Below are 59,745 nucleotides of genomic sequence, written 5' to 3' on the forward strand. Positions count from 1 at the left end.
TGGAGCAGACCTATTAATCTAAAAATTTCGTGATGGTGACTAGGCGTGGGCACGTGAAATGACGAAAGCAGAATTCAGAAATTAAATCTGGACGTCCAGATCAGCTGCAAAGGCCTACAAAATATCAAGATTTGCTTCCTAGAAAATGGATAATTACTAGCTGGAAAAGAGGATTAATTGAGATAGATAAGGAAGGATATTTTTGGAGGAATGATATACATTAAAATATATATCTTTTCCTTTCTTTTTGGGAAGATATGTATTACTTTTGCTTGGTTGGATTAAGAGATTAGGATTGACTTTTATTTCCAGATTTTTAGTAGGGAGAAAATATATATGCTTGTATTTTTTGTTTTGAAAAAAGATTCACCATTGTAATTGGAGGATTAGAGAGCAAAATATGGTTTACAGTGGCTAAATATTTTCTCTTGGTTGAAAGGATCTGAAACCATGGAACTACAATAATTGTAAGATTTATTTTTGTTCTTTAATGCATCTTTTTAATTATTCAAGTATTGATTATCTTTCTGAATTATTTTTCATGATTGTGTTAGTTGATTTCTAAGACACGCGATTAGTTTATCAATTAATATAATCTACTGCAAGTTTAGGTGTTGAATCCGTAATTGTTCAATCCATCTAATCGAAATGGCAACTAGGTTTATCGTTTGTTGCATCAGAAACTGTAAATTCTAGGAAAATAATCAACTGGATTAAATGCAATGTCGTACGTTTGTGTTGTCTTGCTTTGTTGGTCTTTCTAATTCGTAATGCTATTGTTTAATTAAATTTGAGATCGTATCCAAATTATTAATCAATAAAGGTTAATTGGAATATATGTTTTTGGTTAACTAATCGTAAGGAATAACAGATAAATTTAATACCACAACGAATATTTGAATAATTAATTTGATATTTTTGATTTCGATGATCAATCGTAGTTCCAATGGTGGATGTGACCATAGACCAAGGTTTGCTTAATTGATTATTCACTTTTATATTATTTTGCTGAATTTTTATTTATTATTTTTAAATTAGAATTTGCATTCAATTCGAAACCCCCTTTATTTCCTTGTTTCGGTTTATTTGTGACGACATACTAATCAAAACTCTTCGAGGGAACGATTCCTACTTTCCTTTACTACTTTTTTGTTGCAAGAATTTAGGATTTAATTTGGGTGTCAACGACAGCACGTACCAACCATAATAAGTGTAATCAAATACAATCATAAAAATCATAATAAAATTAAAAAATTGAAATGACTAGAATGCCCTCGTAACTTTACGCCCGCTGACCATTGCTCGTTTCATAGTCATCACTATTACCTACACTTACACACATGAAAATAGGGGAATGAGTAATAAGAACACTCAGTAAGTAGAAGACTTTAGTGTTAACTTTTACTGTATTCCCCAAAATGTCTTTGATCTCGACTCATACTATCTTTGTCATCTAGAGTCAACATTAAACTCCATAAGGATGATAGTAGGCTTTCTTTGTCAACTCTGTGTTTAAACTATACTCTAGAGAATGTCTAAGCTACATATCTTAACTGTCAGATCGAACCATGTCTCGCTCAATTACTAAGAAACCACTCCACAAATTTATATCTAACATAACCATACTTAACTTAGTGGAAGCATCTATAACTAGAAGTTAAATTGAAACTATATGCTAGGTCGATTAGGTCGGGTTAAATACAAATATTTGACACTTGGCCATGTGAATTCTCTTTCTATTACACTATGTCAAATATATGTCTCAACTAGGCTCCTCTGCAAGCTAGTACCCTATTACATGTACGATATCCTACTGCGAGCAACATAAGGAATGTGTACTTATAGTGCCCCCCTCGTAACGACCCTATGATGTCTAATATGCATGCATCTTAAGCTTTAACTCAACTTGGCTCACTCTCACTTCCACACGCACACATATATTCATGCCCTATTAAAACTCATTTCTTGGGCACATAGGGTATTATTGCATACTTAGGATTAAGGCTGGACTCGAACCGAGCTCGTTCGAGCTCGACCTTGGCTCAAACGAGCTCGAAACGAGTTAGCCCTATACAAGCTAGAGCTCAAGCTCGAGCTACTAGCCAAATTTTTCAATTAAAAATTTTGATACAAAACAACGTTGTTTTGACCAATATGTATTAAAACGATATCGTTTTAATAATAAAAAATGAGTCGAGCCAAATTCAAGCCACCTCTTCTTTATTCTGCCTCAAACACATGAGTGTGACCCTTTATTCACTTGCACACCACCTCTTCCTTGTGGCCTCTCCCCGTGTGGCATTTTCCTCATACACATGATAATGTGTTTTATGTACACAGGCATAAGCCCCATCAGATATTCATTGCACTTTCTTTGCTAAAACTCTTCTCAACCATGCCTCTTTATAGGGGTATTTTACAGATTCGTGCTAAAACTATACATGAAAAGTTCACATATCTTAATTGATCGCTCATTAGTCAACAATGTTGGACGATCATTAGAACACTAAAAACTCAATCTAAATTATAGAGTTAGTGTACATGGGTGTGTGTCCTATACCATACAGTCGTATAACGAACCCAAAAAAAGGATAAAATAAGACTAATTTGCAACCTATCTAAAAACATGTACATGCCTTTTTAAAAACTAGAAACGTATACCCAAGACTCATGGTCATGTATCACTAATTTGAAGCAAATGTGCCTTTTTAAAATTGAAAATGTGTGCAACACACACAGGCATGTACCCAAAGCACATGGTCGTGTATCACTAAATTTGAAATTCATACCGAAACTATCTTATCTAACTGATGTGGCAATGACACACGAGCATGGTCTATCTATACATGGTCGTGTGTCACAGAAAACTCATACTTTGACTTTAGAATCACATTGAATCATCTACACATCAATTAAACTTATGCAGAAAGACTATTTTGCCTTTGAGACGTACATGTGGATGTTACACTTAGTCCATTCATGATCTCACTGTCATTCCATTACACTAGAATTATCATTAGATAACTCATATATGTGTATGACCCATAAGTTCTCCATTGAATCAATAATGCCTAGATTCAAGTCAAATTTAAACACAAACGGATTAACAAAATGTCAACAAACATCTCTTAAGTTTTTATAATATCACAGTTAAGTAAAATTTAATCTTTTCATCAAAACCAATATCTCTCTAAGTTGAGATATAGAAATGCATATATCTCAGTAGTCTCTTAGTATGAACTGATGCACATCAATGACCAACACAGATTAGACTACAACCCAATCCCACTGTGACCACATATTCAAGCAGAAATTGATAACTTTAAATAATATCATGTGAGATATCTTTTTTTTGTACTTAGGAGTAACGAATTATATTTTGATCCACCATAGCTTTCATGTATCTTACAATATCTCCAACTATTACTTTTATGATTACCCCAATTACAACGATATATTGAATGGATTTAGAATAAGAACTTGGTACTTAATCTCCAATAGTTTAGGATGGTTTAACAAAATTTTTGATCTATTGCCACTAACAGTGTGTTCATTTTGCATCTTCCACAATTTGTTTCCACATATGACTCATATTTTTCATAAACAAGAAAAACTATGCAAAATTAGAAATGTGATCTCGCATAGGGAATGATGGTGGAAGGAATTAGTAGTATAATTCTTTATAATCAATCTTGAATAAGCAAGATGAACAAGACAATATTTTTAAAGTAGTTCGATGCACTGACTACTTAGGAACTTACATCCATTGTTACGTTATTGATTATTCTAATTAGAATATGTCTGAGTGAGCATAATGATAACAAGTTCATCCTAGAGGTTGTGTTATATTGAATAAAATTATATTGAGATATGTCCTAAATCCTAATACGTTGAATTACTCATTTAAAAGAAAGTTATAAATCATGTTTATTCTAGTTTGGTAGGAAATGATGCCCATATTTTTTATCCCGTCTTTGTGGTAGATAAAGATGGAAAATGATCAAATAAATCACATAATTGTCAAGGTATGTCCTTCTCACTATTTCTGGGTGAAAGAGCTTATATTTATGCTTTAAGTCAAACATAACACAGAGGATATAGTTTGTCAAGTTTTCTAATAATATATTCATAAATTTGACTAAAAAGAAGTTTGATTACATAACATTAATAATGATAAATAGTCATACAAGAGATTTATAACATAGTATATGTGTAATTTGATTCTAAAATAACACTTAATTAGGTATTCATTCTTGATTTTCCTGTAGAAAAAATAATCTAGTGAAGAATAGTATATAATTAGATTTTATGCACCGAATGACCAAAATAAGGTCAATTAAGTAAAGCTAGCAGCCAGAATCAAATTAATATAAAGTAGAAGCACAAATATACTTTATTTCTATTATCTAAATTTAACTGTGCTCCTAATTCCAGCTTCGAAGGAGTTAAAGTCAAAGACAAAATTCTCATGAAACTTTTAGCATAATTTTCAATGTATAAGGCCGCAGACAGGTAGAATATAGTACAAAAATTGTTCACGTCAACCAATATTAATTATAATTTTGATGTAAAAGGAAAGTAATTAAAATGTCCAATGATTATAAACAGATAAATTTAAAGTGATCAATAAAAATAATTTAATATATTTTATAAACAAAAAGATATCAATACAGGGTTTAAGATTTGTTAGAGTATTAATAGATATTAATAACTTATTATATATTGATTAGGCTCTTTTTTTGAAACCTTATAGAATAGTTTTATCTATTAAAAATTATCATTTAAGAAAATTTCAAAGGAAAAAGATATGTCACTTTAATGCAACTAATTTGAGTAGTTTTACCGATTAAAAAATAAGATTTTTTAGATTTTCTTATAACTCTAAACTAATTTTGTATTTAATAATTTGTTTGTAAGTCTTGTGAATTGATCGGTTTTAATTGTTATATAAATTAAAACTTAGTAATCATACATTAATAAATGTGGACCAAAGTAGGATTCAAAGAGAAGCAAGTTCATCCAATTGTACATTGAAAGAGTTATAATCAATAGTATTCTTTGGCTTTCATTTTCTTCCTTTTTTGATACTTTGGAATGATGTTCAAGATTATGCACATAGCCTGCTTGTAGACCTCCATAGATTTCATTTAGGAAGCCAAGTTGAATTTATATTTCAAAACAAGGGAAAAAAAAAAAACCTATTAGACATCCACGAAACCCAATTGTTTGTTCATTCATGACTCAATTGATTCTACTGATTTTATATGTTGCATTTTTCTTTTCATTAAATATTCTTCTTGAAGCTAAGTAGCTATAACTTGTAATTTGGAAATTATGTCTGTATCATACCAAAGAAGTTTATCTCTGATAAGAATAATTTACTCTATACGAGCGAGTGGTACCTCCAGGAAACAAAAGAAGAAGAAAATGAATTTTTTGGAATTTTTATTTGCAGTCTTTTATACATTTTTCGAAGAATTATAGAGCATTAGAAACTATGAATTCAATTCTCTTGAAGACTCTTAACAATAGAAGGTTATACCCACTATCCTAACTGTGTTAATACAGAAAAACTCAAACATATGACTCAAAGATAATTACTAAGTCTAATATTATTTTCCTGTCATAAACTTCCTATTTTAACCACTATATATAATCTTCGAACCAAATTGGAAGTTGTCTCTTCTAATATTTCTTCCATTGGTGCACCCTCCTAACATTGTACCTAACATAGCGCCTTAGCACTACCTTGTTTATGATAAAGTGCTATGTCACTGAACTGTTAGGCGTATATCAAGGACTTGTCACTCGGCATGGGGTGACTTTATCACTACCTTGTTTATAATGAAGTGTTATGTCATTTAACTATTAGGTGCACATTGAGGGAACTCAATATATCATGCATTGGGAGTCTCTTTAATTCAAATGCCAACATACCATATAATTAGTGTTATGAACAAATTAGAAAAGCAATGAGAAAATAGATAAGAAACCAAGTTATTATAGAAACACATCATAAATCAAGAAACTTCAACTAAATCGATAAGAAGGAAACCTAATTTAATATATCCTCAAGTGAAAAAAAGTGGCAAAATAGAAAGATTGATTTGCTTTGGAATATTATCACCTAACTACAGAGGCAATTTGGAGTCAACAGTCAATGTCTAGTGAAAATTTTGGTCCTCATAGATAGATTTAATCCACGCCAAATTGAGTCTAAGGTCAATTCAAACTCAGATCAAATTTATAATACGCAACTCAAGTTTAAGTTTGTTTGAACTAATGTACAATATCCCTTAAAGATTGTAGATTGAGTAAATAATATCATTAAATGAATAAACAATATTATTATATAGATAAACTAGTTGAGTTGTTGAGCTAAAGTTTCATCTCGAATTCGATTTATTCAAATAGAACGACAGATTTGAGTGAAGCCTAATTAGATCAAAGCCACTCCTACTGGAGTTGGGTTCCTTTGTTAGTGGAAGACATATTTCCGATATGATACATGCAAGGGTGGACCTGGGCGTATGTGAGGATAGGTCCAGACCCGTCCTCAAATTTTAAAAATTTGCAAATACATATTTTTGCCCATGTAAAAAAGAAAAATTGAGAGTGTATATCAAGGCCCACCCTCACTTGAGCTTGGAATAAGAACACACATGGGCTTAGAATAGGATAAAAAACTTATTACACGCGGGCCTAGAATAGGAATGAAAATACTCACGGGCTAGGAATAAGAATACACAAGGGGCTGGCTAGTTTAATGTGTTTATTCATATATTCAAGTAGGTTGTCGTCTCTTCTGTTTCAGCCTTTCAAGTGCATTTTTCTTATTCCTCTCTTTTGTTTTCTAGCATCAATATCTTTTTTTCGTTCTTTCCGTTCATACATAATTCTGAAAATTAAGTGAAGATTGCGTTTTTGTGTGAAAAAATGTGGTTTCTTTTATCAATTTGTCATGAAAAAATAATTTTAAAAGTTTTGGTAATACATACATATTTTAAAAGTTTCTTCTTTTTTTTTTTTAACACTTCTCATTGATTCTTGTAATTTACTGGAGAGTAATCAAATTATTGTTTGGTAACTTTTGCTGTATTACATTTTAATGGGTATTAATTTCATTTAAGTTCGTTTTTTTATGTGATTAAAAGTTAATGATTTGAACAATCACTTTGAGAAGTGTAGCAACTTTTGAATTCAATATCAAAATCAATCAGCAGTAACAGGATCATTGAGCCTTAAGGCAAAGGTATGTTCAATCATATTCATTTCATATTTTAGATATTTATGGTGTTCTAAGGATGGTCTTTAGATTAAGTTTTTTAGACAGTCGGTACAAATTAATGTTTTTTATTATTATTATTATATTTTCTAAACAAGTTGTTTTATTATCAATTTAGGTGAGAATTTCACTTAATTATTATATATTTTATTATTATTATTATTATTATTATTAAGAATCAAGAATGCATTGTTAAATAACCAAGAGATATATGTTATGGTTCACACATAAGGATGATTCATAGTGTTATAAACTTATTTTCTTTTGTTGTTGATTTGCTCAAAATGTTTGAAATTGAAGAAGACAAATAGCAAAACAAAAGTCTAGCAAGGAGTTATTACAAATTATGGAGAATTTTGAATTCATTTCTTTGTTATTTTTTATAAAAAAAAGTATTGGAAATCACAAATGAATTGTCACAAGCATTATAAAGAAAAGATCAAAATCTTCTCAATGTTATGTAGTTTATACAAATTTCTAAAGATTGATTGTATAAAATGAGAAATAAAGACACTTGCTTCAATATCTTGGTGAAAGAAACTTTTTATATGTGCAAAATTAATGACATAACAATCCTAAAAAATATGAAAGATAACTTTGGGAGGATAAAACAGGGGATTGTGCCAATTATGAATAAACATCATTTTACGGTAAAATTGATGTATATAATTTTATGTAATATTTAAGAAAAACTCAATAATCATTTTAATGAAGTAAATATGAGGTTGTTTTAGGGTATGATATCTCTTGGTCCAAGTAATTCCTTGGTTGTATTTAACAAAGACTAATTACTTGCATTTGTAAAGTTATATCTTATCGATTTTTCTCAACATGATATTTGGTTTAACTTAAAAATTATTATGAAGATGTTAGTATCAATGTTATTTTCACTCATATTGAGCTGAAAAAATAGTTGAGTTTAAGAAATGTATTGTCCACAATAAAGTTGTCTTGCTTATAAAGTGAACAATGGTTTTGTCTGTGACTACTACAATAGTTGAAAGAGTGTTCTTTATAATGAATCTTGTGAAAAATAATTTATGTAATCGAATGAACAATGAGTGGATAAACAATTGTTTGGTGATTTACATTGAAAAAAAAGTTTTTACTGCAATTAACAATGAAGATGTTATCAAACTCCTTTAGAATATATTGAATCGAAAAATTATGTTAAAGTAAATATCTTTAGATCTATCATTCTAACTTACTTTCATCTTTTAATAATTGATATTCAAATATTTAAATTTATTATTCTAACTTGATTCTTTGATTAATACACAAAAAAATGTGTGGATCTTTAATTTGAATGATTGAATTTTGATTTTAACAATTGGATTTAGAGTTATAAAACCTGAAGATTGACAAACTTTAGTAATTTTAATTTATCTTTTTGTAAAACTTTGTATATTTTACTTGTGTTGGAATTGTGATTGAGACAAATATTTCTGTGAAATATTTTTTGTGAATTATGACTGATGTAAACAATTTTGATCATATTAAATTTAAATTGATCATTGTGTCCCATGGTTTTTTCTCTCTCTTTATATTGAGAGGTTTTTTCACGTAAAAATTACTTGTGTTATTACATGTTTTTTATATTATTTCTATTGTTTAATGTTTAATGATTTTATTTTAAATTTTCACTAGTTGATTAACAGATAATTGTAGATTTGTGAAGACCTCTCCTCAACAAAAATCCTAGGTTTGCCACTAGATACATGTACATTAATAATTTTTGGGCTTTTGAGTCTCTTCTTGTATGAAAAACCCCAAATTTATTTTATGTGAAAAAACTCAACCCACTATATTTATGAATTATGGCAAAATAAAGTTTAGCATAGAAAAACAACATATAAATAGAATACAAAGTCAAAAAAAAAAAAAAAAATAGAGAATAGAGGAGAAAAAGGTTGTCTTAGATTTTTTAGTGTACATCTTTGGGAGATTTTTGTGTTCTCTGAATTTCATTATTGAATTGCTTTGATTTTTAAACTATTGGTAGAAAACTCACAATCCCATATTTTAAATGATAGAAATCACATTTTGTTTCTCAAGTAACATGTTATTAATGTTAAAACATAGTTGATTGTTTATTGTAGTTCTATTTAGACAACTCGTAGAAAATCGTCTTTTTCTCCTTCATCTACCGTTGGATTATTCTCAAATTTTGATAGTCTTCTAGGCACATCTGGTTTTATATTTTGGACAGTGAAGATATGGTTTTTAATCCTATAACGTGAGATATATTCTTACAAGTTTATTGTGATATTCTCTAATTTTATGTAGTTGTGTTATTGTTGTATTTTATTGCTTTAAAAGGTTATTTACCCATTCGAAGGCTGAAAATTGTGTATAGTTATTTTGGATATACTAGATTAGTTTATTTTGGTAATGTCTCGTGGTTTTACTTTTCACATTGTAAAGGTTTTCATATTAAATTATGATTTTTTTCTAGTATACTTGTTTTAGTTGTTTAGTGTGAAAGAATCATACTTTGATTTATTGTTTACTACCACATGGTTCAATCAATAAGAGGGGAGTTCAATTTTGGTTTTGTTACTTAATTACTTTCTCCCTAACAATAACAATGTTTGGTTATGATTTGTTTCCTTTTAAAATATATAAAAATAAAATCAAGAGATGATCCTCATCCTTCACTTCAATTATGTTGTATCATCAAAATGTCATAATTTATTTATGTTATCTCACATCATTCATTACACAATTCACACTACAAGATCTATAACAACAACAATACATTAACAGTGACACATCACTTAACTTTTAAATATAGTGCAAGGCTTTCTATTTTTGATATTTGTTTAAGAATTTTTTTAAGTAATATATGCAATTTAGAGTTTTGCATAAGATAGTATGTGATAATAATAGTGAGGATCAGGTGATCAATCTTGTTATCACTACGTTGAAACATAAATTAAAATATAAAAAAAAAATGTGACATAACAAATTTTGAATATGATTTGATTTGATGGTCATAAACCTATATCTATTTTTTGTTATTAGCTAAGTAGATACATTGAAACTTATAGTAAGAAAGACTAAATTTTAGACAAGCATTATAAAGAAAGTAGTTAGATTTCTAGGAGAATCTTATGTTTATCTAAGGATAATTCGTATTAGTGGTGTCTCTAGCGAAGTGATAAAATCAACCTTACTTCTTCTAAGTCTTTTTTTTCCTCTCTCAGTGTGTGTGATTAATCCTATGTATATTTATATGACAAAGAGATATTCTTAATTCAAATATGATTTTCAAATTCTGCTCATATTCTAATTTAAATAAAATAGAATAATTTAGTCTTGGCCATAGGCTGGTTTGGCCCGTAAACTGAACCGAAACTAATCCGTTCAATATCAGAACCGGAACCATCAAAATCGGAACCAATATGAATCAAAATCAAAATCGGATTTTGACAATTGGATTTCGATTTTAATATTTTTGAACCATAAAACCATCGGTTCATAGCTGGTTCAAGAACCAACAGCTCAAAAATTCATAAACCGGTATTTTTTTACATGAATCGGCAAATGCAAATGTTTTAAAACATTTGCAGGGACCGCCATATTTTAAACATTTACAGGGACCGGGTCCCCTGCAAAATTTGAAAATATGGCTGCTTTTAAAACAATTGCAGGGGAGCTGTTTGGCTTCTTTTTAAAAAAAAAATTAATATAAAATTTTATTTATAAATATTAAATCTTTCAAATCTCTCATTTCTTATTTCTCATTCTCTTAATTTTTAATACTCTCTCAATCTTTCAATCAAATTATCTCAAATTTAATTAAATTCCCCCCTTATTTTATCAATTCTAATTTTAATTTCTATAATTTAATTATTATTATTTTTTATTATACAATTTCATAATTAACTATAAAATTTATCACTATAATTAATTTTATTTATTATTTATTTTTTTATTATCTTTCATAATTAATTACATAATTTATTCTATTCATTATTTAAAAATAGTAAATAGAACTATATAAACTTTGATTCTTCTAAATCTCAAGAGGATACGTAGAAAGTTTAATTGAAAAATTAAATCTAAGTTTTTTTTAAATTTTGTATTCTTAATTATTATAATTATTAATTAAAAAATAAATCGGGTCATGAATTAGAACTGACAGTTTAATGTCGGTTTTGAACCGGAGCCATGAACTGGAATTGTCGACTCCAAACCGATTACGAACCGTCCTATAACAGTTCCAGTTCAGGATTTTTATTTTTTTGAATCAAAAACTGACGGTTCCAATTCCAAACCAAAACTGTCGGTTCATGAACCGTGGCCAGGTCTAGAATAATTGCATTGATAACATGATCCGGTTTGGGTAGGTAACACTAGCTTTTATTTTTTTGGGGACATAGGGAAAATACAAAAATAATTTAGTAGATGTGGGAGAGATACACTGCCTTGTAAAGTTTTTTTCACTGACTTAAAAGTAAGAGGCTTGTTCATGCTTTTGGACAATTGACGGAAAAAAGACATGTTAAATCGTTTTTATTGGTCGTTTGATTCGTGTATACAAATTTGGGCAAAACCATGTAACAATATCCAATCACAGTGTTTATATCTACCACCAGATTGTTCTAAACGTGAAGCACCTGTTTATGTCTTCCTCAACATTGTTATAAATGTGAAAGAATTGCCCCAGGCCACGACAGAGGCAGAACTGTTTCACTGTGTCTCAGAAAACCCTACTTCATTTCTCGATTTTTTTCTCTTTCTCTTTGTCATTTTACTTTCACACAACATCACAAAAATGTACCCATATTTTCTTTTTTTTTTTAATGTTTTAATTGCTCGCCACATATTTCCATTATTTTGTCTACTTTTTAAAAGGTAAGGCACCTGAGTGGGCTCTATAAATTGGCCATTCCTCTTCAGCTTTTCACCGGTGCAAATAAACGAATATTTCTTGTCCTCAAACACCAAGATTTTTATTTTCTGTTATGGAAGAAAAGCGATATGCTCTTTTGTTGGCAGCAAGAGATTCAGATTATGTGAAGAAAGTTTATGGTGGATACTTCAATGTCTTCGTTGCAGCTTTTGGAGAAGAAGGAGAGAGATGGGATTTGTTCAGAGTTGTTGAAGGAGAGTTCCCTGACATGAATAAGCTTCACAAATACGACGGATTTGTCGTCAGTGGTAGCCCTTATGATGCCTATGGAAATGACTACTGGATTCTCAAACTTTGCTTCTTGCTCCAAACTTTAGATTCCATGGAGAAAAAAGTTCTCGGCATTTGCTTTGGTCACCAGGTAACCTTATTTCAAACAACAGATTCATTCATGCTCTTATGCAAACTAAAGTTAGATTTGATCCAAGACAGCTCGATTTGAAGGATATTATTTATCTATTCAATGACAATATTTATCTTGTCAATATCTCTGTTAACACCACCGATGACCCTTTAATACATTATATACTAATTCAAATGAGTTTAAATTATCTTATACTCAATTTCATTGGGATTGAATCCACCTCTAATATAGATGTTATGATTCCACAAACTCATATATGAAAATTTCATCATAATTTATGAAATTTTTGTGTGAGACTTTTTTTTTTTTAAGGTTTTGTGTAGGGCATTGGGTGGGAAAGTTGGGAAGGCTTATACTGGATGGGATATTGGGCTGAGAAGAGTGAGAATGGTGAGGGATTTAAGAACATGCAGCTTCATGGAAAAATTGGGAGAAGAAATTCCACAATTTCTTTCTATAATAGAATGTCATCAAGATGAGGTTTGGGAGGTGCCTCCAGGAGCAGAAGTGATAGCATTTTCTGATAAAACAGTCGTTGAAATGTTCACCATTGGAGATCATATTCTTGGCATCCAAGGCCATCCTGAATTCACCAAAGACATTCTTTATAATCTCATTGATCGTCTCCTAAATAACAATTGCATTCAGGTAATTAATAATTAAATTTCTTAATCAATATAATCATGTTTTAATTAACGATTAATTGCAGAGTGATTTTGCTGATAATGCTAAGCTTGGATTGGAGAAAGCTGAACCAGATAGGAAGTGTTGGGAAAAAATTTGCAGGATTTTCCTCAAGGGAAGATTATAGAGAATAATTTTGGCCTCCTTTAATCAGGATGATTAATAAATGTATTAATGGCTAAATTTCTTAAATTCCATCAATTTAAAGTGAAATATTTTTTTTTAATGCTAAGCTGAATGGTTAGAATACATAAAAACTGGGGTAATTTGAATGGACTTATAATGAATATTAATTTGAATATAAATAATGATGCATTGTTATGTGATTCGGTACCTTTAAATTATATTTATAATGCTCAGTCCAAACATAATCGAGCTGGTATGCAGTATAACCAAAAGGTTGTCTATTGTATGAACAATATTATCGAAAGAGTTAACGAATTAATCTAAAGGTGAATTATCGAGCTAGAGTCAAGATAACACGGATTAGATTTACACCTGACTCAGTGGTATTAGAATATTCCAAGTGTCTGTATCAAGATTTTAGACTCTGTGGTATTATAATATTTCAAGTGTCTGTATCAAGATTTTAGACTCTGTGGTATTATAATATTTCAAGTGTCTTTATCAAGATTTTAGATGTGAACAAACCTAAATAAAACTTGTGGATATAAATTAAGTTGAATTGATCAAACTCAAATCACTCAAATATCTTTGAGGAATATTCATTGAAAATAGATAATTTAAGAAAGTTCCAAAATCCACATTTTATACATAATTCACAAAATTATCATCATAATCAAAAATTTTCTTTAAAAATAATTAAATCACTCTCCATTTAGACAAGGAATTAAAGCACCCTTTGAGCTCCATTTTGCATGTGCTATCTTCAAGCAATATGTTGTAAAAAAATTTAAGCATCAAAACTACAGGTAGATTCCATCCAAGTTGTTTAAGTTTAGATCATTGCTCAATTTGGTTTGCTCGAACCAAAGTTTGCATCATCATCAATTCTTCTTCTTCTTTTATGTTGATTCATTTTCTTCTCTTACAATTTTTTTTCTTTTGTTTTTCCGATAATTATTCTTCTTCTCAAATGATTTTTATGGATTTGAATTTTTTTTTTCTACGAGGATTCTTTCTTCTTCAACGAATCTTCTTCTTCTCAAGTAATTCAAATAAACCAAGTTCAATTTGGTCCCAAATTGTTGATATTTTTATTTAGATATATATCTCATCGCATTTAGTCAATAAGTTATTTTTTCCTAATTTGAAAGAGTGAATTTATTTGTTTGCTTATATCTCTAATTATCTTGATTCAATTAGCGTATTTTCAGTTCCAAAAAGGTTCTTAATACTATAAGTAAATTATTTTATATTATTCTATGAATTTTCTTTATAAAAAAAAATTCAATTCATCAATATAATCATTGTTAACCCTATTTTTCCCATTTATAATTTTTATCTTGTGTTTTTTCACCCCCAAAATATGAACCTTAAAAAAAAAAAAAAAAGAACTATTTTGACTTTGCAAACAACTAGTGGTGGACTCAATTAAAGTCAAGGGGGTCAACTGACCCGTTCACTTTGAAAATATTTTAAATAAATTTTTTAAGTTTTTATTTGACCCCCTTTAATTTTTAGTTAACCTTCCTTAATTTTGAAAATTTTGAAAATATAATTTTTACAATTTTATTTGATCTTTTTAAATTTTATTATCTTTTCATTAACTATCTTATATTTTAATTTTATTTAATTTGGATACCTCTCAATTACATTTTTGGATTCGTTAGTTAAAATTTTATTTTAATTTTATACTAAGTTAAAATGGATATTATTTGACTCAAACTCGATTTTATTATATATGTAAAGCTCAAACTAGAGATAAGAATAACTTATTTAAGGTTGACACTTATTTATTAATTATTCATATATTAACCTCTAAAATTAATATTTTGAAAATATAAATACAAAATCTCAAAAATTAATAAAATTAGTATAATATTAAATCTTTTAAAATAAAAATTTGAATTTAAATATCTATCATATTTATAAAATTTTCACTTATTTATTTCAGAATTAAATTTTAACTTCTAAGAGATATTCGATCGTAAAGTTACCGATCCAAGCATCAACCACTGTAAACCGGCTAGACAAGAACCGAAGTGCGAGCAGCTGGCTAAAGCTAACCTGTTTGCAGCCCTACATGCGACACCAAAATCAAACCAAAAAATAAGACCAAGTCTGGGAAATGGGCTTTGTCAAACAAACATCTTTAGCAGGTCTTTCTGCTGCGTGTTATTGGGAATCTGAGCCATCAATTTCTTCAGTTTCTTTTTTTTTTTTTTTTTCCTGTGGGGGACATCCATGATGGTGATAGTGCTACTCATACTACAATAATATTTGGTCATATTATAATTTTTTATTGGATAGATAGAATTTTTTTTTTAATTATACATATTTTTCTATTAAAAAACTCTTAATTTTCCTAATAGAATTTAGTATTTTTTATTTAAAATATCAAAGAAATTCATCAAAATTACTAATGTTATTTTACTTTAAAAGTAAATAATAAAAATTTAACCCATTATTTAAGAAAAAGGCCAAAAGACTTTTCCCCACCCAAGGTTTATTGAAAACTCTAACTAATATTCGCTAACTTTCAAAAACCTATATTTATGAACAATTTTCTGTTAAAAATTTTAGTTAAGATTAGGGATAAAACTGTTATTTAATTAAAAAAACTAAACATTTATTACAATTTCCCCTCTCAATTTAGAAACTCACATCCCCACCCCCCCCCCCCCCCCCCTTTCCCAAAAAAAAATTCTTCAAAGTTTGAAAAAATGTTATTTTCAAACTAGAGGAAAAATTGTGAGATTTTAAACTTTGAAAGAAAATTTAGACAAGAAATTATGAAATTTTAAAATTGAGAAGGGAAATATTCTAAAAGTTTAGTATTTTAAATTTTTTATTAAATAACAATTTTGTCTTTAACTTTAACTAAGATTTTTGATAAAAAGTTACTTATAAGTAGATGTTTGAGTTTTCGTAAATTAAAGTATAAGAGTTTGAGTTTTCACTACACTTTAAGCAGAAACAAGTCTTTTAGCCTTTAAAAAATATGATGTTGAATAGACAAACTTTATAGTTTGGTTTATCCACTAAAATAGAAAAACTTTATATATTATATATAAAACAATATTATATATATTTGATTTTAAGCATTTAATAAATATTTAGAATATATTTTATTCTGTAATTAAATATTATTTTATTATTTATTCAAAATTTTTAAAATATATAATAATATATTATCTAAACATTTTTATAATTATTTAATTATATAATAATAAATTCCTTAAATATTTAATTATATACTCCAATATACATAGATTTATAGAAAACCAATTGTATTAACTTTTATCACTTCAATCAACATTTTTAATCACAATTATCATTATTAATGCCCCCATTAAACCCCTCTTATATAAACCTTTCCATTTTCTCTCTAATGTCAACAACGAAGAGAATGGCGATTCCCTAAAGCCTCCCTCAAGTTTTCAGGAATTCATTGCAACAGTTACCACATACAAAAACCCTTTTGCTTTTTTTCCTCAACAATTTCATTTCACTTCTCTCTCTTCATCTCCTTCTCCATCTTCAAGGTAAGAACAAACTTCACCTTGCCAAATTTGCATACATGGCTGCCAAGTTTCAGTTTTCTCAGTGTCTTGCAAAAGCAAGCTTCTTATTCAAAGCCATTATTATTTTTCAGAGCTTTTCTACATGATAAATTTTTCCATAAGAGTCGTCTGCAACGTTTTCTTCTCCTCACCTTTTTTTTGGTAAAGATGGAAGAGATAAAAGCTTCTTTGGAAAAAAGTACTTTAATACTCCTAGTAGTTTAAAAACCAACCAAAAAAGCCCTCAATGTATGATTTCTCACCTTTCAAAAATTATTCTCCTGTGACGATAGGTCCCTCATGGTTTAAAAAAGAGAAAGAAAACCCCTGAATGCACGGTTTCTTTTGACAGGAAGCTTTAATCAGAGCCGTTTGATTCAGAGATTCCTGATTGATATCATCATTAGCTTAACTTTGTCTTGGTAGAAGAGCTGCTCGACTTTCACTTCAGGTACTATTCTCTCTCTCCTTTTCATAATTTTCCTGGAAAATGAAAATTTGATAGCTCTTTTTTCTCTGGAAGATCTGCCTTTCTATCAGACATTCTGTCGCTTGCTATTCTGTATTGTGATAGTCTCGAGCTGGGCTTTTTTTTTTTTTTAATTTTAATTTCGATTTTCTTATCGTATACTACTAGCCTACATTGCGCATAATGCACCCTAGTTTAATCTGCGTACATGTGAGCACTTCCTTTTCCGACATCTTAGATTCCCACTTTGTTGATCATGCGAGTGGATAGAATCAATTCATCTCCATGTTTAGATTCTAGACTGTAATTACCCATCTACCCTTGGAACTTTACAATTTTTTCCTAAGGGTAATCTTGTCCATTAAATTTTATATGAGGTCAGGATTGAAGTGAGTTCAATATTTTTAAAATATCTCATAAAGTATAAATTTTATATTATTTCATATGTTACAAGTTTTATTTTTAAATTCAATCTGAAAGGAAGATATTCAATATCGAATTACAATTACAAATTATCGAACAAAGTCTTGAGGAGTTTTGATTTATTTTTTTAAATAAATTATCGAACAAAGTCTTGAGGAGTTTTGATTTATTTTTTTAAATAAATTATCGAACACTTTTATAATATATTAAACAACTATTGAACTATTTTGAGATGTGTCAAAAACTCTTGACAACTAGGAAAGATTATACATTTAGAGACTTAGGCTTTTGTATGAAATGACATTTTTACCCTGGTATGCCAAAGATGGATGAGGCAGAATTGCTCATTCAAACAAGCAATGTACAGAAACCTAATTTTGGCAATTTAAGTCAAATGGCACTTTCGGCTAACATGGAAACGTGAAAACCGGGGTGCTTTTACCAAAATGACCCAAAATGGGTTCTGAAACGGGACCCGTTGTTAATGTGGCCTTGCCAAGTGGTAGCAAAGAAAGATTGACCAAATTTAGAAGGCATTCATTGTAATACTTTAACTTAAAATAAAATTTTAACACAAATTTGAATACAAACACATGTATACACTTTACTGTTTTTAACATAAATAAAATAATATATAATTATACGATAATTTATTATTTATTATTAATGTATATTATATTGTTTGACGTGACAATAGCTTTTTAAATTTTTGGTAGATATTTGAAGAAAACTATGGATAAATTCAAATCGAGTTAATTTAAATTTGATTACTAACTTGATTTGATCAAGCTCAAAACGAAATACTTTTAGGCATACTTGAACTCGAGTCTAAAGGTGTGATACTATTGAACTTTAACTTAAGTCTAGGGGTGTTCATTTTATTAAGCTTGCAAACTTGGCCGAGTGTTATTTGAAACAATCAAAACAATATTATTTCAATCAAAACGTATTTAAACAAATTTGAGTTATGAATTTAAATTATGAATTCAATTCGAATTGAGTTAAACTCTTTTTAATTTAAATTTGATTTGATTTAAAAAAATGAGTTAATCATTTTTTATACAAATTTGAATCAAATCAATTATCAAATTTCAAAATTAAGCCAACTATGATGAGGTCCCGTCATTAGGGTAATAGGATTGTAAATTAGTTGGCACGGTTAGGTTTCCTAGAATCCGGTAAAGAATGTTAGGCCAAGAAACACCGTTGCCTTGTGTAATGTGTAGGTGTATAGGGTTTTGTTTGGTGGTCGTCTCGATATATTTAGCCTTTGAAGCCTCGACTGTGGTGCCTGTTTGGTCATTTGTCTATCAAAATATGGAAATTTGGCCATTCATTTATAGAACCACTCAAAATTAAATTCATTTGAAAATCAACAAAACCCAGTTTGACATTAAAGGAATTCGAGGGCCAATTGTGGAATGTTAACAAATAGCCATGGATCAGCAGACAAGCAAGTAAAAGTCAGAGGTCGCTTGGGCAATTCTAGCTTAATCTACCGTTGTCGCAGCAAGTTTCAAATTAAAAAATAATAATAAGGTCAAAAGAATTCCGCACCCCCCCCCCCCCCCCCCCCCCCCGAGTTTACTGAATCGCAAAGTTTCATCCAATTTACTTTCAAAATTTCAAATTTCTATCCTTTTATCAAAATTTGTTAGAGTTAAAGGTACAAATTTTATTTATAAAAAATATTAAAAATTTATCACATTTCTCTCTCAGGTTTAAAAATATAACAATTTTCACCCACTCAAAGTTTGAAAAATGACTATTTTCCTTTAGGGTTTTTGTTCTACTTCTCTAGTGGCAACTTCGCTAGTCGATGGCCAACCTTTCCACCCATCCTCTTTTTTAATTGATAATTGACAATTCGAGACTAATCAAAGTAACTAGAGAAGATTCGTTCATTAGAAGATGCCTAAAGAACCAAAGCACCCATCAGGAGATCCCTAGATGAAGCACCATCACTTAAGAGCATGGCAAAGATTCATCTTTGGACAGAGACATCGATCTCGAGCTTCTCCTGATCTTCGTCATTGTTATTGCACTTCAATTAGTCTAGAATCTTCGACTGTAAGTTGGAGAAGAGGATGGGTGGGAAGGTCAGCTATTAGTCGACAGAGTTGTCACCAAAGAAGGTAAACAAAACCCTAAAAAGAAATGGTTTAAACTTTAGGTGGAGATAAATTATTAGATTTTTAAATCTAGGGGGAAAATGTGATAAATTTTTAATTTTTTAAAATATTTTATTAAATAGCATTTTTACCCTTAATTTTAACATAGAGATGAGTATTTAAGTTTTTTAAAATTAATGAATGAGACTTTAGGATTTCACTAAAGCTTGGGTAGGAATAAGTCTTTTAACCAAAAAATAATAATAATACCATTCATTGTGTTAATTAGGGCAATTTTAGTCCAAAATATGGTGTTTTATATATTAAAATTTTAATTTGATATATTGTATATAAAATATTGTAGAATATATCTTTTTTAACTTGAAAAATTATATAAACACCCGTTGAAATTTTAAAGTTTCTCATGGATATTTTTATCATAACATCGTTTTTCAAAAAAAGTGTATTAATTTGTATAAGTAATATATAATATATTATATGATAAGTTTACTGTATCGTACTAATTTTTAATACACCTTAGAATATGTATCAATTTTTATTTATATCATATAATATCATACGATATATATTACATATCATAGAGTTATAATAACTATGGTATGAGAGTATATGACTTTCATATTTTTCTAATTAATAAATCAAATTTTGTTTTCCTATAAAAAATAAATCAAACTATTAATATTGAATATGCAAAACAAATACAATTAAGAGGGCGTTTGGTTTCAGTAATGTTTTATTACCAAAATAGAAAAATTATCTTACTTAGAAGATTACTGGGTATAAATTATTACTATGTTTGATAAAATTTAATAGGTATAAATAATTATTGTGTTTGATTAAAGGTAATAAAAAAATATTAGTAAATTATTTTACTTAAATGCCCTTAAATATAATTATTTTTAAATATTTTTATATTATTTATCATATTAATTAAAAATAATATATTTTTGTCTCAAAAAATTAATAAATAATAATATAATTATAATAAAAATCAAGATTATCTTGGTAATCTTTAAATACATAAGGTGAAAGTAGTAATTAGATTATCACTTATATTATCTGTCGCGTCAACATTGATAATAGAATATTATTGTAATCTTTTATTACTGACAAACTAAATAAAGAAATAAAAGATAGATTATCAAAATAATTTTTAAATATTAGAACCAAACGGCCCTAAGATTATTCATTTTACTTTACAAGCACTGTGATTAGCTTGCTATTGAAGGAAGTAGTAAAAGGTTAATTGCTCTCGGTAAAAAGATAAAAATGTTTGGTTAATAAAGTTTTAAAGTTAAATATCACGGTATGATAGTTCAATTTTAATATTGTAAATTTTGAAACTTCGATCTCTTTAATATAAGGAGTATGTAATTCTATTTGGGGCTACAAAGTTACAGTATTTGTGTGCTGTGTCATGCCATGCTCATCTCGTACTCCCATCTTTATCACTAGATGAGCCCACTCGGTTCAACACCTTTTCACCGTCTTCTTTTACTTTGTTCGTTGTTGCGAGTTTATTTATGGAGGCGGAAGCACCATAACATCATTTCTTTGACCATAATCTTCACACCCACAACTTTCCTTTTCATCTTCTTTCTTTCATAAAAGTATGCTTTGAAAGCTGGAGCTTTTCTCTCATTGTATGTGTTTCTCTGAAAATGCCAGAGTGGTGGTGGTGTTGGCGGTGGTGGTGGTTGAGGCGGAGGCAGAAGGAGTTACGGTGGAACATGAAGAAAAAGCCTGAAGAAAACGAGGAAATGAGTGACTTTACCTCATGTGAAAACTGGGTTTGTCATAAAAGAAAATCAAGATTTCAAGTTCAAAAGTCTCTGCAACAAGCTCTCTTAATACTATACCTCTGGTGATGCTCTCTAATGGCGGTGGCGGTGGTGGTGGCGGCGATGGTGATATTGGCTGGACGGCTCAATCTCTTCTTGTTATGATATAATTTTTTTTCCTTTTTTTTCTTTTTTTTGTCTTTTTACTTTGTTCATAAAGGAATGAATGGTTAATATTGCACATGTTCATCTTGCTTTCTCCTTTCCTTTCTTCAGTGACATGACATGACTGTCTTTATACATCTTTTTGTTTTTCTCGTTCTTGTTTCTGCCATGTGCCTTCCTGTATCTTCAAGCAAACCCGGCCAACCAAAAACCAACCTAAGCTTCTTATTTGTTTATTTACTGATATTAATTTGAAATAGGCATTATAGTTTTTTTGGTAACGAAAACTTTTATTTAAGATGAATTAGTTATTTAAAATTAAATTAATTATATTAAATAGGTGAAATTTCAGAGTTTAATAAAGAGTTTATTTTGATATATTATAATTTTATCTACACATAAATTAGTTTCAAAATGGTAAAATCTTAAATTTAATAACTAATAAATAAATTAAAATTTTAATTTTGATATATTATCAATAAAGTTTGAACTTATTTGAACTCGTATTCTTTTTTATTCGGATATCATAATTTTGATCCCAATATAAACTGACCTCAAATTTAACTCTCCCCATCATGGGGGTAAAACAATCGGTGTGAAAAGACAGTCTTTTTTGTGGGAAAAGCTTTTAATCTTGGGTTCATTTAAAAAATCGCAGACTTCAATGTCCCACAAGATTGCAGAGAAATTGTTGTATTATAAATTCAAAATCAATGTCAGAGGCTTGTTGTTGCTTCTGACTTCTGAGTTGTGTACATTTTATATAATTTATTATTGTATCCTCTTGGGAAATGTGGGGAGCTTGATTTTTATTATTTATGGTTCAAATTAACCCTTCATCCACCGTCTCATCTGGTACGTCATCTAACGAAAATTGTACTAGCCATCGTAGTTAGATTCAAATTAAATTAAATTTGAATTTATTAAATTAATTATATTTAAATTTAAGCTCATTAAATTCGTTATATTTGAGTTCAGACTTATTAAGCTTGTTACGTTTAAGTTCAAACTTAGCTCGTTTTAAGTTTGAATTTTTAATTAATTCATAATTAAAACGATATCATTTTAATACATATTAATCAAAATAATGTTATTTTATATTAAAATTTTTAACTCATAAACTTTGATAAGCAAGCTTGAGTTCGGTTCGAGCTCAAAAATATTGGCTCGAGCTTACTTAGAGTTGGCTCATTTCGAACTCATTCAAATCGAATTTAAATAGACTCAATTTGAATCTAACCCTACTGACGATGAAGGGTTGAGATCTCACTATTTAAAGATTAAATTTTCATTAATCTTGTTTAATAATTATAAAATTAATTATTAAATTTAAAATTTATTTAATTTAATAGGATGGGTTTTTATCTAAAATAATAATCTAATTTAGATAAAATTTCTTGTTATAAAAAAATTTCTATTTATTTTTTAAATAGTTTAAGTGGTATGAAGGAGGAATGTTAAATATGGGTGAATGGGTTTAAATTTATTTACACGAAAATTCAAATCTTTAATTTATTTTGGTATAATAGTTGTAAAGTTAATTAATAAATTTAAGATTCCACTGATAGGGCAACTCAAATAAAAAATTTTTTGTTATCAAAACAACTATTTTTATGCCTCTAAGAAAATGTTTGAGTAAATGTAAGAATATTCTAATATTAAAAAGTATGAGTTCAAAATCCATAAATAATATATCAAAATCAAATTTTAACTTAATATAATAGTTATATGATCGATTATTAGATCTGAAGTTTTACCTATTTAGTGTGATCAGTTAGTTTTACACATTTGATATGACCAGTATATTACCAAAGAGAAGATTCGACTTAAATAAGGTTTTTTTGTTACAAAAAAAAAATTCTTCAAAAAACTTTTGTCCGAATGATAAATAATGATGTAAAAGAAGATGACGAGTCATTAAAAAAATAGAATTGCCAAACAAAAAAAAATTATAAGAGAAAAAGAGTTGTAGTAAATCATTAAATAATCGACAAATCCTTAAACTAGAATTGAGATAGAGTTTACTAAAGTTATAATAAAAAATCAATGATAAACCCTCAAACTTGAACTGAACTAAAGTCGACTAGAATTATAATAAATAATCAATAATAAACCCGCAAACTCGAATTGAGTTAGAGTTTCAACTAGTTGAATTCGAGTTTGATTTATCTAAATTGAACATACATTCAAGCATGTGCAGTCTCAGTATGAATCTACTCATACTGAACCTTACATTTTATTTGGGTACGAGTACCACAAACGAGAGTTCTCGGTAGCATTACCGTGTACTTGCTGGTCAATTAAATGACCATTGACATTATACTGCGTTGGGACATGCTGTAATTTTTAACGTGTAGTTAAAAAGTGAGTCACTGGTTGGGGTTTTTTCTTTGTATTTTGTGAAGATAGCGACCAATCACCTGTCTTTAATACTTATATTCAATCATTGTTTAACGTAATAAAGTTCTTAATGAATCTATCAAAGATAATAAGAATTCAAAAAATTTTGATGTGTTGTCGTCGTTGGATGAATGTGTATTTTTAATATAATAGAAGGGTAATTACATTTCAATTGTAACTATAGATATTACGGAAAGTGGCTTCTATATAATAGAAAATTAAGAATTGTGATAGCTATCAAATCTCATTTTTCCTAGTGGCATTGATAAGGGGTAGCTTCAAGTCAAACCGGTTGAAGCTTGATCGACTTAGATAAGCTCAAACTTAAGTTTGAGTCTACAAGTTTTATATTATTAAGGTCAAGATTAAACTCAAATTTAGAAATGTTTAACTTGTTAAACTTGTAAATGAAAAAAAAATTTGATTAAAATCAATTAAAATGACGTTGTTTTAATCAATATATATCAAAATATTATTATTTTGATCGATTTTAGTTTGGTTATAATGTTAAATCAAACTCAACTTGATATTACGACTAAACTCGAGCTTGACTCTCCTCTTAATCAAACCAAGTTCAGATAAATATAAAAAAAACTCAACTCTTTAAAGTTGAGTCAAATTCGAGTTAACCTAAATATAAGTTCAACTCATTTAGAACCTACCTCTAGTCTTATAAGCTCAATTCGGTTAGAACCTACCTATAGTCTTGATGAGAAGGAATTATTTCTGCACCTTGAGTCAACATACATACAAGCGATGCACTTGACCGCTAACCGTGAATATTACCACTATTTTGACGGCTAGGCATCTAATGAGTGTTGACCTCGTAGCAGTATCATCAACTCCAGACTATATAAATATATGTAAAGAAAATAAAGAAGACAAAGGGAGGAAGTAAAAAACAAAGGAAAAGACTGAGAAAGACGAGAGGTGAGAGTGAGGGAAGAAAGGTTAATAGTTCATGGAAGTGTCCTATCATTCTGCATTCTGCACTGCAATTTCGGTTTTCTTCCCTTTGCTATGCACGTGAAAGCTGAAATAAACTGCATGCATGCCCTTTTCTTTTTTGAATTGTTATTATTTCGCACTCATATTTTCAATTATATATTCAATTTTCATCTCTTTGGATAGTTGGAGGTGGGGCTTGCCCATGACACTCCTCTTAGCAATTTCCTGGAAATTTCAAAAGGGTTTCAGAGAAAAGAAAAAAAAAACAAAACGCCCCACAAATTTCTTTGAATTCCATCACAAAGAAGAAAAGTTTCTTCTTTTCTTTCTCGTCTAGAAATAAATTTGCTATATACTTTGTTGGACCACAATATAGTTCAATCATTGAGACAAGATGCATTACCTTGATTGAATCACGTTTTGACTGTTTAATAGTTGCAATGAGATGACAATTCTAGTCGGTAAACAATGTTATCGAAGGGTTACTGACAAATGCACAATATCACTTAGGGAGGTTTGGTTTAAAAAACAAAAAGATTATCAAAAAAATTACTTTATTATTCTATCTTTTATTAATTATATTACTTTGTTTGGTTTGTAAATAATAAAAGATTTTGATAATTTTTTATTACTATGAGGACGTGACAATTAATATAATAGGTAATCTCATCATTAATTCTATATTAAATATTAAAAAATTATCAACGTAATTTTTATTTTATTCTATATTTATATTTATTTAATAATTTTTAAGATAAAAATATTTTTATTTTTAATTAATATAATAAATAATATGAAGAATAATTATACTTAAAAATATTTAAATAAAATAATATTTTATTACACTTAAATATAGTAATATTTTTAAATATTACTATATTTTTATAATAAAATATTACTCAAACCAAATATATTTTTAAGAGATAATTGTCATTGAAGAAGTAAATAGTATCATCACGTGAGATAAACAATATTACTAAAAGAACAAAAGGGTTGAATTCAAACTGAACGGTTAAACTAAAAATTCAACTCAAGTTCAATTTTATTTGAATCTACCTCTTGAAATAAAAAAGATAATTTTAGTTACTCCATTTTGTCCAAGTTTGGAGTAAAAATGCCAAAAAATGTCTCCATTCGCTAACCTTTTGGTACATTTTTGTAGTCTTCCCCTGTTGGTACATTTTTGTAGTCTTCTTCATCTTCTGCTTTTAAATCTTTATATCTCCTCATCAAATCTATTCACCACAATCCGCCTAAATTTTTTCCACGTTTCTTCCACACCTCCATGAAGACTCAAATTATGGCTTGCTTGCCCTGCAAATTCAGAAAGGTTTCAGAACAGATGTCATAAATGGCACCAATTATTAATGACCCCATCTAAAAAACAACACACGAAATAAAAACAAAATGAGCAAATGTAGAAATTTTCTGATGACTCAAGAAGTGATATTTATTACTCCTTTTTATTTCATAGATTTTTTCTGAGTTAGAAAAAAGAACAGTTTCTTTCAGTAGGTGACATGTCTATTTCAGTTGAACCCAAGAAATTGAAATGCCATAACTTCAGATTTAAAACTGTCTCTATCTACCATTTACACACTCATGTGGTTCCTGTTACACTATTAGAGAAGGGCTTTTGCTTGAGACATCCCAAAAGTAATAATAGTAGAAAAATGAAAGTTGTTTTCATTTATGAACAGATCTAACATTCAAGCTGTAGAGAAATCTAAAGTTGTGGTAATTATTTTTGTCTCTTCTTCTCATTGCAGAGAATTAAATGTGAAAAAGAAGTATTGAGAAAGTGGGTTTTGATCAAAAGAATTGATCTCATTCCTTGTGCAACAATAGAAACCTGAAATAGCTGGAAGCAACATCTCTAGGAGATCATCATACTTCTCTTAAGCAGGGACAAGAAATAATTACCAAACATTCTTCCATTTTGCAATCATTTCACCTAAATCTGAGTGGATGTACACAAAACTCCTAAAGAGACACCAAGAAAATGTAAAATGCCTTAACTCCAATATAAAAAAAAAAAAAAAAACTCTGCAACCATTAACAAGCCCACAAAAACTGTAGATGAGTAAAGCTTAAGGACAGGACTACAGGGCTTCTTTGTGATCAGAGTTTGAAAAATAAAGGTGTTACGCAAACTCTATATACTAGTAAACAAGTATGATTCTCTTACGTACGGTAAATAGGAAGCATACAGCATTCTGCTAGAAAAGTTTGCAATTGAAGGCCTATTTGCTTCTCATGACCTTTGGATGTGGCAGCGGCAGACACGGAAATAGGAACTAATGGTGCAGGAAGGTCAAAAGTTTCATATGATAATCAGGAATTTTAGTCAGCAAACCTATCACCCCTTAAATATGGGCTTTAATGGCGAAAGTCTAAACTGAACAAGAATAAATCAAACAAGACTGCAACGTTTTTAGTTTTCAGTTATATATAATGTTTATGTAGCACGGAAACGGAAAAGCATAAATGTGAAAATACGAAATGGAAATATAGAAAAATATTTTCTAAAAAACATAGGAATTGGAAATATAGGAAAACTTATAAATATGAAAATATAAAGTTTTTCTATAAATACCAAATTTTTTATAGCCAAAATACATAAATTTGTATAGTACAAAAATAAATAATAAAAAATAATGAGGAGAAAAAATACTATAAAATATAATCATAGAACTTATTATAAATTGTTCTTGCGTAAACATGTGTAGATATTTAAAAAGAAAATAATAATACACACAAATTTATATAACATGTCGGAGAGGAAATGAGTAATATATTGGAGAGTGGAGAGAAGATGAATTTAGTATAAAATTTAGAGACACTTCGGGTTTGAAAATATAAAAGATGTATGTTTAATCAATTTCACGATTTTTCTTTTAAAATAAAAGCATTTTGAAAAATTTTGAAATGCCCCCAAAACGTTTCGTATTAGTTTTAAAAACGAAAACATTTTCAAAACATGGAAACACACTCCATTGTGAGTTTCTGTGCTTCCTAATATAATGCATTATGACCATCTGGTCAAATGAGGTGCTGCTGAAATGGCTTGGTACTATAAGAAGAAGATTTCATCACGCTTAGTGGAATAAACAAGTGCCTAGGTGAAATGGAAACAAAATGTCAAGATAAAGTATCCTTTCACTGCAGAGAAATTATAAATATATAAATGAATCATAGAAATAAGAAATGAATTTGATCTTCACCAAGGATCCATGATGTACTAATAGCCAAGGTTCAGCTTAAGAGGGAATGCAAACAGAGCAAACTGACATAAAATAGCTAAAAGCAAAGAAAATAAGAGGTCAACAGGTCATTACCACTCAAATTATGAGCTTTCATATGACTTCAGCATCAGTTTGCAGGCACAAGAATATACATACTACAACACTTTTCCAACAGTTTGGGAAGAAGCAAAGTAGTCTAGAAGGAACTTCTTCAAAACAAAACCCAAAAACTGCATATGCATTGATTCAGAAAGCATAAAACTCATATACCACCACCATAACCAAAAACCAATACTGAATCTGAGACATACCACACCCTATTGACTAAGTCTGAAAACAAGAAACATTAGCCAAAGATTAAGTGCACCATATAAGATCATAAAACATTTTCCTCATAAAGTTATGGTTACAGATCACAAAGCATCTGCAAACCACAATTACATAATAAAAAACTCACAATCATAGTTGTCAAAGGCGCACCTCAGGCACGTTTAAACGACACTTTACTCAAGGTGATGGCTACATCACTTTGAGTATGGTCAAGGCGACTAGTGGTTCAAAGGCGATCGCTTTTAGCGTTTTATCGATGCCTTGGAAGAAGCTTTAAGTATTGAAAAAGCTCGCTTTATTATCACCTAGGTTATCTACAACTAGATTGTCGCGTTATCGACAAATTTTGGATAGTTTTTGGCACAGTTTTAGGCTTTTAGGCAAGTTTTGGGCAATTTTCAACCTAATATGATAGTTATTGATAATTTCTAAGGTTTTTGGTGAGGTTTAAGGCTATCAAAGAAATTATTAAGAGATTGTTAACAAGTTTTACGTCTACCAAAGAGGTTAATTGAGAAATTTAAGATCGTCAGATAGATTTACTAATCCTATATAGATGATCATAAAAAAAGTCTAGACACGATAATTAATTGTTATCAGATCTAAGACTGTTAATGTAGTTATCGGTCAATTTTGTATTATTGATATAGTAACCAATAATTTAAATTTAATAGAAATAAAAAGAATTAATGAAATTTTTTAATTGCCTTTGGTAAAAAAACGATGTTTTCGTTTCATCCTTTTCACTTAGGCAATCGGATCTCTCGTTGCCTTTTGGCCTTTTTGGCCTTTGACAATTATGCTGACAATTCTTTGATTATTCCAATCAGAATGACAAGTTGTATCCAACTTGTTCTACAACATCTCAATGAAGAATAAAAAACCCCAGTAGCATGAACTAAAAACTACTACTCCAATGCCAATAGAAACAAAGAAGCAAAGCAACACATTCAACAGAAAAGTAGGCTGAATCTGAATAAATGATCATCATTATCATCAATGCTTTGTGAGTATCAACAGGCCCCATCTTTAAGCTCAATGTAGTGCCTCCAATTCAACTCAGCGACTGTGATTGAATACAGACAGAAAGCTGAAATTAAACTTGTTCAACAACAACTCAATTATGAATCACAGAATCATAATAGCAGGCCTGAATAATTTTTATTCCAATGGTAACAAATTCAGCAACACATTCAGCAGAAATAACCTAACACCAAATATATGGTCACCAGCGCTATCATTGCTTCACACTCTCCAAGTACCACTTATATGTATCAAAAAGTCCATCTTTAAGCAACGCATTCAGCAGCTGTGGGCACTGCGCCTCCATCGTTCAACTTAGCAGCCGAGTAGTTTTCTCTTCCTTTTTCTTTATAGTTTTTTTTTTTTTTTCTCAGTTAGAGAAAAGAACAGTTTCTTTCAGTAGGTGACAAGTCTATTTTAATTGAACCCAAGAAATTGAAATGCCATAACTTCAGATTTAAAACTGTCTCTATCTAAGCATTTACACACTCTTGTGGTTTCCACCACACAATTAGAGAAGTGATTTTGCCTGAGAAATCCCACAACTTCTGGTAGCAGAAAAATGAAAGTTGCTTTGATTTATGAACTGATCCAACGTTCAAGCTGTTGAGAAATCTACAGATCTAGCATTCAAGCTGTAGAGAAATCTAATATTTAAAATTAAAGTTTTGACTTACTTAGTATAATAATTGTAAGACCAGTCGTTATACCTAAAGTTTGACCTATTTAGTATGATTAGTTTCATTTTGAATGAGTGCTTCCAACTCATAGAAAGTCCACCTTACTCAAAAGAAAAAAAATCAACAGTTGTGGTGGTAATTTTTTTGTTTCTTCTTTTGAGTGCAGAGAATTAAATGTGAGGAAATAAAAATGCATTGAGAAAGTGGGCTTTCATCAAAAGACTTGATCTTATACATAAGCAATCATATTTCAAATCAAATTAGTCATAAACTGGTAAAACCTTCAAGGGAGGGTGAGGATCGGCTAGAAGAAGACTTTAATTCTTCTTTCGTTCGATCTGTGCATCAAGTGATGCACAAATCGATTAGAAGAAATAAATTTGTCCTATTGACAAATCGTCGGCCCACCTCTTATTAGCCGATAATTGGTTATCGTTCAAGAGAGAGAGAAGCGTCAGTATGGAGGTTGGCTAGTTTCAGTCACTAAAGGAGCAACAATAATGCAAAACTACAAACCCTAGGGGAGAAATGATTATTTTTCAAACCTTACATAAAGGAGAAAATGATAGATTTTTAAACTTAGAAAAAAAATATGACAGAACTTTAATTTTTTAAATTTTTATTAAATATTGATTTTACCCTTAACTCTAACTGAGATTTTTAACAAAAATTGACTTATAAGCTAGTGTTGAGGTTTTTGAAAGTTGGAGAGTAGAACTTGGGATTACATAAAACCTTGGGTGGGCAAAAGTCCTTTGGCCTAGTTTATTTCATCAAACCTTGAGTGGAAAATAGTCATTTGGTCATGATAATAATATTTAACTCATAAATTTCTCATAAACTGATAAAAGACAGCGGCAGAAAGAGATGAAGTCTTGTCTCATATTATTATCATGGCTTTGGCTACAAGACAAGATGAAATCTCGTATTTATGAAATCTTAGTTGGTTAATATATGTTCATATTTAAGATATGCTTCTATGACAAATCATAAGGAAAAAAACAAATAAAGGCAATCACATGCCCCCTTTCTGAACTCAAATGGAAAATCCATCCATCCTAACTTGAATTAATGTGATGTGAATTTGCTGAACAACCATGGTAACTTATCTGGGTTCAATTTGAATTCAAATTTAGATGAACTATCGTAAACCAAAAAAGTTCAAATTAATATTTTTAAAATTAGATCGATAACTGAATCGATTGTCTTACTTATTTATGATTCAATTAGTTCAATCGGTTTAACCAACGGATTCAACTTATTCTCAAATTATTATATATTTTTTTAATAGTATCAACATTTATCACTTTTATTAAACATAAAACATATAAAATTCATTAAAAGTAACTTTATACAATTATTAATAACAATAAAGTATATTTACTTCTTTAAAATATAAATTTTAATTCAATAAAATAAAAAAGTAATTTCAAATATGTTAATCTAACAATTAACATTTTATTACATAGATAAAAAAAATCAATTATAAATTTTATCATTAATTTAATAAACTCTTATAAATTTTAACTCTTTTAAGTTTTAATATAAAAAAAAACTTTGTAGTATTATGTAAATTTAGTTTTGTTAGTTTAAATTGACTTTTTTGGTTCAATAGATTTATTGGATTTGATTGAATTTTAAATTCGTCAATATATATAAAAACCGAACTGGAGTATAAATTAATTCACGGTTTAACTAATCAAATCAACAAATTCGATTTGATTTTAAAGACACTAGTTCTGATGTAACTAAGTCCGAATAAGAAAGTCATGGTTATTTAAATTAAAACTTTATTGTATATGCACCCTTTAAAATCCTTCCCTACACAACTTGAATTGATGTGACATGCATTTTCTCACCGAATGGATCTGGACCATTAACAATAGCAATGTTGGAGTGGAGGACCACCTTTGGTAGTATTCACTTGCCAAATTCTTAACATGTGTAGAAAGAGATGTAACCTGTCACTCTCCTGGGTCAATTTGTGAATAAAGGATGTTATTAAATATTTGATGATATGGGATTTTATAATGTGGGGTTGTTAAATATTTGACTAAGGGTTATATAAATATTATATCATTTTGTGTTATTTGATTTTTAATTATACAGAAGCTAAATTGATATTTTTTAAATTTTGTATTGTTTTTTCTATCGAATTTTTTAAAATATACTTATGATAGTTAATAAAACTTTAGAATTTATCTACTAATTAGAGTTAGATTCAAATCGAATCAACTTAGGCTCAAAATTTAACTCGATTTGAATTTGTTTAATTCAAATTCTAACCAAACGATTTGACTTATTTTTTTAAAACCAAACCAAACTCAAGTTAAGAGGGTATTCGACTTACTTCGATTCAATTTCACAATTCAAGTCAATAATTTAAATTTGTAGCTTAGTTCAAATTTTCAAACCCGATTTCATCACCAAATGATTCTATACTATTTTAATACAAAATTATTAACAAAATTCAACCAAAACGCAAAGGAATCAAGCTATTTCTCAAATTTTCAAAACCAGAAATACCCACTCCTAAAACACCCAAAATCTATACCAATATATTTAAATCTCTACAAGAGAAAATACTAAACATGATAAGAAATGATTTATTAACCTTTGGTGTCATTTTCGTTATCGGAAAATTGGTGAAAAGCTTGTGGAAGTCATAGGATCTCTATGTGCACAGTAAAGGTTTGAATATACGAGGTGGCAATGCGACTTTTCAAACCTGAAATGAATTTTAAGGGTCCTTCATGTATGGGCATTTTCATCATTGTATAAACTATTGGTTATATTCATTTAATATTAAAAAATTTAGTTAATTATATTTAGTTTAAATTAATTGTGATTAATTGAATTAATTTCCCTTAAGTTGTTTCACATTAATATTCAATTATACATTTCCTGTATATATAAATATATTCAATTAAAAAGTCCTAATAATTTTATACATACAACTAAGCTTTCACATGAGGCACATACCACAATTAGGGTTGGATTCGAACCGAGCTCGAGTTTGGTTTACATATAGCTGAGCTCGAGCTCGTCGTTATTAAAACATTATTAAAACAAATTACATAAAGTCAAGTTCGAACTTAGCTCGAATTCGGTTCGACTCATTTTTCGTTATTAAAACGACGTTGTTTTAATACATATTGGTTAAAACGATATTGTTTTCTATCAAAATTTTTAATTAAAAAATTTTTCGAGTAGCTCGAGCTCTACTAACCTCGTGTAGGGCTGACTCGTTCAAGCCAAGCTCGAACTCGAACAGGTTCGATTTGAGTATAGTCCTAACCACAATCAAAAAGGTAAGAGTCATAAAAGTACTTACATTTACCCTTTGACGACAAATTCATAACATCTTTTGTCAAAAATGTCAAGATTTTTTTGCTTGTTTCCACACTATTTTTTATCAAATTAGACAGTTTCATATTAAAGATAAAATATCACTTAATTATATAATATTATATTATTATTAATGCATATAAATATTTCATTATTTGTTAACGATAAATGAACATATTATGTTAATAGAATTGATTTTTTAATAAATTAAGAGATGTCAGAAATGGCTTTTAAATAATTTACATAAATTAATTTATGAAAAAGTTAGGGCAATTTCCGAGATTAAATTATATATTTATATAACTTATTTGGAAAAAAAAAATCATGGTAAAAACACCCTCGAAGTGGAACCTGACTTGTATTTGGTTGTGTTATTTGGTTTGAATTTGATTTGATTATATTTAGACAAAGCTCAAGTTCATCGAGTTAAAAAGTTTTTTGATTCAAGTTCAAATTTGAGATACTAACAGTTGACTCAATTATAAAAATTATATTTAAACCATATGATTTAAATTCAAGGTTAGAAAGAGATTTTAAGGTATAAATTTAATATTTTATTCGAATTGAGTTATAAGCTTGTGAGCTTGTCAAACTGACAAACAATAAATTTGAGCTCATCTCAAGAGTCAAACTTGAACAAGTAAAGCTCGAAAATAATTCAACGACAATCGAGCCACACTACAAGTGACCCGATTTGTTTGCAGCCCTAGTTGGGCTGCACAGACTAGTAAAAGATTGGCCCATCTTATATGATGTGTACTACAAATAAAGGGCCATTTGTTTGCGGGCAGCAGAGTAAAGCGGCCGAATTTTTTACCGTGGTCTAATCTCAAAGAGGACTTTGCATGCGGGCAAAATTCACAATGTAGTTTGAACAGAATGTGTAATATTATATATATATATATCTATTTTAAATATATAAATATGTATATTTTTATATATATTATCATATAATTTAGTATTATTTTATCATTAATTTAAAATTATTCAATTATATAATGACACATATAAATAAATATATATTTGTATACCTAAAAAGATATACACATAAATTTATTGTTTGATTTATGAGAATGCATGTGTTTCAAGAACAAATCAAATAATTGATGCATATTCAAATTATAACCATTAATAAGAGATATCATTAAAACATAAAAAAAGTTTTCAAACCTCTAAATCGAAACTAAATATTTTTTTACCTGATAACCTAAACTGATCCGATTGTATGCATATGATAATAGGCCAAATGACTTTCCCACCCAAGGTTTGATGAAAACATATATTCTCACTTTTTAAATTATTAATTTTAACGATCATTAAGTATTTAAATCATCTTATCCATGTGAGAAAATCAATCATTAGTTTTAACGATCATTAAAACGAATGATCATTATTATTTCTTTTATAATAATCCTCGTACCGGAACAACTTCAATTCTAAAGGAGCTTATGGTCGAGAGAATGAAGAAAACCTCCTATGCCCTAGTGCATTATTATTATTTCTTTTAGTTTTGGGAGATCTATCATGAGATTGCACTTTTAGTTTACAAAATTAACAGAACTCTGTCCTTTCTTTATAATATGTTTTGATACAACCCTTAAATCAAAATTGAAAAACGGACAGGCAAGGCAACATACTATTTCTTTTTTAATTCCCTAAATATGAACATATATTTACGAGCAAAGATTCTATAAATATGAGATTTCATCAAACATGTTGATTGTCTTGTAGCCAAAGCTGTGATAATAATATAAGCCATGATTCCGTCTCTTTCTTTCACTCTCTTTCATCAGTTTATGAAAAATTAACGAGTTAAGTATTATTATTATCATGACCAAATGACTGTTAGTTTTGATGAAGTGACATTCCTCACCTTTAAATTTATAGTTCAATCATTGAGATAAGGTGCATTAACTTGATTGAATCACGATCCGACTGTTTAATAGTCATGGTGAAATGACAATTCCATCAAGTAAACGGTGTCACCGGATAGTTATTGATAGAATAAACAATACCACTTAAGGGTTAAATCATGTCATCAAATGAGTAAATAGTATTATCACGTGAGGTGAATAGTATCACCAGAGGAACGAACAAACCAAACTCGAATTGAATTGTTAAATTAGAGCTCCAATTTGAGTTTGACTCGGTTTAAATTATAAAAAAAGATAATTATCATTGCCCTATTTAACCTAATTTGGAGTGAAAATGTCAAAATCACTTAATTCGCTTACCCTGGCGGTACATTTTTGTAGCCGTCTTCATCTCCTGCTTTTAAATTTTTGTACCTCCTCACCAAATCCACTCACCGAAATCCCCCGAAATTTTTTCAAGGTTTCTTCCAAACCTCCATGAAGACTCAAATTCTGGCTTGCCCTGCAAAATCAGAAAACTTTCAGAACAGATGTCAAAAATGGTAGCAATTATTAATAACCCCATCTACAAACAACATGTGAAACAAAAAACAAAGTGACCATGCGTAGAAATTTTCTGATGACTCAACGAACCCAAGAAATTGAAATGCCATAACTTCAGATTTAAAACTGTCTCTATCTAAGCATTTACACACTCCTGTGGTTTCTACCACACTATTAGAGAAGTGCTTTTGCCTGAGAAATCCCACAACTTCTAATAGTAGAAAAAATGAAAGTTGTTTTGATTTATGAATGATCCAACGTTCAAGCTGCTGAGAAATCTACAGTTGTGGTGTTAATTTTGTTTCTTTGTTTCAGTACAGGGAATTAAATGTGAAAAAAAAGTATTGAGAAAGTGGGTTTTGATCAAAAGAATTGATCTTATGCATAAGCAACTCTATTTCAAATCAAATTAGCTGGTTGAATCACTAGAATATCAACCCAATAGGTCAAATTTTGAGCATGAATCTCACTTACAATAACTAACGAAAAGAAAACCAGATTTTTTCTAAAATAATATAAAGATAAGTTTCATGCATATAGGCAGGCAATGCTAACAATAAATGGAGAAATCAGCAGGTGTATGGAATTCAAACGATTTCAAAATCATATTTTTACATGTCATAAAACTTAGAGGACATAGCCGTTTTCCTTGGGAAGGAAGAGAAGCATATGTAGATGTTACACAACTGCTCATTGGTCCAGTAATTTGTCATGTGCTAGTCTGAGACCAGAAATGCATACACGCACACAGCGTAAAGGAGATTATTTACGCTGTGCAACAATAGAAACCTGAAATAGCTGGAAGAAGAATACAGTCAATGAGACAATACTCCGAAGCTTGATGCCTTTTGTCCATTTCTGAATAAAAGTACCAACAAAGTGAGAAAATTTCATTCTCAAGCTCCCAACTAACTGGTTAGTTGATCAATAGGAAAAAAAATGAAAGTTAATAGTCTAGGCAAATGTAAATATATAAGAACTGCATGGAGGCCACCAAGTGGCACCTTGCAACCAACCTTTAACCACACTTGCATGCAAAGTTCAAGTACCAATTTCGTACTATAGCAAGAATTTAAAAGTCAGAAACATGATAAAAATTCAAAAACTAAAAGGGACTAATGAATCATTCAACACTGTTCTTGTTCTTAACAACAAAAAATAGTATATTACAGGGTAATGCTACCCATCATATAAGAGCAATTGCAAGGCCACCAAAAAAATTTTCCATTTGTCAAAAGGACAAAAGGTGAACCAAATCCACAATATTCATCATACTTCTCTCAAGCAGGGACAAGAAATAATTACCAAACTCCAATATAAAAGACTCTGCAACCATTAACAAGCCCACAAAACTGTAGACAGGCAAAGCTTAGGGACAGGACTAAAGGGCTTCTTTGTAATCAGAGTTTGAAAAATAAAGGTGTTACACAAATTCTATAAACTAGTAACTGTAATTTGAAACAAGTATGATTCTCTAACATACGTATGTAAGAAACATACAGCATTCTGCTAAAAAGTTTGCACCTATTTGCTTCTCATAACCTTTGGACTTGGCAGACACAGAAATAGGAACTAATGGTGCAGGAAGGTTACCAAGCTTCATATGATAATCAGGAATTGTAGCTAGCAAACCTATCACCCCTTGAATATGGATTTCTATGGCCAAAGTATAAGACTGAACTAGAATAAATCAAACAAGATTGCAACGTTTTCAGTTTTCAGTTATATATAATGCATATGACTATCCAGTCTAATGAGGTACTGTTGAAATGGCTGAGTACAGCGCCTCAATGAAGAATAAAAAACCACAGTAGCACAACTAAAAAACTATCACTCCAATGCCAATAAAAACAAATAAGCAAAGCAACACATTCAACAGAAAAATAGGCTGAATCTGAAAAAAATCAATGCTTTATAAGTATCAACGAGATTCTTTAAGCTCAATTTAGGGCCTCCAACTCAACTCAGCGATTGTGATTGAATAATTCAAAGTACAAATAGTAAACTGTAGTAAACTTGTTCTACAACAACTCAATTATGAATCACAGAACCATAATAGGAGACAATAACTTTTATTCCAATGATAACAAGTTAAGCAACACATTCAGCAGAAATAACCTGACTCCCAATATTTGATCACCACTGCTATCATTGCTACACATTCTCCAAGTACCACTTGTATGTATCAACAAGTCCACCTTTAAGCTCAATCTTTGGCCTCCATCCCATGTCCGCCAGCTTGGAACTGTCCATCAACTTCCTTGGCGTCCCATCCGGCTTCGAAGAATCCCAAACAAGCTCTCCCTCAAATCCCACAACCTCCTTCACCAACTCAGCCAACTCCTTAATAGTCACCTCCTTCCCGCTACCCACATTCACATGTTCCAAACCTCCATAATTCTCCATCAAATACACACACGCATCCGCCAAATCATCCACGTGCAAGAATTCCCTCAATGGACTGCCACTTCCCCACACTACCACTTCTTTAGCTCCTTTAACTTTAGCTTCGTGAAATCTCCGCATCAATGCGGGCAATACGTGAGAATTTTCGGGATGAAAATTATCGTTCGGTCCGTACAAGTTCGTAGGCATCCCCGAAATCGCGTCAAAGTTGTATTGAATCCGATACGCTTGGCACATTTTAATACCAGCGATTTTAGCCACGGCGTACCACTCGTTAGTCGGTTCTAACGGGCCAGTCAACAGCGCCGACTCGGGAATCGGTTGCGGAGCGAATTTAGGGTAAATGCAAGAGGAGCCGAGGAAAAGGAGTTTCTTAACGCCGTGACGGAACGAAGAATCGATGACGTTGGTCTGGATTTGGAGATTGATGGCGATGAAATCGGCGGGGTAAGTGTTGTTGGCGTGGATGCCGCCGACTTTTGCGGCTGCAAGGATGACATAATCCGGCTTCTCCGCGGCGAAGAAAGCGTGGACATCGGATTGACGAGTTAGATCTAGCTCGGCGTGGGTGCGAAGGATGAGGTTAGTGAAGTTGAGTGAAATCAATTTGCGGACGATGGCGGATCCGACTAGGCCGCGGTGGCCGGCGACGAAGATCTTGGCGGATCTGTCGGAGAGAAAGGAGGAGGAGGAGTCTGTAGAGAGAAGAAGAATAGAGTAAGTTAGGAAGTGAAGATCTGAGGGAATGAGAAAAGTTGAGAAGATTTTTCTAGGGAAACAGACAGAAAATTAATAAGAAAGAGATCTAATTTACCGGTATTTGGTGCTCCCATGAGTGAGGTGAAAGACTGAAGAGAAGGGAGACTTTGCAGACGCCAATTCCGGTATCGTTAGGTTCGATATTTTTTAGAACATCAGAAGAGTTTAGTTTTAAGGTCCAAAAGACTTGTTTACACCAAAGGTATATTGGAAACCAAAACTCATATCTTCTCATTTTTTAAAATTAAAATACTTATTTATCTCTTAATTTTTTAATATTTTATTAAATTTAATAATAAAATCGTTATTTTATTTAAAATATTAAACAATTATAATTTTATTTTATTCTCTCATCTTTCAATTTCGAAAACTAACAACTTTATCATTGTTTAAATATTTGTAATTTTTAAAAATGACTATTTCGTCTCACATATAAGTTTTTTTTTTTTCTCCTCTCTTCAACCACCACTTCATCTCCGGTCGACAGCTTCCTCTTCCCACTCTCACTATCAGAATATTTTAGTCAGTCGTCTAGGGAGGTCATGCAACAGAGACAACATAGAATCGTCGTCTCTTCATTAGACCTCTCCGTCGGGAAAAATCATCGACCTTCCTCAATAAAGAGATTTGACAAAAAAATAACGTCTCTTCATTGACTCTGAGGCACGTCCTCCAATGATAGTCTGCCAAACTATTCAGATGGAGAGGGTGGAAAGAGGAAGCCGCCAGTCGAAGACGAAGTGGTGGCCGGAGAGGGGAGAAAAGAGTAAAACTAGAAATGTTTAGGAGGAAATGAAGTTGGTAGTTTTCAAAATTTGGAAGAAAAATGAGATAAAATTATAATATTTTTAATATTTTTAGTAAAATAATAATTTTACCCTTAACTTTAACAAAATATTTTAATAGAAATTGGATGATAAGTGAGTATTTGGATTTTAAAAATTAGCAAGTATGAGTTTGGATCTTCACTATATCTTGGGTGGGAATAAGTTTTAAGTAAGAGTAGAGTAGTACTAATAAATAGTATGAATAAATTTATGTATAAATCATAGGCCAAAAGACTTATTCCCACTCGACGGTTTGATGAAAACTCAATCTCTCACTTGCTAACTTTTAAAAATTCAAGTACTAACTCATCTGTTAAAATTTACTATTAAAGTTAAGAATAAAAATATTATTTAATTAAAAAAAGCGTAAATTTATCACATCCCCCCTCCCCCCTCCCCAAACCTTTTTTTTAGTGTAAAAACTAAGAGTTTTTCTCTACCGAAAGTTTAAAAAGTGATTATTTCTTTTTAGGGTTTTGAAATTATCCTCATCTCTGATAATAGTGAAGGTTTTAAAACCTTATAGGAAAATTGTCATTTTTCAAACTTTAAGTGGAGAAAAATTATTAATTTTTAAACTAAAGAGAGAAAATATGATAAATTTTTTTGTTTTTTAATATTTTTAACTAAATAACATTTTTTCTCTTAACCGTAATAATGAATTTTAATAAATTAGAGAGTATTTGAGTTTTTGAAAGTTAGCAGATAGAAGATTAGGTTTTCATCTAACCTTGGGTGGGAATGAGTCTTTTGGTGTAAATTATAATATATCATAAAGTAATTGAGTAGTATTTTATTTTTAATTCAAAATTATTTAATTATATGATGATATATTACCATTTATGTATATGTTTGTGCATAATATTTGTATATATAATTTTATTGTTTTAGTAACTGCTCTTGTATTCAGTTGGAATAAAAAATAATTCAGTTCGAACTAAAGCTACTTCAAATTTAGTTCAAATAAAAGTAATTTTACTCAAATTTAATTTAAATTTATAATTTTAATCATTAACTCGAATTCATTATTCTTATTTATAATTTAAATTATAAATATTTAAATGAACCAAGCTTAAAGGTGACAGGGAAAAACCCAAATGTGTTTGCCCCAGGTCCGACCCTGATTGGGACCCGATGGGACATGCCAAATCTCATGAAGGGATTAGGCCCAATTTTGAGTGGCCCAACTTAAACCTTTAGCCCAATTTTACATTATTTAACCCTAACATTAGTTCATATAGATCTTGACACTCTTACAATATTAAGTACATATATAATATATCATCGTATAATTATATAATATTTTATTTTTAATTTAAAATTATTTAATTATATAATAATTATCATTTATGTGCTTATATTTATTGAATAATGTTATGTGTACCTATTTTTTTGTATATAATTCATATTACAGATGATATGTCATTACGTAATTAAATATTATTTTATCTTTAATTTAAAATCACTCAATCATATAATAACACATTATCTATATATACGAATTGTATATAAAAAATAAGTATACATAGTTTTATTAATATTCATTAGAGTTTGATTCAATCCAAGCTATTTAAGTTCGAATTCAAATTTAGATTAAACCATTCAAGTTTGAATAAAAAATTGAACCATTTTTCATAAAACGAGTTAAATTTGAACCTATTTGGATTAAATCTAAAATGAATTATTTTCGAATCTTAATTCATCAATTTTGAATCAATTTCGAATTGAGTCTTATTCAAGTTTAACTCATATTAAGTCTAATAATAATATTCATCTTCCTCAATTGTGACATAAACAATAATCATGGATAAATGTTACTTTTCAAAATTTGAAAACTTTAAACAAAAATAAAATTATTAGTTTTTAAAACTTAAGAAAAAAAATAACAAATTTTATATTTTGTTAGTATAAACAATTAAATAACCATTTTATTATTACTTTTAATAGAAAAAATTAATAGAAGTTTAGATTTTTAAACTATCACATATATGATTGTAAATTTCATCTAAAATTTGGGTGAAAATTAGTATTTTCCCATACTTTGTGTAAAGGGCGGCCAGAGGGTCTTTCTTTGGGAACCTAGGAAGCTTCCTTGCCATATGCAAAGTAAAGGCATATGGGCGTCAAGGGTCAAGAGTCAAGGGTCAAGCTTCCTTCGGGGGGGATTGTAATAAGCGACAAACCCCAAAATAAAATTTAGATGGGTTAAGATTTGAATAATATTAAAAATATAAGGGAATTAGTAAATGGTTAATCAAATTTAAAAATATTTATACAAATTTTAGGGTTTTATTAATATTTTATTTATAATATCATTTCAAAAATTAAAAAAAATCAAAGTTAGGAGGGCAATTGACCCTGATCCCTTTATATCGTCATTAATCTAAATCTACAAAACTATAATCAATCGACGGGAATCAACTATAACATTCATAATATACATAACTGTTTTCGAAAATTTCCTCTATCATTGGATTATAATGATCTTCATCTCAATAACTCTTGAATCATTAGATTATAATATATTAACAACGACATTTCTTTCCATTGTATTGTTTATTCAAATATTAAAAACAAAAGAAAAAAATAAAGAAGAAAAAAAAAAGGTCATATGTAACCTTTAATGGATGATGAAGGGTGTTTATGGATTTTGAAATTGAGGCTCATCCTCTTGTTTGTAGAACAATATTATGTGTATTCAGTTTTAAGTACTTAATTAAGTATTAAGTGATTTATTATCGTAATTAAGTGTTATTTTATTTTAAATTTAAAATAATCGAATCGTGTAATAATATATCATCTGAATACTCAATTAGATATGTAAAATTAAATATACATAGTTTTATTATTTTTTTGTATTATGGTTCGAAAGCATTTGGAGCCCCAAACTTCATTGAATAAAGGCAAAGGCTAGATACAATTCTTCGAAAACAATAGGCTACCAATAAAGCAAGATCACTAGGCCTTTTTGTAAAGAGATTTGAAATGTTGGAGAAAAATAAAGTGAAAAAAGATACAAGAATATATGAAAATAGTGAAAAAAAAGAAAGAAGGAAAAATAAAGGTAAGGCTAAGAATAATAATAATATGACATCTTATGAATTGTCTCATACAATAATACTTTTTGTAATAAAATTAATCGTAAATATTAATATATTATCATATAATTAAGTGATTTTAAATTGAAAATAAAATAACATTCAATACATGTATGGATGGATTTAACTCAAATCAAATCCGAACAAAAGACATAAGTTTGACTGGAATCTAGAAAATTTAGTTTAAGTTCACTCAAGCTAGCAATAAGAGTATTACAAAACTTGTTAGAAAACGCTAGAGATGAAAATGAAGAATTGTTATAGAAAACCGAAGAAAATGAAAAGTTACAAAAAAAATATGTACGGATTTCAGTGAACTCAACTCAAATGTAACCCTAACTCGAGTTTAACTCGTTTGAGTGAGTCTCAACTTGAATCTTAACCCTAAATACATATAAGGTAAGACGATTGGCCTCATGAGAGTAATATTATGAATGCATATTTTTAAGTATATAATTAAATATATAAATAATATATCATTATGTGATTGAATATTATTTTATTTTTTATTCAAAATCATTCATTATTTAATAATACACTATTTAAATAATTAATAATATATATATATATATATATATATATATATATATATATATATATATATGTAGATTTATTGAACTTTTTAAGGACAGGTTTGGACCCTCACCAAATTGTTTTTTTGTATATATCGAATCAAAGAGATTGCCTTCTCATTGTTTCTTTTACATGCTTTGTCTCAACTTTTATCTTGGTCATATGGTATCATTTCTTCCTAAGCAGTAAGTACAATGGATACAATGATAAGGTCAAAAGACACATTCTCATCCAAGGTTTAGTATAACTCAAATCGATATATGTTAAATATTAAAAATTTAAATTTTTATTTACATAATATTAAAATTAATAAAAATAGTTAGTTTAAGAGATAAAATCATAATTGAAATAATAATATATTAAAAATAATAAAATATTATCTATTTATCTCTTAAATTTAATAAACTTACAATTTTTTTCAAAATTAAAGTTTAAAAAATCACATTTTTTCTCTACCAAGTTTTGCATTCTCATTGAGTTTCTCTAGCCCTCTCTCCTCTTGACAAGCTTATCTCCCTCCAATAACCATTTCTCCCTTCTCCCTCTTCTCTGACGTCTTCGTCTCTAATGAAGATGAGTCATTTTCATTATCTAACAAAGACACCACACACCTTGAGAAGAACTAACTTCGAAAAAGAGGACACACTAAAAAGAAAGAGATATTGCCTGAAGATCATTAAAGAAAAAATGTATCTGAAATATTAGAAACCCTAACAAAAAAATGTTATTTTTGAAAACTAATGAATTTAACTAACTTTAATAACTTATAAATGGATATATAAATTTTTGAAAGATAAAAAATAAAAATTTGAAAAAAAAAAAACTTTGGGTGGGAATAAGTCCTTTAGCCTAATAAATAAAATCCCAAATGTTATCCGACTCCTTAGAGTTATTAGATCTGACAAAATCATCATACCTTATTGTCAAAACTCAATTCGAATTTAAATTAAACTAAATTAAATCATTTTAATTCCAAATTTATTCTTACTTTTTCTAAATGTTAAAACTCAACTCTAAATTTGAATTCAACCTTTTGCCACAGTCTTATATATTCTTACATTTATTTTTAATTCAAATTTTTAAAGAATTTTTAATTAAAATTAAAAAGACAATAATAAATAATAAAGATAATCTCAGAGAATGATAATTATTAATCCATCCAATAGAAACAAGTTTCATAACATTACATCAAAATAAAATAAAATCAAACCCATTTAATTATAAAAACTAAACACTCGAGTAACGGCAACATGTCTCGCTGTGACACACTGAGAAGCTGACACCTTCATTCAAATTGTAGCGACACAAGGACAAATGGCCACGCTGCTCCCACCGCAAACGTCCTCCGCCGCGGCGTCCACTTCCTTCCAGCACCGTTCAGTCACTTTAGCAGGTGTGCGCACTGCGCATCCAACTTTCAACTTCGCAGGCGAGTAGTTCTTGTACACCATTATTCCACCACCTGGCAGGCTTTGCTTTACCACAGTCTCACATGTGTACCTCTCCATGTCAGCACATTCCATGGCCCACCATTGGGTCCCGCTGTTGCACGTGACGGCTACGGAGAACTCACGTGATTGAAAACATGCAAGGACCTTCTTGACCAACGGCTCAAATCTCACGGACCATGGGTCAAACCCCATGGCCTCGTAGCTCGCGTAGCTAAAACCATCCTCTGGGGTCACGTGCACCGTAGAGTACGCTGCACCGTCAATCCCGTTCATAGAGTATCCACAGGGATCAAACTCGAAGTCGCAGATCACGTGACTTGGAATAATATCATTAATCCCGGACAGTTTCGTCATTTCACCAGCACCAGCCGAGTTTTTGAAAAACACGGCGGCTTTCTTCTCGTCCAACCCAGTCATGCACATCTCAATCGTCACCACGTCGTCCGATGACTTCTCCTTCGCAGCCGAGTAAATGTGCCAGTTACGACTACCAGAGTTCGGATCGCCGTTTATCACATAAGCCTCAACTTCCTTTAAGGAACTGAAGTACTCGTTCAAGGCGGAGACTTCTTCGGAGAAGCTCCGATGAGGGGCAGGTTGCCTATTTGGGAAAATGAAACTGCCACGGGTGTACTTAACAGAGGAAACATCGAGTGAGAGTGCCTCAGTGAGTTTGAGAATCTGGGGGGTCGAGTTAAGCAGTTTGGTTGTCCCACAAGTTTTGAGGATTATCTTTAGTGGGTAGACGAAGAGGCTCGACTCGGATAGAACGTAAGAGTCGAACTCAGAGTTGGAGAGATGAGAAACAATGGTGCATTGGGCGAGTTCGAGAATTGAGTCGAGTTGGGAACGAGTCAGAGCTCGGAGACCAATCCCAGACGGGTCGGTGAAAATTGGAGCTGGAGAGAAAGTTATCTCTAAACGTTTTTCAAAACCTTCGAATCCGATTGGTGAAGGAGGAGAAGAAAGAGAATCAATCGCCATTGCTGAGAGTTTCTTTTATTAAAATTCTTTAGTCGTTAATGTTTTTCAAGGTTCGAAATCAACAAGGAAAACAGAAGAAGAAGACAGGAACACAGAGAATGAGAAAAACCTAGTCTACGGGAAATGGCATCGTTTGGATAGGAGAATATCAGGATGGCTTCCTCACGCACTGCAAATAAACAACAAGAAACATTAACACAAAGAAAAATGAAAGAAAGAAAGAGGATCGAGAAAGTTTCGATTTTTACGTTGGAGTAAGCAGCAGAGCGGAACTTTTCGATGCCACCGTTAGGACGAACGTCTTCAATGCTGTAACCGAGGGGAGCTTCGTATTGAATAGAATTGTCACTACTACTACTATTGGACTTCCTCTTCCCACCTTTGGTCTCCATTACAACATTCAGGCTTCTTCTCTGCTTAAACCCTAAAAACAAAACCAGAGAACAAAATCTTAAAAACAGAAACAAATCAAGAAAACAACAAGAACCCGATGCGAAAAACAAATGGTTGTTGTTCAGATCATCAAAAGATTAAGGAAGCATATACTCACAATTCTCCTGTAAATTAAAAAAGAAAAACGATTCTTTTTTCCTTATTAGGGACGAAGACTCTAGAAACAATGAGAAAAGGCAAGAAGGCGAAAGAGAAAAAGGAGGAGACGGTTACTAAGCTGTTTTAGAATAGGGTCTGCGTGAGCAGAGAAAGGCGGAAAAGGAGAATTTATAGGCTAAGAGTGGCGGTAGGTTAAAAGAGGCGTGGCAATTGGGCGAATTTATTTTGCGTTATAGAATTCAGGCTGGATTTGAGAAGTACACGTGGCGGCTATTAAGGGCATTTAATTCTGTGACTTGCCTGGTTCTGTGCCACATTTGGCAACACTCACCGGCAGAAAAGAGCTGTTGTTGCCTACCACTTATTTCTACGCGTGAGAGTCACTCTCTCACAGTCACAAATATGGTAAATTAAATTAATTTCTAAAATAATTTATAAAAAAATATTTAATTTTTTTTTTCAAAATGGTTTTATATATAATACAATCTTATCTTTTAATATATATTGAGATTTTTCTATAATTTCGTTTATACATTCTTTGGATTAAGAATTAAAATCTAAGAAAATTATACATGAATAATTAATAAAATATACTTTGTAATTCACAATACTTTTGTATGCCTAGATACGCGACACAATACAATTGATAAGACTTTTTTACATGAACCGATAAATATAATTTAGAATTTTATATAAAATAAATTACAATAATAATGATAAAAATAAGTTAATCAATTATATTATATTATTTGATACGATAAAAGATGAAATTAATGTGGTGAAAGTTGGACGTAAACACATTGTGTTTTTTAAAATAATTTAGTTCATTATTCGAGAAACTATGTTTATGATTATATTACTAGTAATTATAAAAAAGTATTTTGACATATTTTGAACTAAAATTGTAGACTTGTTGGATTTATTCGAAAGTCCTCACTCCAATCTTAAAATAATATTTATCTATTATATAAGTTGTATATCTGATTTATGTATCTCTTTTTTTTTAAACTCATGCTCTCTTGTTTTGACATATTTCACCCTTACCACTCTTTTTAGGTGTTATAATTAGGCTTGGATATGATCTGAGTCAGTTTGATCTTGAAAGTTAATTCAGATCGATTTAGTTCAACTCAAATTCACTTGAGTCAAGTTTAAACTGAAAGATTTGACTCAATTTTTAAATTGAGCTAAATCGGGTTAGGAGGTGTTCAACTCAAATTCGATTTAAATTAGTAGTTCAAATTTGTGATTCGATTTGGTTTGAATTAATGACTCAAATCAACTCAAATTTACAGTTCAAATTTATGACTTGATTCAATTTGAATAAAGAAATTTGAATATTATTTGAGTAAAACGACATTGTTTTGTTAATGAACTACGAATTCAAGTCACGAATCTAAGTAATACGTTTAAATCATTAATTTAAACTACTAAATCGAGTCAAACTTAAACCAAATCAAACTGAGACAATAGGTGTTCAAATTAAATTCGGTTTGTATCCTACCCTAGTTACGAATCTAAGTAATACATTTAAATCATTAATTTGAGCTACTAAATCGAGTCAAACTTAAACCAAATCGAACTGAGCCAATAGGTGTTCGAATTCAATCAGATCTGTATCCTCCCCTAGTTATAATCTTATCAGTTACATTCTAAATTCAAATTATAATAATAACTTGTTAATCTGTTACACACTCTAGATAAGATAATGATCAATACTTGAGCAAACAGAAAGTTTATGCTCTTTATGAGTAACATAAAAGAAATGCTAACCAATAGATTCTATTCTCCAAACAAAAAGATATATTTTTGTAAGTCAAGATACGAACTACTACTTCTAAAACTAGAAGTTTCTCCATAAGTTACTCCACGATTGAAGTTTACCGTATAACAATAATTAAAAATATTTTCTTGTCATCATTTATCATCATATTCATAAATAATTTTTTTTAAAAGACTTTTAGATAAAAAAATAAAACGTTAGTTTATAATCACACTTTATTGAAAATTTAAGAAATTATTATTTAGCAAATAAAATTATATATATAAACAAATATTTCTAATTTATATATATATATTATAATGGTAATTCGTGATTTTTATTTTTTTTTTCTTAGTTAAAATCTCTCAGTCAAATGCTGATTTATTAAAATTATATAAATAAATTTGTATAATTTATTTATATATATATTATTATTTTTATTTAATTAGCTTGGCTTTTTGAAGTGGATAAAAATTAATTTATACAAAATAAATCTAAATTTAGAAAATATTAATAAAAATATTGTTAAAACCAAATAACATATTTCTGTGTACGGAGTATATGCAAATTCCCAAAAGCGCGTGATACCTCTTCGCCAAATTGTCTCTTAAAGTGGCCAGAAGTGCATGAATTTTGTGTGGTTCCGTTGACACATTTTGCTAAGGTTAATGAGATGACTATTTACACATCATTTCAATATCTCTTTATATATTCGAATGATATATTATCATATAATTATATATTATTTTATTTTTAATTTAAAATTATAAAATATTTTTTAATGATAATTTAAATAACAAAGAAGAAAGATGTTAAACATAAAAGTTTAAAATCTCATTAATGATAAATTAAGATTAAACTTTAAATTAATTATTATAAAAAAAAAAACCTCTAAATTAACCTATTGTAGTATCAAATCTTGAAAAGATGACCCAACTTAAATAAGATTTCCTCATTAAAAAAAAGTCAAAGGACTATTTCCTATTAAGTTTTAGTACAATCTCAAAAGTACATTCACAATAATTGAAAAACTCAAATACCCACTCATGAACTAATTTATGTTAAAATTTTTCAGTTATAGGTAAAGTAAAATCATCATTTTATCAATAATATTAAAAAATATATAATTTTATCTTATTTTTTCTCTTGGGTTTTGAAACTAGTATATTATCCCTCACGTCAACTTTGAAAAGTAACTTTTTTCCTCTAAATTCCTAAGGTTTTCTTTCATGTTCAACAACGATGACAGTGGTTGTTATTGTCTCCACCTTCAGAGCTCCAATGTCAACGAAGAATGACCTTTTGACGTCCAGAAGTGTCGTCCTTTGTTGATGTCAGAGCTTTGAAGGAAGTAAAGGTGAGTAAGAGGGATTTTTTTTGGGGGAGGGGGGGAATATTACTTTTTAAAGTTTATGTTGAGGTGGAATACAAGTTTTCAAAATTCAGAGAGAAATGAGATAAAATTATATATTTTTTAATAGTACCCTTATCTATAACTAAAAATTCTAATTGAAATTAGCTCATAAATAGGTATTTAATTTGAAATCTCAAAATTAATTATTCACTTTTTAGAATATAAGTTTGAAAGCAATATAAAGAGCAATATTACGCATATTAACTTTAAGTATACAAATATATATACACTTATACATATCATCATATTATTGAATATTGTTTTATTTTTAATTCAAAATCACTTAATTACATAATAACACATATAAGTAAGTACACATAATTTTATTAAAACACAAAATACTTGTGATGAAAAACATAAATAATAATAAAAAAAAGAAAAGATAAATAGTTAAATTTACTTCCATAACTAGTATTTAGAGACTCAATAGTTAATTCCAACAAATCATCATGTTGATATTGTCATGGTTAAAATGTGATTGAATGATTTTAAATTAAAGATAAAGTAATACCCAATCACATAATGACATATTATTTATGTACCCAAATTATATATCAACTCTGTGTGTGTGTGTGTGTGTGTGTGTGTATATATATATATATAACATCACTCAAATTTTATTCTCAATATGAGATTTTTATAATTAAGTCTTAGATAGAGTGAATTATTAAAGTGTCTTTGTATGAAATGGTGTTTTTTTTTTTTATGTGAACCAAGCTATTTGCAAAACATTATCCAACATTTGTATATGAAATACAATAAAACTGTATATACCCAGTTTTGAATATTTAATTGAATGCACAAATTATATACCATAATCTGATTAGTGATTTAAATTATAGATAAAATAATATACAATCATATGATAATATATCATCTATATATTTAATTAAATACTCAAATAATTATACATATAACATTGCCCCATGAAATATTTTTCTCTTATTATTGGCACTCCTATGTTTGCTTTGTCCTAATGCATGAAAGCTAATAATGCACTATTTTAACATAAAGATTTGATCCCAAGACAATCTTCATTATAAAATTCAACAGTCTCAATAAAAAGATCAACAACTTTATATTATATAAAGGTAGCCAAGTCACTCTCCTCTTTATGCTCTAGGAGGAAAACAAAAAGAGAAATTAATTCAAGCATTACAAAATTAATGCTCCAAGTTCAATAGCAATACAACAAGTAGTACTTGCTTTGTCCTTCTTCAAAATAATATTAATTTAATCTGTCACTAAGTTAGGGTTTTGGATTTATCTATATATAAAATTTGTGAATAAAATTTTGTCTCTTATGGAAGAGTCAAAATGGGGTTTTTCTTTTTTGGCATGCCCATTGCTCAAGAAATAATCTAGCCAATTGCTTTTGATTTTATACCAATAATTGACATGGGCTTGCCAAATTTTATGTGTTTTTGGTTGGCATGATTTGTGGGGTTCATGGCATCCTCATGGGCACATACTCAGCACCCACTAATTAGACATTTTATGGATTTAAATAGAAACTAATAACATAATATTATAAGAGTATTAAAATTATGTATATTCAGTTTTAGATATCAAATTAAATATTAGATAATATGTTATTAATTAATTAAATAATTTTAAATTAAAAATAAAATAATATTTAATCATATAATAAAATAAAATTTAAATACCAAGTTAGATATTTAAAATTGAATAAAATTAGTAGATAATAGTTTAAGAATATACTTTAAAAATTAATTGGTTTTTATTTCTTCCTGTATCTTTTGGAGTTATAGTTAATCCTCAACTTATGGTGGATAAGTTGGTGAAAAGTGATTTTATATATAAATTTAAAAAATTTGATATATTTTATAACGAGATTTTTTGAGATGCAATAACTTGATTTGATTCAAACTTGATTTACAACCTAATTTTAGTCATATTAAATAATTATTAAAATAGCGATATTTTATCCATTATTGGGTTAATCCAACATTATTTTGTCAATAAATTAAAAAAATAATGTTATGTGTACCTATTTTTTGTGCATAATTTATGTATACAGTGATATGTCATCATGTAATTAGGTAATTTTAAAACATGTGTTATCATATGATAAAAAAACGTTCAATCACATATAATATCTTATCTGTGTACATAAATTATGTACAAAAAATGGGTACACATAGTTTTATTGAATAAAAAAACGTGAATCAAGTTTCGAATTTCAAACTAAGGGTTCAAACCGAATTTGAATTACCTTTAACTTTAACTTGACATATTCAAGCCACCCAGTTTCATTTGAACCCATGTCCACCCCTATAGATCATTCACTTGAAACGCACTTATAGTTATTAAAAGGTGCTAAGTTTCACAAGCTCACTTAGTGGTTGGAACCATGGACATGGAGCTTTTCTCGCAGCTTCACATGAACCCACTCCCAAGTTTCTGAAAACAAAATGTTTTTCTCTGTGCATTCTACTGTAATTTCTACTTCTGATTTATCTTTGGAGTGGCAGGGAACCTTTACCTCTGTGGATTCTCTTAAACTTTCTTCGATTTTGTATTTTTCATGCAAATTCGAGTCTTCTGTTTCCTAGCCATCAGCTCTTGCAAATTTGAGCCCAACCAAACCTGTATTCAAGCTTGATTCTGCTTGAATAAGCTCTGGAAGGCTACAAGTACAAATTGTCACAACGACGGTAATTACTGAGGAATATTAAAAAATACGTGGCAATTTTTTATTGGATGAGTGCATGGTGATGAAGTTGCTCGATGTAAGATTGGGCTTTCTTTTGACTTCTGTTTTTTCAGTTCTTCTTAGATGATGATTTTTCATCGGGTTCTACTAAATACACCTCAGAATTCAAATCCAACTTGACATTTAATGGAAAACACACATGGGCCTAATGGGCCAGAGACATTGAGCCCATTACATGGTGAATATAAACCAGGGAAGTGATTTGTTTCCCTCCCATGTATCAATGATGCTAGCATGACATCTTCGTTTATTTTATCTTTAATTCAATATCATTCAATCACAAAATGATACGTTAACAGTTAACATTCATCAATATTCATTTTGTTAGTATATAAAATATTAATATATCCAGCTTCGCATAATTCAAATCCAACCCTAACAATATAAATAACGAGAGATTAATGGAATAAGGTTAGATTTGAATCGAGTTTATTCAAATTTAAAAAATAAGCTTAATTTGAACGAATCCCAAAAAAAGTTTGACTTAAATAAACTCGAACTTAAATCTAAGAATTTAATTTTTTTTTAAGCTCAAATTTAAGTTTAAGAGGTATTTGATTCATCAAATTTATCAGTTTAAGAAATATAATACAAATAAATTAAAATGATATCATTTTGATTAATATATATCAAAATTGTATCGTTTTAATCTTTTTTGTTCAACTCAATATGATATTATAATTAAATTTAAATTAAATTTGAACTCAACTTTATTTAAATAAGTTAAGTTTGAATAATTTTGAATAAAATTTAATAAATTTAAACTTAAATTCAAACTCAGCTTCTCAAATCAAACTGAATTCAAATCGATTTAACGTCAAATTTATCTTGTTTGGGCTCGAATTCAACCAACACTGAGCAAACCAAAACATGGAAGTAGTAGGAGGTGAATCAGTTCTATTCTACTTTATTTTCTCTCCATCGGAAAAGAACAAACGCACTCCAACAAAGATTTGGATATGGATAAGCAATTAATGTTTAGGTGATAGAATAATCAATACACACATCTCAATAATTATGATAAAAGAGAATATTTGATTGTGCATGGGTTTTGGAGTCTCCGGATTTGAAAGCTTGCACTTCTCTTCTCCTCTCTTCTCCTCTCCTTGCTTTTGCTTTTTTTAAACAATTGCTTTTTCTGCTTTTTCAAATTCTTGTATTTGCGCACCACAATTGGCTTGTGCCCTTTTGAGTTGTGAATTTCCTGGAAGATGCTTGATTCTAGGGGTGGTTTTAAGCTCAACACATACAAGTCTCAATTCTATAAAATCTAATTTTAATTTGAGTATGAGTTTTTTTGAATTAGCGATGATGTTGTCGAAAAAACTATTAAAAAGAGTTTAAGATAAAAAAGAAAAAAAATTATGGACAAAGCAAAAAAATTGAAATATATGTTAAATAATTAGAAAAGATGAATTTACAGACAACTTTTCAATAACTTATTAGATCTTTTTGACTAAGTCTAAACCATATTCATGTCTTAAAACACTGAATCTACTAATTAATATATAATTAAGGTGAAATATTTAACTCTTAAAAGATAGTTTAAGTGATAAATATAAAGACATTTAGATAAGCTTAAATATGATCCGAATCGATTCAGTCTTGAAAGTTTATTCTGCTCGATTTAGTTTAGTCAAATTTGTTTAATTCAAATTCAGACTGAACTTAAGCTAAAAGATTTAGCTCATTTTTCAATTCAAACCAAATTCAAGCTAATGGGTGTTCGACTTAGTTTAGCTCGAATCTAATATGAATTAGAGACTCAAATTAGTAGTTCAAATTCGTGACTTAATTCGATTCGAATTTATAGTTCGAATTAGTGGCTCAGTTAGGTTTGAATAAAAAAATTGAATATTATTTGGATAAAACGATATTATTTTGTCATTGAACTACGAATCTGAGTCATACATTCGAACTGTTAATTCGAATCATTAATTCAAACCGAACCGAACTATAAATTTGAATGATTGATTTGAGTTACAAAATCAAGTCAAACTTGAATCAAGATGAGTTAAGCTATTTTTTATCTGAGCAGAACTTAAATCAGACTTAATTTTGACTCAATAAATTCGAATTAAATTATTTTTTATTTAAATCGAATTTAAACAAAAAAATATTTAAACTCAACTCGCCCTGTATCCATCCCTCATCTAAACAAGAAAGAGAACATACGTTTTGATACTTTTCTTATGCATTCAAAGATTTGGTGTTACGATTTAAGTGAAAAAATTTTGTTGTTAGGGTAACTTATTCAACCTTGATTAGATGAAAAAGATAACCATTTATTTATTGTTTAGCAGGGTTCCTTTTTATGAAATGAAAACCAAACAAATGTAAGGTGAGAAAGATTCATGTAAACATGATACACAAAAGAGATAGAGACAATGAATCATGAATATGAACTAACAAAGGGACAATCACAAAAGCACTTTCTCAACTTGAGAGCCAAGTGGGCCTTTTCAAGAGAAGGAAGTTAAAAAAAAAAAAAAGCCAATTATTTGTTTGATAATGGAATCTACCACAAAGAAACAAAAGTTTGGGCAAACAATAATAGCTTTGACAATTTGTTTATAATAGAAACGACCCAAATGACAAGATTTCTTTCTCTCTGTCATCTGATAGTAGATTTTGTCTTGGCTTCTTGCATGGGAAAAATGTACGTGGAGTTAGGATTTTGTGTTTTTTTTTATACATGTTTTGAATAAATTCACACCCAGTTCGAATGAGTTATTTCTTATTAAAACTCTTATCGCATTAGAGATCGATTTATTTTTTTCATTTAATGACACTTGTTATTTTGTAAATGATATTATTTATTTATTTAATCATATTATTTATCTTATTGATAATAATTTAGTAATATTATGTATCAACTTGAATTTAAATTTAAATTGGGTATTATGACTCTAATTTGAGTTTAATTTAACTTGGATTAAATCCACTCATAAATAAAATTAATGTTTTTAAATTGGTTGGTTGGACCAATGACATCAACATTATGATTAGATTAGTTTGATTTGATGGATCAACTCTGATTTGACATATGTGTCATACTTAATCTCAAATCAATCCAATCTCATTGTTATAATGAATTTTAGTCTTGATTATTATTAGTTTTCTTGTTGATTGGCTGTATGTATAATGTTTAGGAGTAGTATTTTTTATTTGTAATGGATGCATTATTGAAGCTCACTTGTGAATGAGGTTAATGTGATTTTATGATTAATTTGGAATGGAATATGCCCATAAATCATGTCATTCAAAGAGCATAATTTCAAAAATATATGGATGAGCCTTATAGAATCTAATTGCCTACTTGAATTGTGATTAGACCTACCAATGGGTCATGTCAACCTAAAGTTAAAAACTCCGGCTTAAAGGGATACTATACATAAAATTGCGAACTATGTTAGATATCTATGAGAAAGGCTAACAACCAGCTTAACATAACTTAAAAGATTGGAAAATTAATTAAAATAGATACCGAATTTATCATTTAAACTTTTTTTGATAAGATTTATAAACGTTTACCTTTTTAAGTAAATGATATTTTTCATTCCAAAAATACTCTTCATCCTATTTGTTTTTATTTATAGTAATTTTCACATATTAAACTTTTATATTTAAGAATATACAAATTAAGTTTAATTTTTCTATAATGAATAAGATTTACAGATGAAAAACAGATTAATTTAGGATATAATAATTGATATTTATATACCTTTATACATTTACAAAATGATGAACATAAAACGGTGCATTTTTTTGCACAGATACAAAAATGTGTGAAAATACAAAAGGGTGCGTGAAAGTCTGAAGGGTTGTGTCAACTCCGAAGGAGTGCGTGAAATCATAAAAAGATGCGTCATTCTCTTAAGGGGTGCGTGAAATCTTAAAAGGGTGCGTCATAACCTGAAGGGTGCATGAAAGGGTGCGACAATGTTGAAAGGGCGCGACACTTTGAAAAGGTGCTTCATAACTTGAAGGGGTGTGTGAACGGGTGCGGCAACTCTGAAGGGGTGCTTGAAAGGATGCGACAACGCTGAAGGGGTGCGTGAAACGATGCATCGTAACTTGAAATGGTGCATGAAAGGATGCGTCAACGCTGAAGGAGTGCGTGAAAGTATAAAATGGTACGTGAAACTGTGAAGGGGTGCTTGAAATTGTAAAGAGCTGCATGGAATTGTGAAGGGGTGCATGAAAATATGAATGAGTGCATGAAAGTGTAAAGAAGTGTGTTAAAATATAAACGAGTGTATAATAATAATAATAATAATAATATATAATATAATATAATATATATATATATATTTTATATTCTCACGCATTCCTTTTATATTTTCACACACCTCTTTGTATTTTCAAGCACCAATTTGTATTTTCACACACCTATTTATATTTTCATGCATCCGTTTATATTTTGACGCATCCGTTTGTATTTTTACGCATCCATTTGTATTTTTACACACCCGCTTATATTTTCATGCACCCGTTTGTATTTTTATGCACCCGTTTATATTTTTATACACCTGTTTGTATTTTCACGCACCCGTTTTGTATTTTTACACCCCCATCGTTTGTATTTTTATACACCCGTTTGTATTTTCACTCACCTGTTTATATTTTCATGCATCCGTTTGTATTTTTAAATGTCTATTTGTATTTTTACGCACCCCTTCATAATTTCACGTACCTTTTCACATTTTTATGTACCCTTTTATATTTTTACACACCATTTTATAGTTTTACACATCCCTTCACATTTTTACGCATTCCTTCACATTTTCATGCACCCCCTTTACACTTTCGTATATTTTCTTATCCTTTCGAAAAAAACGTACCTTTTGACGCACCCCTTTAACATTGTTGCACCATTTGACGTACCCTTTCAACGTTGTCGCACCCTTTCACACACCCCTTCAACGTTGCTGCACCTTTTCACACACCCTTTCAAATGTTGACACACCCTTTTAAGATTTCACACACCCTTTAAGAGAATGACATACCCTTTTATGATTTCACACATCCCTTTATGATTTCACGTACCCCTTCGGAGTTGACGCATGCCCTTCATATTTTTACGCACCCCTTTGCATTTTCATACACCCCTTTACACTTTCGCACATTTTTGCACCCGCTCAAAAAAACGCATTGTTTTATGTTCATCATTTTATAAAGGTATACAGATATATAAATATCAATTATTACATCCAAAATTAATCTATTTTTCATCTGTAAATCTGATTCATTACAGAAAAATTAAGTTTAATTTGTATACTTTGAAATATAAAAGTTTAATCTAGAAAAACTGTTGTAAATGAAAAGAAATAGAATGAAGGGTATTTTTGGAATGAAAAATGTCATTTGCTTAAAAAAGTAAAAATTGAGAAATCTTGCCAAAAAATGTTTAAACGGCAATTTCTATGTCTATTTTAATTAATTTCCCCAAAAGATTTTTAAAATATAAAAAATTAATTATTCACGAGCCAATCCAAAAAAAAAAACACCTAGGTTGGTCCATATAAGAGCTCGGAGACATGGCTCGGGATTATAGACCATATGCCAAGCCTTGGTTTTAGTGTGAGCCACACCAAATTAGACCTAACTTCGACCCTTAATAAGTCTATCTATGATATTTAATCTTTAGTAGATAAAACCATTGATAATTTAGGTTAATGTGTTATAGAAGATTCAAATATCTTCAATACGAATGTGTTGTATTGCTCATTCGATCCAATTATATATAAAATTTGAATCGTATTAGATTTGAGAGTTTTATACTCAAAATTTAAATTGACATAACACAAATACAATCACATAGATGTAAATGATACTTTTGAAACAATAAAGAAATTTACAAAATATCAAACTTGAATCGAAGCTATCCGAATAATTCAGTAAAGTTACCAAACCCATTAACGTAGCATTTCTTCTAGAATACTCATAAATCATGCTAACAAGAATCCAATCCTAAGGTAATTAAAAATATGTTTCTTGGGCATATATTATTTCTTTTTTCCCTTCCAAAGTTCCCGAGAATGGATGCAAGTTAGGAAGTTGCCACTAATAGAGCAATCATAATTTTCATGCCTTAAAAATATTTCAAACAATCAACTGTATACGAGATCAATTGACATTACAATAATCCATAATACATTTATTAACTTACGAATGGGTACTAACGTGAATCAAGAGACCGAGGTGTTATTATTTAATTAAATAATTTTAAATTAGAGATCAAATAAATAATTAGAGTGTTTAATCACATCATCATATTTCAACCGTTCGTACTTACTGATACCCATTAATAAATACGTATAATATTACTTATGATGTAAGTCAAGTTGAGTAACTCATGGCTTGGCTCAAATTCGAGCTCCTTGAGTTCATCTCTTGAGCTAAGATCAAACTTGTTGATCAGTTCAGTTAACTCATGAACTCATAATTCAACTGGATTAAAATATCAATAACCCTCTAAAATTTTTAACAATAAAATTATATATATCTATTTTGAATACACAAATAGGTACACATTTAATGTGTATCATTAAGTGATTGAATAAGTTTAAATTAACGATAAAGTAATATTTAATCATATAATAACATATTATATATATACATATTAATATACTTGAAAAAAATACGTATAATATTACTCAAATTTTAAATCCTATATTTACATTTAAAATCTTACTTAATAACTTTGAATATAAATATATATATATAAGTTTTGAGCTACATACGTTTTGAGCTTAAATGTATATTTTAAAAATTAAAATATTATATTATAAAAAATAAAATATTTAAATATAATTCAAACCCAAGTTTCCTTTAACATTCAATATATTTATTTGAGTCACTTCAAACGGTAGACTTTCTTA

General features: G+C 29.4%; 3 protein-coding genes and 1 long non-coding RNA gene across 13 annotated transcripts; 2 read left to right on the forward strand and 2 right to left on the reverse strand.

Annotated features, from left to right (window-relative positions):
• The first annotated feature begins 12,177 nt into the window (after positions 1–12,177).
• On the forward strand, positions 12,178–13,477 carry LOC123194511 (gamma-glutamyl peptidase 5-like). The gene is made up of 3 exons (XM_044607735.1): positions 12,178–12,564; positions 12,880–13,215; positions 13,277–13,477. Exons 1-3 carry the CDS (start codon positions 12,256–12,258, stop codon positions 13,376–13,378), a joined length of 747 nt encoding a protein of 248 aa, XP_044463670.1. The 5' UTR covers positions 12,178–12,255; the 3' UTR covers positions 13,379–13,477.
• A 3,260-nt stretch (positions 13,478–16,737) lies between these two features.
• On the forward strand, positions 16,738–22,059 carry LOC123195180. Of its 2 annotated transcripts, XR_006497394.1 has the most exons (3): positions 16,738–16,919; positions 17,290–17,388; positions 21,630–22,059. It is a non-coding gene; the product is annotated as an uncharacterized LOC123195180 (long non-coding RNA). The 2 variants fall into 2 exon arrangements; XR_006497393.1 differs by lacking the exon at positions 21,630–22,059 and having other exon boundaries at positions 17,290–17,752.
• A 13,840-nt stretch (positions 22,060–35,899) lies between these two features.
• On the reverse strand, positions 35,900–39,678 carry LOC123195028 (putative GDP-L-fucose synthase 2). Of its 9 annotated transcripts, none has more exons than XM_044608588.1 (4): positions 39,519–39,678; positions 38,417–39,399; positions 37,088–37,096; positions 35,900–36,257 (listed from the first exon to the last, which is right to left on the reverse strand). In XM_044608588.1, exons 1-2 carry the CDS (start codon positions 39,535–39,537, stop codon positions 38,453–38,455), a joined length of 966 nt encoding a protein of 321 aa, XP_044464523.1. In that variant the 5' UTR covers positions 39,538–39,678; the 3' UTR covers positions 35,900–36,257; positions 37,088–37,096; positions 38,417–38,452. The 9 variants fall into 9 exon arrangements, 4 of the variants coding, with proteins under 4 accessions (XP_044464523.1, XP_044464521.1, XP_044464522.1 ...); XR_006497371.1 differs by having other exon boundaries at positions 36,986–37,096; XR_006497368.1 differs by having other exon boundaries at positions 36,914–37,096.
• Positions 39,679–45,083: 5,405 nt separating this feature from the next.
• On the reverse strand, positions 45,084–47,106 carry LOC123194357 (S-adenosylmethionine decarboxylase proenzyme-like). Its single transcript, XM_044607539.1, has 3 exons — positions 46,947–47,106; positions 46,645–46,820; positions 45,084–46,565 (listed from the first exon to the last, which is right to left on the reverse strand). Exon 3 carries the CDS (start codon positions 46,394–46,396, stop codon positions 45,251–45,253), a length of 1,146 nt encoding a protein of 381 aa, XP_044463474.1. The 5' UTR covers positions 46,397–46,565; positions 46,645–46,820; positions 46,947–47,106; the 3' UTR covers positions 45,084–45,250.
• Positions 47,107–59,745: the final 12,639 nt, after the last annotated feature.

The sequence above is a fragment of the Mangifera indica genome, chromosome 13, assembly GCF_011075055.1.
Source record: "Mangifera indica cultivar Alphonso chromosome 13, CATAS_Mindica_2.1, whole genome shotgun sequence".
NCBI classification, from domain to species: domain Eukaryota; kingdom Viridiplantae; phylum Streptophyta; class Magnoliopsida; order Sapindales; family Anacardiaceae; genus Mangifera; species Mangifera indica.

Excerpts from the sequence above, each read along its gene's own strand:
- LOC123194511 (XM_044607735.1), top strand. The coding sequence starts at position 12,256 with ATGGAAGAAAAGCGATATGCTCTTTTGTTGGCAGCAAGAGATTCAGAT. Across the intron at positions 12,565-12,879 it reads GCATTTGCTTTGGTCACCAG|GTTTTGTGTAGGGCATTGGG; the intron begins GTAACCTTATTT and ends TTTTTTTTTAAG. Across the intron at positions 13,216-13,276 it reads TAAATAACAATTGCATTCAG|AGTGATTTTGCTGATAATGC; the intron begins GTAATTAATAAT and ends GATTAATTGCAG.
- LOC123194357 (XM_044607539.1), bottom strand. The coding sequence starts at position 46,396 with ATGGCGATTGATTCTCTTTCTTCTCCTCCTTCACCAATCGGATTCGAA.